Source organism: Nuphar pumila, chromosome 13 (genome assembly GCF_984573655.1).
Source record: "Nuphar pumila chromosome 13, dmNupPumi1.hap1.1, whole genome shotgun sequence".
NCBI lineage: Eukaryota > Viridiplantae > Streptophyta > Magnoliopsida > Nymphaeales > Nymphaeaceae > Nuphar > Nuphar pumila.
The window spans coordinates 54011310-54083398 of NC_143261.1; the positions used below are offsets into that span (position 1 = coordinate 54011310).

The 72089-nt window shown below is 36.4% G+C and overlaps 1 protein-coding gene across 1 annotated transcript; it reads right to left on the reverse strand.

Moving 5' to 3' along the window:
- Positions 1-24496: 24496 nt before the first annotated feature.
- On the reverse strand, positions 24497-31263 carry LOC149818427 (sugar transporter ERD6-like 4). Its single transcript, XM_089984348.1, has 19 exons — positions 31199-31263; positions 30401-30829; positions 30251-30313; positions 30078-30167; positions 29905-29964; positions 29745-29810; positions 29595-29660; positions 29432-29507; positions 29050-29114; positions 28873-28965; positions 28586-28666; positions 28405-28489; positions 27673-27719; positions 27506-27568; positions 27355-27414; positions 27173-27238; positions 27009-27068; positions 25029-25143; positions 24497-24948 (listed from the first exon to the last, which is right to left on the reverse strand). Exons 2-19 carry the CDS (start codon positions 30611-30613, stop codon positions 24836-24838), a joined length of 1482 nt encoding a protein of 493 aa, XP_089840474.1. The 5' UTR covers positions 30614-30829; positions 31199-31263; the 3' UTR covers positions 24497-24835.
- Positions 31264-72089: the final 40826 nt, after the last annotated feature.

The window sequence follows — 72089 nt, forward strand, 5'->3', positions numbered from 1 at the left end:
GCATTGGTAGTTTTTTTTGATAATTTGAATAAACTGCACCTGGCACGAAGACTTGGTTGCATTGACTCAGCCTGCTATACCTATAGTCGGTGGCACAAAACTTGGAGGCTAGGACCCTTGCTCCCAGGGACAATGATAGGTGTTGGCTTGGGGAGGGGACACCCATGAGAATGGAATCTTGACCACCTGTTGAGTGGGCAAGGCCTTCCCCCCACTGCAACAACCCCCCTTGGAGCATGAACATTGATGGTTCCGACATACAAAATGACCTCTAGTCTCCAATTTAAGGTGTGATTTCTTCTTATGATAAATCAAAGAAAAAAAAAGTGATACAGGATATAACTACCATGTTTATATATATATATATATATATATATATATATATATATATATATATATATATATATGTTGGTTCTGCCACGTTTTCTCGTTCTACCTTGATAGGCCTCTTCAAAAATTATAGTTTTGGTATTTTTTCTCAAATCTAACACCATAGATGTGATCTATAGGTTTTGTTTAGTAGGAACCAACTTTTGGATCACCAGAATCTAACATGTATGATCCAAAATCAATGGCTATGAAGGCATCAATTTTTTCTGGCACATAAAAAAATCATCAAAAAAACATGATTCATGAGTCGATTCCCACTAAATCGAGTATGTTAAACACATCTAATGGTTCAGATCTATCATAAAACACTTTCAACTATAAGGCCTAACGGGGCAAAACGAGAAAAGAGGGCCTAATATGTTCACTTCTCATATATATATAAGTAACCTGTATCTTCAAACACGTAAAGTATTTGAAGATAGTTTGGACAAAGCGTCGTAGTTGATCACACATCTTGACCACTGCTAAATTTGTTTTTTTTTAAAGACGTGTGGCGTTACACCGTGTGTTTGAACGGTTCGAAGGAAAACCCATTCAAAGATAAAGGTTATCCAATATATATCTATATATATGAGTAATGCACTCTTTAGGCTCCCTTTTCTCGTTAGGTCTTGTTTGGCCCCTTAAAAAGTCATAGTTTTAGTAATTTTTTCACATATCTAATACTATAGATGTGATCTATAGGTTTTTTTAGTGGGAACTGGATTTTGGATCGCCGAAATCTGACCTGTATACACGTTTTTTTGGTGATCCAAAAATCAACGGCTATAAAAACACCAAATTTTTTTTATCTCATAAAAGTACATTTTTTCATTGAGAAAACATGATCCAAGAGTTGATTCCTACTAAATTGAGCATTAATAACACATCTAACAGTTTAGATCTATCATAAAACACTTTAAACTATAGAGCCTAATGAGACCTAACAAAAAAAAGGGGGCCTAATATCTTCAGTTCTCTCTCTCTCTCTCTCTCTCTCTCTCTCTCTCTCTATATATATATATATATATATATATATATATATATATATATATATATATATATATATATATCATGATGATCAAATTGCATTTCTCCGAAATGTTGTCAATATCAGTATGGGCCCTGAATCGTTGGGCTGCAGATTCAACTGTATTGGTTGAATACCGATATCAGCTGAATCATTTTGTATCGGGCTAAAAATAATAATAAATTATTATGTGTCAATCATTACGCGACATGTTAAAACCATTAAAATAATTTAAAAATAATATTAAAAATATTTTTGGTATTTTTTATATTTATTAAAAATTAGCCATATTGGCCCTGCAGTGGCCTATACGCACCAATACTGATAACATTGCTCCGACCAGCATGCACACACATACACACGAAGGTTTCATTTTTTTTTTGAAAAATAAGAAAGGAGGTTTCGTTGAGATAAACATGCATTTTCTCCCAAGTGTAAATCAATGAAAGCAATATAAATATAACAACACAAATAAAAGAAACAAACAAGATTTACGTGGTTCCCTCAAACTTAGGTATGTCCACGATGATCGACAGGTCAACACCTTCCACTATCTTCAAACAGAGTTTGCAAATTGGCCAAAATGCATAAGCCTTACAAACACACAAAGGTGTAACGAAAAACAAGAGGAAAGACCTCACAGAATGTTCTAAAGAACAAACCACATGAAGCAGCCCAAAAGAAGTGAAGAAGCACTCCTTTCTAGCAGAACCACACGTACTTCTCTCCTACAGAAAAAGCACGCACACTGTTGTTGCTGCACACACTGCTCTATTGCAGAAAAAGAAAAGCACTCTGCTGATGTTGTTCACACACACACAGCTGTTACCGCACACTGTAGTTCATACCTCACACTTTCCTCTTTTCAAAAGAGATATAAGAGTAGCAATAAATGAAAGGAGGGGGGGGGGGGGGGAATGAATAGCTAGTCAAGAGTCGTACTAGGGAAAACTCACCAAATTAATGACTTTGTTATACCAATGACAATGTCATAAATTGTTAGTCACAGAATCTATATTCAGCATATGGATGGGCCCCACAAAGGAGGGAAACCCAACAATTCTCCCCCTTCCAACTTATGTGGAGGTTTCGTCCATTCCTACCAAGAGTCGACACTTCTCATGCTTGTCTTTAGGCAATGCCTTAGTCAACATATTTGAAGTATTATAATCAGTGTGAACTTTCTCAAGATATAACAGTTTATCATTCAAGACATCACAAATCCAATAGTATCTAACATTAATATGTTTCAATCTTGAATAAAATAAGGAATTCTTGCTCAAGTGGATTGCACTTTGACTATCACAATGAAGAACATACCTTTCTTGTTTTAATCCCAACTCTTGTAAGAATTTCTTTATCCATAGTAATTCCTTGCTTGCTTCTGTGATAGTGATGAACTCAGCTTCTGTGGTGGAGAGAGCTACACATTTCTGTAATCTCGATTGCCATGCAGCTGCTCCCCCTATAAAAGTAATCAAATAACCAGAAGTAGATTTCTTACTATTGACATCACTAGCCATATCAGAATCTGTGAACCCACCAAGAATAGGCTCACCTTTTTCAAAATACAAACTCATCTTTGAAGTGCTCTGAAGATACCTCAGAATTCATTTCACTGTTGTCCAAAGTTTTTTTTTTCGGATTTAACAGAAATCGACTAACAACCCCAACTGCATGAGCAATATCCGATCGAGTACAAACCATGGCATACATCAAAGAGCCAACTGCTGAAGCATAGAGAATTTTCTGCATTTCATTTTCTTTTTCATCACTTATAGGATATTGTCTTGAGCTAAGTTTGAAATGGCATGCAAGTGGACAATTAACAGGCTTTGCTTTGTCCATATTGAACCTCTCATGAACCTTTTTAACCAGATCAACCCATGTGATTTGTCATACACAATTCTCATCCCAAGAATTTGTCTTACTAGACCTAAGTCCTTCATGGCAAAGGACTTACTCAATTCTAACTTCAACTTGTTAATCTTGCTTATGTCTTGACCCACAATTAACATATCATCAACGTAAAGCAAAAAAATAGTAAAATTATCATCTGAATTTTTTTTCACAAACACACAATAATCTGTGGTGGTTCTTGAATACCCATGCTCAGTCATGAAAGAATCAAATTTTTTGTATCATTGTCTCAGTGCTTGCTTCAATCCATACAAGCTCTTCAGTTTGCAAACCAATTGATCCTTACCCTTCTCAATAAAACCCTCATATTGTTTCATATAAATTTTTTCTTCTAAGTCACCATGCAAAAATGCAGTTTTCACATCAAGCTACTCAACTTCTAAGTTCATACTTGCAGTTATTCCAAGTACAGTTCGGATGAAGGACATCTTCACAACTGGTGAGAAGATTTCATCAAAATCAATTTCCTTCTTCTGACCAAAACCTTTCACAACAAGACGTGCCTTGAATGTAGGTCGAGAGTTGTTTACATCATTCTTTTGTCTGAAGACCCATTTATTTTTTAAAATCTTCTTCCCTTTAGGTGGCTTCACCAAATCATAGGTGTGATTCTCATGCAATATTGTATTTCTTCTTTCATCGCCTTAAACCACTCGGTTTTGTTTTCATGCTCCAAAACTTCTTGATAAGTCTCTGGCTCTCCTTGATCTGTTATCATCACATACTCATATGAATAGTATTTTCTAAACGGTTGTTTCTCTTTGGTAGATCTCCTTAACGGTGACTGTAGAGGTGGCTCTTGGGGTGACTGCTCCCCCTCAATCTCTGGCTCAACATTTACTTTCTCTACATTATCATGAGATGCTTGCATCTCTTCAATGATATCCTGAACAACAGGTGAATCAAGATGATCTAAGTCAACAAGATCTTCAGTGCTAGACTCAGTTATCTCAAGCTTGTCAATGTCTTCAATAGTCTGATCTTCCAATAAAACAACATCTCAGCTTCTGACAACCTTTTTATCAATTGGATCAAACAATCTGTAGCCAAATTCTTCATGCCCATAGCCAATAAATATGCACTGCTTTGCTTTAGGATCAAGCTTGGACATCTCATCCTTTGGAATATAAACAAAAGCTCTACAGTCGAATACTCTCAAGTGATCATAGGAGACTTTCTTCCATGTCCAAACTTTCTCTAGAATATCACCATTAAATGGAATAGAAGGAGACAAATTGATAAGATCGATTGTTGTCCTCATTGCCTCACCCCAAAAGAATCTTGGCAATTTGGAATGTGACAGCAAACATTTGACTCTCTCAAGAATGATGTGATTCATTCTCTCTACAACCCCATTCTGTTGAGGTATCTTTTTTATTATCTTTTCATGCCTGATGCAATACTGATCAAATGGCCCAAACCACCATTATTTGAACGAACACATTTCAACTGTCTACCAGTTTTTCTTTCAACCATTGCTTAAAAGTGCTTAAATACATTTAGAACTTGATCTTTAATTTTCAGTGTATAAGCCCAAAATTTTCTAGAGTGATCATCAATAAAAGTAATAAAATATAGTATCCCACCAAGTGTCTTAATCTTTAAAGGACCACATACATCAGAATGTACCAAATCTAGAACATGAGATTTTCTAGATGCAATATTTCTACGAAATGATACTCTATTTTGTTTACCATGAAAGCAATGAATACATGTTTCCAAAGATGTACCTTTTATCCCCGCTAGAAGCACTTTCTTGAATAAAACTTGCAATCATTTCTCACTCATATGCCCGAGCCTTCTATGTCATAGATCAGTTGATGAGTCATTCTCCATGGTATTCACAACACCCTTGCAAATCTTTGCTTGCATAGTATAAAGAGAACAAGTTTTCTTTCATTTTGCTAATACCGGAGAACCTTTAAATTGCATCCACCTTCCATCACTGAAATTGTTGTTGTAGCCTTCATAATCCAACTTTCCAACAAAGATTAAATTTAGTCGAATATCTGGTATATGTCTCACATCTTTAAGAAACAATTTGCAGTCAATATTTGTTTCCAAGCAAATATCGCCTATACCTATAATTTTTGACACATCTTTATTTCTCATTCGAACATTCTCAAAATTGCCTTGCGAGTAAGAAGTAAAGAAATCAGTTTGCGAGGTAACATGAAATGAAGCTCCAGAATAAATTACCCAATTTGTTTCTTGTCCAATCAAATTAATGTTAGTATCATCACAGATAATCATGAGTTCACCATTTGTGACTGCAGCTGTATCATTTTGCTTTTCTTCTGAATTTTTCTCTTTGTTCTGCTCTTTGAACTTGAATTTTTTGTACTCTCATTTCATGTGCCCTTTTTGTGACAATAATAACACTCGACGTCTTTTTTTTAACTCGAGCTTGAACGACCTCTAGATTTGTCATGATTGTGTGAGCCCTACTCTTACTCCTACCTCTCCCCCAATTTTCAATCACAAGAGCCTCGGAGTGAGAAGGACATGATGATTTTCTTCTTCTCTCTTCATTTAACAAACTGCTGGTAACTTGGCTCATAGTTACCATTTCATTAAGTACGAAGTTACTAACAGTGACCACCAAGGTTTTCCAACTTTCAGGAAGTAAACTAAGAAGTAACAAAGCTTGCAACTCACCATCAAAGGTAATTTTTCATAGTGGCCAACCGATTCACAATGCTCTTAATCTCATTCAAATGTTATTCAATAGAAGTGCCCTCTTTATATTTGAGATTCATAAGCTTTTGAAATAGGAAAACTTTATTTACTATCGACTTTCTATCATAAAGACTCTTCAATTTGGTCCAAAGATCATGTGCTGAATTTTCAGTAGAAACATAATGAAAAATACTATCATCAATCTATTGTCGATTGAAACCGTCAACTTTTCGGTCTAACTTTTTTCACTCATCATCTTTCATTTCTTCTGGTTTTCCGCTATCACCCTCTATGGGTCCATCCAAATCTTTACAAACCAAAAGATCTTTTATTTTTATTTTTCAAGTCATCCAATTTGCCATTCAAACTAATCATACTCCCAACGTTGCTTTTCATATTTTTCATACATAAAATACAACGAATCGAAACTGGATTAGTCCGGCTCTGATACCAGATATTGAAATAAACAAGCGTTTTCTCCCAAGTGTAAATCAATGAAAGCAATATAAATATAACATAAATAAAAGAAACACACAAGATTTACGTGATTTTCTCAAACTGACGTACGTCCATGGCGACCAATATTCACTATCTTCAAACAAAGTTTACAAATTGGCCAAAAGGCATAAGCCTTACAAACACACAAATGTGTAACAAAAAATAAGAGGAAATACCTCACCGAATGTTCTGAAGAATAAATCATACAAAGCAGCCCAAAAGAAGTAAAGAAGCACTCCTTGCTAACCGAACCACACGTACTGCTCTTCTACAGAAAAGCATGCACACTGCTGCTGCTGCACACACTGCTCTATTGCAGAAAAAGAAAAGCACTCTACTGCTGTTACCGCACATTGCAACACTCTTTTCTCTTTTCAAAAGAGATATAAGAGTAGCAATAAATGAAAATGTGTGTGTGTGTGGGAAGTGTGTGGGAACGAATAGCCAGTCAAGAGTCGGAAAACCCTACCAAAATAATGACTTTGTTGTACCAATGACAATGACATAAATTGTCATTCACAGAAGCAATATTCAGCATACGGTTGGACGGTTGGGCCCCACAAAGGAGGGAAACCCAACAGGATTTTTTGTTATTCTAACCCATAATCACCTAAAAATGAACTTGGCAATTGGTTCGTACTTCTCTTACGGGGTATCAAATGCCACATTCTTTTGTTTCCTCTTTTATTTTTAACATTTTCTCCACCACATTTATCATCATCAACTGTTGTTTTTAAACATATTGATATGTTTCCTTACTCGCTGAAGTTCTTGCTGCAATATTGATGAATGACTAGTAAGACTATCGAGCAGCAATTATTGATTTTTCATCCTCACCATCTTGACATGCTACAGTGAACTCGAATTGCTCCACTTTTGGCATTCTTTGTCCATTTTTTTAGAATAAAATTTTTAGGAATGTGCTTAATGCCCATGAAATTCAGTATCTGTATTGCGTGAGGACATAAAATGCCACAAAATTCAAATTTCTAAAAGTGCAAGTAATTGAATTTTTGAAACAAAAAAGGTTTTCTTTTACACCTTTATAAGCAATTAAAGGTATATCTATTCCAGTGGAAATAAAATTATAATCCGTAACAACTTGGTTCATCCATATCTGAATTTGACTCCAAATTAGATTAGCCAAAATTTGATCACATCAGACTCGGCATTATCTACATTGGAACCGGATCCAACCCATTTGCATTCCAAGAGACTTATGATTTATGGAATCCCAAAAGCAACAGAGTGAGAAATGCTTCCTCTTCTTTCGTGGGTAAGAAATGCAGAAAGGTAGTAATAGCAAAAAGTGAGGAGGATAAGTAAAGAACCCATGCTTTGTTTTCTTTAGTTATCTTTGGGTGGGGGGGGGGGGGGGGGGTTGCTCACTGAAGGCTGCAAAGGGCAGAGGCTTACAATATTGGGCCTTTTTTTTTTGTTTCTTTCCCTTCTTCTTGAAACACCTAGGGGTGTCAACGGGTTTGGTTTGGTTCGGACCCAGATGAAACAAGACTTGTACCAAGTTTTCGGGTATGGTATCGGGTCCAAACTAGGTCTAATCGGGTTGTCTACTATAAGAAAAACTATACCCGGACCCGATAAAAACTACATGAACCAGACCTGATAAAATGATAGTTTTTATCATTTTCACATTGAAAATTTGTGGGTCTTAATCTGAACTCAGGTCGGGCCCAGGTCTGGTATAAAATTTCACAAACTATACCTGGGTTCATATATTAATCGGACCTTGACAAGGGATTACTTGGTAGTTGGATACAAGGGCAGAGTCAAGAATCCTAAGTAGGGTGGGCACAAATGCACATTTAAAAAAAGTAACTACTAATAAATTATACTACCAATATGTTAAAAAAAAACAGTTATTGTAAATCTTTACCTTTTAGAATTATGCATACTGATAAAATAAAATAATGTAAGCCTCGTTGATCTAGTCTAGTAGAATATTTTGATGAACAAAGTCTCAAGTATGCAATATCAATCTAATGTTTAAATTGTAAAAATATTTGAATGGTCAAATTACCGCGATAAAAGTATACATATATAAAAGATCAAAACATATCATAAAGAAAAATGCAAAAAAACCTTAAAATCACACTACAATTGAACATGGAATCATGATTATTGCTAATTGAAAAACACATGCCTAGAGCACACACACATGCATGCAAGTAGACAAGAATTTCTCAATCGAACTTAAGTACAAAATTAGCCATAGTGGCCAGTTCCATCCTGCTGGTTTCTGGCCAATCAGATGTCGAGATAGTGCCATTGAAAGGATTGGATAAGTGGGTCTAAATTGGATACAGTTATTGTCACCAAACATAGTCCCAAAACCAGTTTTCAGGATTTTCTCAAGGAAAGACGAGTCATGATAAGCGAATTTTTTTTTTTACTTTTCTTGATAAATTATTAATATATTTAAAATTTTAAAATATATAAAAATACTTATAAAAATATAAATTGTCATGTTAATAACGTGATAATATTATGATAAAAAATATTATTTACAAAATAGGCAATGCTTTAAAAATATCATTTTTTTTAGAATTATATCAGTCTTAGAAAATCTTGCAACAAAATCACAAGATTTTCAGGAAATGGTTGATATTTTGTGACTCTTACCTAGGCTTTTCATGTGAATTGGCATGCAACCTTTGGATTCGACCATACCACAGCCGGATGTTTCTAATATTGTTATGTGTGTGCATATTTCCAAAAAAATACAAAAAGATGGTAAAATTCGCTTGCACACCGTGCTGCATAGATAAATCTCTCTCTCTCTCTCTCTCTCTCTCTCTCTCTCTCTCTCTCTCTATATATATATATATATATATATATATATATATATATATATATATATATATATATATATATATATATATATATATATATATATATATATATATGGTGGTTCTGGACCATGATATCACTGAGTGGTACACAAAATTGTTTTTATGGATCTAACCATCAAATGATAGATCTAACCTTACAATTGTGTTTAGCATGGTGTATTTACTATATTAGAAGGTATTATCATGTCTAATGCATCATAAGATTCAATTTATAAGACAGTGAAAATCAATGGATCACAATTTATGAAAATAAGAATGATTTAAAAATGATATAAAGTAGTATATTTCAGTCATGTTTCAAAGGCTAGATTTTTACTTTTTACATTTGGAGCTTAGATCTTTGTAAAAGTGTGAGAAGCACACACACACACACACACACACACACACACACACATATATATATATATATATATATATATATATATATATATATATATATATATATATATATATATATATATATATATATATATATATATATATATATATATATATATATATATATATATATATATATATATATATATATAAAGGTAATCATGGAGTACCTACTCCCACCTAATAGAAGCTTTAGATTTTCAAATTTCTTAAACATTTTTTGTCGATCAGACCCTATAGATATGATCTATAAGTATTATTTAGTAGAAAACAAGTTTAGGATCTATGTGATTATAGCATACATGTATGCTTTTTAAGACCTTTAAAAATCAACGGCTTAGAACAAATCAAAATTTCATGACTTAAAAAATCTTATTTTTATGCCCAAAAAATATGATCCAAAGAATGATTCCTATAAAATAAACTATGTTGAGTACATTCACAAGGTTTAATTGAGAAGGTACAACCTACAACCATGATTTCTAGAATGTGGGAGTAAGTACTCCCGGAGCACCGTGTATATATATATATATATATATATATATATATATATATATATATATATATATATATATATATATATATATATATATATATATATATATATATATATATCACTAGAATATGAGAACTAATGTGTGAACCGCTATTTTCATGATTTTTTTTTATTCTTTTCTCTTGAATCTAAACGTACGAATGTGATCTACATGCTTGGATTTATAAGAACCCACATCCAATTTTGAGGAATAAACATGATTTTTTTAAGGTTTTTAAATCAATGGCTCATACTCTTCATAAATATTCAAGCATTCAAAAATCACATTTTTTCCTCGAAAATACATGCTCTAATGGTTGATTCCTAGCAATTTCACCATGCCAAGCACGTCCACATGGTTAAATTTGCAAAAAAAGTGTTGGAAATGCCCACATTTCTAGTTCTCATATTCTAGTTACTCGTATATATATATATATATATATATATATATATATATATATATATATATATATATATATAGTAATGTGCTGGTGCTAGCCCTTTCCTTGTTCTGCCCTGTTAGGCCCATTCAAAAATCACATTTTTTTGCATTATTTCTCACATCTAACACCATAGATGTGATCTGTAGGTTTTGTTTAGTGGGAACTGGCTTTTGGATCACCAGAATGTGACCTGTATGCAGGTTTTTTTGGTGAACCAAAATCAATGGCTATGACAACTCATAAAAATATATTTTTTCATAAAAAACACATGATTCAAGAGAATTCCCACTAAATCGAGCATGCTAAGCACATCTAATAGTTCAGATCTAGGGGTGGCAATCAGGTCGGGTTGGCGGCTCAGAATACCTCAACACGAACATGACCCGTTTATTAAACGGGTCAAACGGGTTGGCATACCCCTAACACGAACATGACCCATTTAATAAACGGGTTAGGCGGGTCAACCTGTTTACAACACGAACCCGTTTAAGCCAAACCCTAACCCGGCTAAGAAGTGGGTTGGTGGGTCGGGTCAAATTTTGCCACCCGTATTCACATCTATCATAAAACACTTCAATCTATGTGGCCTAATGGGGCAGAATGAGAAAATGGGGCCTAATATGTTTAGTTCTCATATATATATATATATATATATATATATATATATATAAGTTGATGTTCCATGAAACTTTCAAACTAATGCTCTAATTGGTAAAATCAAAAGAGAACATGCGTGATAGGACTCTCGAAGTTGCAAAGTTACAAGTAGTATAACAAGCCTCACAAAGGATCCTTACATAATCAAAATTCTATTTCCTTGTCAGAGTTTTCATCCTGTCATCCCTAAAAAGGCTATTTGAATGCACCTACTTATCAAGAAATGTAAGATTGGTTGGAATATTACATCATTGCCAGATAAGTGAGTCAATCCAATAATTTGGGTCATCTGCCCATGTGTTAAAGATGATTAATCTCACAAGGTGACTAACGGTGCCTGGTCTTGGTAGAGTTATCCCCTTTGTTTGACTTTGTAATTGTTTTCTTCCGCCAACAAGAATCATATGCCTTAGACCTAACCCAACCTAAATATACATAGCATTGACCCTGGCTTATCTAGAAAATGAGCCTAGCTTTAGTTCAAAGTCGGCCAGCCTTCTGTTCTTGTAACGCCCCAAAATTTAAAACTTGCGAACTATTCAGAAAACAGGCAAGAGACTAGAAAAATCTCTTTCCTTCAGAGTTTATTTATAAAATCAGCGGAAGACTATTCTTCCGTTAATTTAGAAGGCAAACTGACAACTTTGGGCACGTTAGCTAAAAGAACCAAAACTCACAAAATTTGAGTATCCTAAGAAAAATCCGTTACAAACCCAAAGCGTCCAGGACGTGAGCTAAGAGCAGAAAGAAGAAGTCTTGAAGTCATCTTGCAATCGCGTCATCGCCCGTAGTGTATCTAATCATCACTTGTACCCATAGAATGGGTTAGTTTCGCAAAAAACTAGTAGGTGCACAAGAGAGGCTACAGGAAACTGAATTAAGTACATTTAATTCAGTATGCTGAGCAGTTTAAAGCAGATATGCAGTTAAACAAGTAAGCAGTATAACAATGTAAGCAGTACAAATGGGTAAGTAGTGCAAACGCGTAAGTAGTGCAAGCGAGTAAGCAGTGCAAACACGTAAGTAGTGCAAACGCGTAAGTAGTGCAAAACGTAGCAAGACGATTCATTTGATCGTAAGTTATGATCTACCACACAACAAGTTTGTTCTCGTTCCTAAAACGGGGTCTCTGTATCTAATCCAGGTCATCATTTATCGCTCTCACTACTTCTAACAAATACTTTGTCTTGAACTACCTTAAACTATTCCCATCTCTCAAGGCCTTACGGGGCCAACTGTCACCGGTTATGACTCACTAAGGCGTCATACTTTCTCAGAAAAGCTCACCCTTCCGTAGAAGGTCCAAAACATGATCATGATCTAAAATCGCTAAAGATCTGATTCTCACATCAGGGATCAACATGTAATCATGCTAAAGCAGAAAGTTAAAACTATAGATTCATAAGTGGCTATCCCAAACAATCTCAGAAGATCATCACAGCTCACCATAACATTTGATGGTAAGCAAAAACACAAGATCCACATCTGATCGCTCGGTCCAAGAGATATACGACCTGACAAAGAATTTCCGCCCTAGAGGGTATACCTGGTCTTGGACCATACACTTCCTCACAGGAGTTCACCGGCTTTGCGGCTACCTGTTCGTGGACAATGTACATTCTCACAGAGAATCGTTTGGGAAGTCGGTCCCCAACAAATGTCATATCCAATGAAAATCATTGTGATACACGCATCAACATAAATGATCGCTCTTAGGCTAGATAGCCACTATCACAATCCTCAAATAGGACCTCAAAGCATGCGTAAACGACATATGAGAACACGCAGATATGGCAACCCAGTTGATTCTATAGGCGAAGAGTAACTAACTCTATCTGACAGCCAAACAAAATGACTGAATAAGACAAGCACTCATAGCAATGCTCGTAATACATACAATTATCATAATATGACTCAGTTCATCAGTAAGTAATTAAATTAATCGTAAGGCATAAACCCTTGCATCGCAAGCCATTCATAAGCTATACACGATAAGCAATCATACGGCAGCAGTTATATCACAATATGTAAGCAGCTTATAAGACAAGTGACCACATCAATCATAGTTGCAACTAATTTGTAGATTATGAGCTGTATGCAATCACATTAATTATAAGAAATACAAGCCAACAAGTGCTACATTACAACAAGCACCAAGCAGTTCGACCAAGGGGTAAAGCAAGTCGCATGCTAATATGTAGCAACTGGCATAATACTATTATTATAAGCACTTAACTAGTATGAGAAGCTAGTTATTACTCAGCAAAGAACTGTGTAAGCAGTTTAACCAAATAGAGTAATGCCTTAACAGGCATGCATAGCTCAATGAGTAGCATACTAAATTATCGAGCAAGCGAGCAATCAATCAGTGTGAACAAACTTTATGTTTCGATATTACTGGCCTGCGAGTACGAACAGGAAAAACGTAGAAACAACTGAGACTAGTTCGGGCATTTGTTATTCTATGTATTTTTAATAACCCGAATAGCTAGTTGAGTCCACTTCAAAGGGGACGGCTTTAGCCGAGAGAGGATTTCCCAAAGGCTGATAAGTAGTGCCACAGATGCATCCAACTTCTGTAGAAGTGTTGAGCTAACTATTGTAGCCCCTTTTCCCTTAACTCCAATGATTGGGGAGACCGGATCATTGCCCGTGGGGTGGTTGTTAACAACCTGTCCATTGGAGTTTTGTATCGCTCTATCCTCTCCCTTGACAGAACAACCAGAAGCGAATGGGTGGGTTAGGGGTTGCTTAACTACGACCCATCATATGTTGTGGTCTTTAAACCACTCAAGCATCTTGCCTGTGAAGGCGAATGTGAGTCCATTTATGTGATTACAGCATTATGCATTTAGCATTGTTCGAGGTCGCACAACTTTCTCATCCGATCATCGCAGTACTAGACGTGTCATGCATGACTACAAGTACTCTAGGATGAAAGGGGTATAGCTCCTCAATAGAAGCCTCAACAGAAGTGCTTCACAAAGATATAATGTTTATCAACTTTACTTTTGACATTCTTTATCTTTTGAAACAGCAGTACCTTGTGCCAACATTATGCATGTGATTTCCTAGAATCTCATCCGCTATCGGGGTATCTACATGTCTCGCATGACTCGATATCGGCCTCGATAGATGGGATACAGGTTTCTCAACAGAACCCCTGCTAAGTAGTTCGCTCGAACCCCAACTCGTCTACAGGACTGCATACTCGAAGAGTCAGGATCCTTGCAAGGTATCCCTCTCCTTAGACGAGGATGTATCACTCGCTCCTGACTGAACTCTTGTCGCAAGAGGGAGAGTGGTAGATGTCTCTTGCATCCTCCACGAGGATGCCTCAAATGCGTATACAATGAGCGAAAACATGAGCGTTATCTGCAATAGCAAGGCAGTAACAACACATATGCAAAAGCAAGAGCCTGGGCACAAAGCGCGACGGCAAAGTAAAGACTGTAAGCAGGAGTGCAATGCAGAACCTTTGCGTGATGCGCGACGGCAAAGTAAAGGACTGTAAGCAGGAGTGCAATGCAAAACCTTTGCGCGATGCACGATGGCAAAGTAAAGGACTGTAAGCAGGAGTGCAACGCAAAACCTTTACATGATGCACGACGACAAAGTAAAGGACTGTAAGTAGGAGTGCAATGCAAAACCTTTGCACGATGCACAATGGCAAAGTAAAGGACATGGATCACGAAACCACGTCCTTGAGTTAAATATGTACTCGTATAAATATATAATATATATGCATATATATTTATTTGATTGTTCTTTTTAGTTAATTAAACTTAATTTAATTGTCCAAGTCTTCTGTGCAATCTTTTCCTACCTTTAAGAGTTGCAAGCTTGTTGGGGTCTGCGAGTGTAAGCGATGGACGGCTCAGGTCGTGCAGCGCGAGCAAGATTCGTTGCATGAACTGCAAAAGTAACGATCTTAGCAAGCTAATACCAAAAATAGAAGGTCAGAGGCACTGTTGTCGTCCTGACGTAAGGGAAGCAGGGGCAGGGGCATCGTGCCCTTGCGCACCTGCTATAAGCACAAGAAGCAGGGGCAGGGGTTGTGAGCCCCTGCTATCAGTGAGAAATAGGGAGGCAAGGGGTTGCACCCCTGCCTGAAGAAGACAACAAGGGAGGCTTCGCCCTGCCTGCCAAGAGAGCAAGGAGGCGAGGCCCTTCCCTACAAGCAACTAAGGGGGAGGCAGAGGGCTTCGCCCCTGCCTGCCGAATATACAAAGAGGGCTAGGGGACTCGGTCCTCTGCCATCTCTGCAAAAGGGTAGTGGCAATGACCCTTTTCCATCCTACAAAAAGAAACAAAGACAAGGGATGAGCCCCTGTTTGTCAAGTAGAAACAGAACATAGGGAGGGTTCGGCCCTCCCTTGAACAATAGAGGGAGGAAGGGGGGTCTCGGCCCCTTCCCAGCGAAACACAGACACAGGGAGAGGGTTGACCCCTTTCCTGCGTAATAAACAAGCAGGGAGGGGCTCGACCCCTCCCCCTGTATAAAAGACAAGCAGGGAGGGGCTCGACCCCTCCCCCAACATCAAGGGACCGAGGAGGGGGCTCGACCCCTCCTCCTGGATATTACGAAAGCAGAGGGGGGTGGAACCCTCCCCTACATAGGACATAGGCAGGGAGGGATCGAACACTCCCTGCCAACCAAAACGCAGGGACTAGCCCCTGCCGACCCGTTCGAACACCGGGAGCTGGAAGGGGCTCTACCCCTGTCCACCAAACAAGAAAGAAGGGGGAGACGGCGACAGGGCTCGGCCCCTGTCGTCGTTCCAAGACTCAGGAAGGTGGCACGGGCTTGACCTCTGCCGACGACCTGCCTAAATGAGAGGCAGGCAGAGGGCCTTGCCACCCTGCCGACCAAGGCACAAGGGCCACCCAGGGGCCCTCCCCTGGGAGCCCTCTGCCAGACAGAGGAGGTGATGCAGGCGGCAGCCCTGCCACCTGCCAAAAGGGAAAAAGGGGAAAACAACCGAGGGGAGGTGCTCAACACCTCCCTCCCTAGCAGATCCAGAGCCACCACGATGGTGGCTCTAGTCCACCGATCCGAGAGCAGGAGGTTCGAGGGAGACGAAGAAGAGAGGAGACAGCGAGGGGTGCTCAGCACCACCCTTTGGGGAGACCCAACGCGAGAGGCAAGGGGGGAGTCCCCCTACCAACGAGAGGCGACGACAGGGGGCTCTGCCCTCCTGTCAGTCGACCCAAAGAGAGAAAAGCAGGGGGGAAGTCCCCCTGCCGACGTCAGGGGGCTCAGCCCCCCTATCGGCCGATCCCAAAAAGAGAAGCAGGGGGGAAGTCCTCCTGCCAACGACAGGCGACGACAGGGGGCTCAACCCTCCTGTCGGTCGATCCCTAGAAAGGCAAGGGGTAACCCTCTACCGATGAGAGGCGACGGCAGGGGGCTCTGCCCCCCCTGTCGGTCGACCCCTCATAGAGAAAAAAAAGAGGAGGCGAAAGGAAAAGAAAAGAAGAGGGGAGGTGGGTGCGTACCTGGGGGTCGCCGGAGAGGAAGGCGGTGGCGGTGGGTTGCCGGCAAGGGTTATCACTGGTGAAGGTTGTTGGCATGATCGTCAGAGCTCGGAGGCCGCCTGTCGGCTTCGATCATCAGCGTCTCCAATCGCAGGCGACAACGAGAGAGAGACGAAGTAGAGGGGAGAGAAGGGGAGAAAGTGGTGGCCGGCGACTTCCATCGTCGGCGCCCGGCCGTCATGAGACAGAGACATGAGAGGTAGATAGGAGAGAGTGTGGTGAGGTATCAGGGAGAAGGAACGAGAGAGGAAGAAGGGGGCGGGGGTTCTCTTTGAAACCCCTGCCTCGCTGTCTTCAAAAGACACGGGAGGCGGTGCCTCTATTGGGACCGGGTCAGGTCCGGGTCTGGATCTGACTTGAATCCAAGTTTACTTTTTTTTTTCGTCTGGTTATTACAGTTCTGACCTAGTTTAGCAGTGAATAAGCTCAACAGTCAAATACATATGATCATGTTTGTTGATTCATAGGAATTAATGATCATGTTTGCAGTACTATTTGCTTTATGTTTTAGTATTGATTGCATGCCCTATTGCCATCAAACCATGACCTTCATATGGCTTATACCATTTCACTATATAAGGCTTATACCATTTCACAAGAATTGGACCAACTTGCTTTTTTCTGCATAAACTCAACCATCTTGTTAATAGTTGGTGTTTCTGTGCTATTAACTGCTCTTCTCTTGGTATTTAATTTCAAGCATCTTGGTAAGTCGAAAGCCACAACTCAACATGCTAAATTTATCAAACCAGAAGAGCTCAGGATTCGCACGTCCATAGAGCAACCACACCAGCTAGAAGTTCCAACTCTGCTTGGTGGTTGTCCTAGTCTCTGTAAACTCATCATTGACACCAATATGTTTTAAAAGAACATTGGTTTCATGTACATCTGAAAGGCATGTATTTATCTAGATTATACTACACCAGAAACTAAATTACATTTCTTCTTATGCTGTCAGGTGAACAGTTTTGTTCTTTTGTCTTCGACAAAGAGAATGGCATCAATGACGTTCGGCTTCTGCACCTTGAAAGAGTTAAGATTGATCCATTTTTTTGGGCAAATTGTGAGTTGGAGCTGTTTAATTAAGTTCTATAAATTTGTCTCTTTGTCCAGTAAACAAGAAAAGTAAGAACTACATGGAGTTGCTATGTCTGCATAAAGATTACTTGGTTAGGAAGACTGATATATGAAAACACCAAGCAGAGTTGGCTGGAGATTGTGTAATCTTAATAAAGGAGATGACTGTTATTATGGGCCAATATATAGACCTTTTGATGTGTTTTTTTTATATGGTAACTCCAACAATATTACAGCAAGTTTAGTTTCTGCAACTTTTTGATGACTGAAGCACTTCTCAATATGCATATTGAATATATTTTATACATGTATTATATATATCTTATACATTATCAAGCTTTAAAAAAGTACTTAAAAACTTTTTTTTAAACAAGCCAGCTAGTGCTCGGCCCGTACAGCTCAGCTCATAATGAGCTTGGGCTTGGCTCATCTCATGAGCTGAACTCGAGCAGGGATATACCCTTAAGGAGTCGAGCCCGAACAGTCAAAGCTTGGTTTGTTTGGCTCATTTACCAGCCTACTGGTATTGGACCTTGGATGAGCCTAAGATGTGGACAGTCCGATCCAAAAGCATCTTTCATCCACTACGTGTGTCAAATTCATCCCTCATCAATTCCTCCAACTTTAAACAAACTCTAGAAAGGTAATTTAAGAAAACATCATCCAATTCACAGGCAACAAAGAAAGTAGAGTTAGTAATTCTAGTAGACCAGCTAAGTTTTCCTACCACATCCATCAAGACTTTTGCAGCTTTCATGTTTCAAATATTCATTATCCCGTAAACAATAAAAGCACACACATACGAAATGACACAGGTCTCAATGCACTCCAAAATGAACACCAAGAGCCAAAATATAATGTATTTAAATAAAAGCTCGCCATAAAAAATAAAAAAGAACACAAGTATTATGAATGAATAATTTCATTAAGGATGAAATTAAAAAATACATAAGAAAATAAAAAATACAAAATAACCTCACTACAAAACACTCACCCTCATAAGCCTAAACTATTAAAAATGTAATATCATAATGTAATATAATTCTTTATTAGTTTTTTCACTTTAGTTATGTATTCTAGTTAGAAACTAGTTTGGATAGTTCTTTTAGTTTTTATGTTTAAACCTTTTTAGACTCTTTGCTTTTTGACCAAAGTCAAAAAGCAAAGTGTAATAGAGAGTCGTTGGACTCCCAACTACTCCCTCTTTATGTCTCATTTATGTATTATAAATGTGTGGCTACTCATTCTAAAGTATGACTTTTTGTAAGGGTGTTTTACTCATTCAATAAATCCTTTTTTCTCTCTTTATTAAGTACCCCTTTTTTGGGTATTATTGTATGAACCCTTGTGGTTCTTGTGAGTGTTCGTTTTTCGGTATTTTGGTTAAAGCCATTTGAAGTTTCTTATGGTAATAATCCAAGAACTTGTCTTCTTACATGGTATCAAAGTTTGGTAATCAAGCTAAGTTTATTTTTGGTGCATCGGGAAATGTGCCACTCAAATTTTCAAAAAATTAGTGAAGTTTCTTTCAAAATCGGGATCGTGTAAAGAACTTGGAGGAGCACTTGTCCTCACTATCAGTGGTGGAGTACTTATTATCCTTTATTTTCTTTTTTTCTATCTCTAGTCTCTCTTTACTTTTTTCTTTTCTAAAAAAACTTGTAAAATAGATGACAATGATAATGTCACCATTAAACCCGTCAAGTTTAATGATTCTAACTATGTTAAATGGCCTTCAATAATGAAGCACCTCATATGGGAAAAGGGGTTATGGAGATTAGTCGATGAAACTGATTTGGAACCTAAACTAATTTTTACAAAAGTAGAAGGATAGAAAAAAATACCTCTTATGGAGGTTGAAAAAAACAAAGCCATTACCACTTACGAAAAAAAGTAGAAAGAATGGAGGATGGGACATGCAAAGATTATGTCTTGGCTCATAAGTAGTGTTGACATAAAAAAATGTTCAAGCCTTGCAAAATTTGAATAGATGCTTGGGACTACCTTAAGATAATGTATTTTCTTAAAGACATTGCACATGTATGCAACCTTCAAGACAAAGTTCGCAATATAGTTCAAGGGGACAAGAGTATTAGAGAATACTATAATAGCTTGTCTGAGTTATGGAAAGAATTGACTCTCCTTAAACCAAAGTGGCATTGTCCACAAGATATAGAACTCTGCCAAAATCAAATGAATGCGGTGCACTTCTTTCAATTTATTAATGGGTTAAGATCAGAGTTTGAATCAACCAAATTTGTTCTTCTTCATCGAGGAAAGGTTTCTTCCATAGAAGACACAATAGAAGAGTTAAGTATGAAAGAGAATAGGCTCAAGAAAAGAATCTCTATGAGTGATGATGACTCGATTATAGCCGTATCTACACCAAAAAATCATGTTTGTACATACAAACCTCCACACTATAGGAGGACAAATGATGAAAAATAAGAAAATAAATTGGAAAAAAGAAAAATCATTTGTTACTATTGCTGAGAACAGGGACATGTAAAGACTTACCATCCAAAATTGAAGAAATCCTATGAAAAGAAGGTCGCTACGGTCAAATCCCCACAAGATTCAAGTGAGTCATCTATTGGAAGCATATTTCTAGCACAATTGGTGTAGGCACTTCAACCACTTCTCAAAGGAGCATCCTCATCCAACAAAGCCGTTGTTTCTTTCATTGGAATTTCTGATCTCGGTAAATCTCTTTGGCTTCTTGACTCAGGTGCTTCTTTTCATATGACACCAAACATAAATATGTTATCCAAATGACATAACTAAGTGGGTCAAATGTTTTTACCGCGGATGGAACATCTCTTGAAATCAAAGTAATAAAAAATTTTGAAAATATTTTTCAAAACTCAAAAAGATTTTGTATTCCGTAAATTAGATATGTTCTTAAACTCAACCTAAATCTTTTATTTGTCTCTCAATTAACTAACCATGGGTATAATGTTTCTTTCTCCTCTCGTGATTGTCGAGTGCAGGATCACCAGTCAGGGAAGTTGATTGGGAAAGGCCATAGAGAAGGAGGCTTGTACTACATAAATTTTTTGAAAATACCCAAGAATACATTATGTTGTAATATTTAGAAAATAGACTTGGATCTATGGCACATGAGACTTGTCATCCTAGTATATCCAAGATTTAGTTTTTTCCAAAGATGGAAAAGTTTTATAATTTTGAAGCTTTTACATGTGAAAAATATATTCTTAAAAAAATGAAAAGACTACATTTTAAAGAAAGAACTTATGTTTCTTCTCGACCACTTGAGTTAGTACATTCGGATGTTTAGGGAAACACACCTATTGTATCAAAAAGTGGTTTTATATATTATGTAATTTTCGGAGATAACTTTACAAGACATACTTAGGTTTGTTTTCTTAAACATAAATTCAAAGTTTTCTCATATTTTCAAATATTTCACAATATAGTCAAAAATCAATTTAAGAATGATATTTCAATATTTTGCACTGATTAAGGGGAGAGTTTTTATCAAAAAAAATTAAAGATTATTTTAATCTATATGATATTATACATAAAAAAATCATGCTCTTATACTCCTCAACAAAATAGTTTAGCAGAAAGAAAACATATGCATATTATAGAAACAACAAGAACTTTACTCATTATACATCAAGTACCAAAAACCTTTTGTGCCGAAGCCACTTTAACTGCAGTTTATTTTATTAACAGGATGTCATCTTTCTCATTAAACAATATTTCTTCTGTTGAAAAACTTTTTAAGCAAATTTCATATTATTTTAGGTTGAGGGTCTTTGGGTGCAAATGTTTTGTTTTTACAGATAAAAATAATAAACTCTCTTCACGAGCTATTCATTGTGCCTTCTTAGGGTATGCGAGTCATAAAAAAGGCTATAGGTGTTTTAACCTTAAAACTAAAAAATTATATGTATCAAGAAATATGTCCTTCTTAGAAAAGAAAAGTTCTTTTGAAAGTAAGAATCCTACAAAAATAGATGACTATTCTTTCTTGTTGGACTTAGTTCCAAAAATTAATGAAGGTGACATTGATGAAAGTCAAGATGATCAAAATAATATGATAAGTACAAAATCAGTTGATGGTAATTAAGATTGCAATCAATATTCTAGGCTGGGAAACTTAGAAAAAACATGTGCTTTGAAAAAATATATTAAAGAACAAAACCAAAAATAGAAAGTCATTTAGAGTGTCAAAAGTTTCAAAAAATTTTGTGGCCTATGAGTCTTTTTCACCAAAGTATCAAGCCTACATTGCCTTAATACACTCTTACGAAAACCTTTCTAACTATGCTATAGTTAAAGAACAACCCGAATGGGTTAAAACTATGACAACATAATTAGAAGCCTTAGAAAAGGCAAATACTTGGACTATTCAAGACATTCCATAAGACAAAAAACCTATTGGCTGTCGATGGATGTACAAAGTTAAAACCAAGAATGATGGCACTCTTGAAAGATTTAAAGCCCGATTAGTTGCCAAAAGCTATTTCCAAGAATATAGAATAGACTATGAAGAAACTTTTATCCCGATCGCTAGGATGAACACAGTTTGGATCTTAATAGCTCTTACTTTTGTAAAGAAATGACATATTTATCAAATGAATATCAAAAATGTATTTCTCAATGAAAGCCTGGCTGAAGAAGTATACATGGACCCACCACTTGGTATCAAATATTCGTAAAGAAAAAACTCTTAGATGATAAGTTTAGTCAGGTTATACTTGATTTTGGTTTTCAATCTTGTCTTACTAACACAACTTTGTTTGTTAAGAAATCGGATGTAGGTATTATTATTCTTTTTTTCTATGTTGACGACATGATCATCACTGAAAGTGCTAAATAGATAGTTAGCAATATTAAAAAGTTTCTCAAAACATACTTTGAAATGAATGATTTGGGTTTTTTAAAATTCTTTCTTGGCATAGAAGTTGTGTACTCCTATAGAGGCTATTTTCTAACTCAATCTAAATTTGCTTTAGATATTGTTGCCAGGTAGGGTATCTCAGATGAAAGACACGTTGACACTCTCGAAGTTGTAAATGTCAAAATGAAGAATGATGATGGAGAACCACTTGAAAATTCAACACCTTACACACAACTTGTCGGGGCACTATCATATCTTTTCATTACAAGACCTGACATTGCGCATGTCGTTCACACAACAAGCTAATTTCAGTATGCTCCTACCACTGTCCATATGAGAGCTATTTTACAGATTATTAGATATATCAAAACTTCTATTTTTTGAATATTTTTTTTGTCTACTTCTTCTTCCTTAGATTTAACTACTTATACTGATGCAGTTTGGGGAGGTGATCCCAATTATCGACACTCAACTATGGGTTTTTATATATTTTTAGGTGAATCATTGATTTTATGGAAGTACAAGAAGCAACAAAAAGTCTCTCTCTCTTCAACAAAAGCCGAGTACAGGGCGATGACTATAACTACTATGGAAGTAGTCTGGATAAGGCACTTGCTTCATGACATGGGTGTTGAAAGTACAGGAGCATATGCTGCAACAACAAAAGTTTTATTTATATTGTCAGCAATCGGATATTCCACGAATGCACCAAGTATATTGAAATGGATTATCACTACGTGTGAGAGGAATTTCTACATGGCACCATTGATCTTCTTTATATTTTTTTCATAATATCAACTGGTAGATTTCTTTACTAAACCTCTCGCCACTCATCGATTTTACTTTCTCTTAAACAAACTTTCGGTTATTTAACTATAAGTTTGAGGGGAAGTGTTAAAAATGTAATATCATTCCTTTTTAATTTTTTTACTTAAGTTATGTATTATAGTTAGAAACTAGTTAGGATAGTTCTTTTAGTTTTTATTTTTAGACCTTTTTTAGACTCTTTGCTTTTTGACCAAAGTCAAAAAGCAAAGTGTACTAGAGAGTCATTGGACTCCCAATGACTCCCTCTTGATGTCTCCTTTATGTATTATAAATATGTGGCTACTCTCCATTGTAAATTATGACTTTTTGTAAGAGTGTTTTACCCATTCAATAAATCCTTTTTTCTCTCTTTATTGAATACCCTTTTTTGGGTATTATTGGATGCACTTTTTCAATATTTTGGTTGAAGCCATTTGAAGCCTCTTTTGGTTATAATCCAAGAACTTGTCTTCTTACATAAACTACTCATCACTCTCTCACCTTACAAAAGCACACCCGCACGTATTTATAGAGAAAAGAAGGGAGAAGAGAGAGATTAAAGGAGAGGAAATGGGAGACCACACTAACTGTTCAACTAGGTACAATGGCTAGTTTGACTAGTGGTTGGACCCAACAGCTAAATTTGGACCCAGTCCAATGGCTAGATTTGCAGTCCAACAACTGGTCCAAGTCAACCAAGGTTGACTTAGCTATATATATATATATATATATTAACAAATACGTCAATGGCAAGTAAGCGACTATTTCATAGGCAAGCATGTTGAAACTAAACTACAAATCTCATAATTAAAGCAACATACACTATTTTCCGAAAAATATGAGTCTCCTTAATTTGGAACAATGTAAAACATACAACAGACCACAAAAATCAATATAAAAAACACAAATACAGAAGTTGTGGACCCATATGCAGACGATACATGCATTTGACGGTATTATATTGTCCACAGCGAACGGATACCAAAAAGGAGAACAAAACAAGATAATGGAATAACAATAGAGAAAATGGCATAAACATAACGACTGCAAGCCGGAGACTTCAATGGTGAACATAAGCTGCTAACAGGAATTGATGCAGGCACCCCTCACAATCTGACAAGCAGGCAACCATTAGAAGAGAAAGAGGATTGTTCCATCTCAGCGTTATCTAAATGAAGACTCTATTTCTTCCAAAGATCGTCCCATGGTCTCAGGCACAAAGAATATAACGAACAGCAGAGTGAAGGCACTGATGACAGTGTAAATGGTAAAGGTCCCTGTAGTGAGCAACAACACTTCGAAATGAGAGAGAGAGAGAGAGAGAGAGAGAGAGAGAGAGAGAGAGAGAGAGAGAGACCTCCAGCGCTCCAGGTTAGAAGCAAGTCGGCAGTCATTGTAACCACCCACGCCATCAGCCAGTTGACCATCGTAGCTGTACTTCCAGCAAGACTCCTTATATTCACAGGCATTATCTGACACAATACAGGAGAAATAACATATAATGAGCTAAACAATAGCACACAAAAATTGAGAAGAAAAACATATACATATAATCATATAACTGAAATAGTAATGTCATAAAAATAACTTGGTGCTTCTTGTCTTGCTCAAAGTTCTAGAATAAATGAAGTAACGGGAGCCATGCCTAGATAGCTCCAAGATACCTTTAGACAGATGTTCATGATGCTACATGAGATTCACTTTGGACTAGAGACAAGTTTGCAGAATAGTTTAAAGCATAATGTATCTAGCTTTCGGTTCTGAGTTGTTCTCAGTCTACTTAGTTTTATTTCCAAATTAATAGCTTTCGCTCTAATTCGCCAATGGTTGTCAAGATTTAGTTATTATTTTTAGTTTCAGTTCTTGTTTAAATTTTTGAGAGGTTTTTCAAATATTAGCACTTGGTTTGTAATTAGGGGTGGCAATCGGGTCGGGTCGACGGGTTGGCGGGTCAGAATACCTCAACACGAACACGACCCGTTTATTAAACGGGTCGGATGTGGCAAACACGAACACGACCCGTTTATTAAACGGTTCGGATGTGGCAAACACGAACACGACCCATTTATTAAATGGGTAACCCGACACGACACGGTTAACCCGTTTAATAAACAGGTCGGGTCGACACGACACAGCGACCCGTTTATACCTGTTTATTAAACGGGTCAACCCGATAACATAGACACGATAACCGCACAGGCGCACACCAGGGTTGACAGGTTCATGTAAACGGGTTGACCCGCCCGCCGAACACGATTACACGACATGGCGACCCGTTTATTAAACGGGTCGACCCGATAACATAGACACAATAACCGCACAGGCGCAAACCAGGGTTGACGGGTTCGTGTAAACGGGTTGACCGGCCCGCCTAACCCATTTATTAAACGGGTTGGCATACCCCCTAACACGAACATGACCCATTTAATAAACGGGTTAGGCGGGTCGACCCGTTTACGACACGAACCCGTTTAAGCCAAACCCTAACCCGGCTAAGAAGCGGGTTGGTGGGTCGGGTCAGATTTTGCCACCCCTATTTGTAATTGAATTCAAAAATCAAACTTAGCATTTGGTTTGTAATAGGATTAAAAAAACCAAAGGTGAGAGTCATGTAACCAGCTATATAAATAGTTAAGGATGAGAATAAAATTTGATTATTGAATGAGAATTAAGTTTCATTCTCTTCCTAGTTTGAAGTTAGAAAACCATAGATGTGAAGCTAAGGAAAACAGCCCAGTGTGGTGCTACAGATTGCCCTTGCAGTGATTCAAAAGGTTGTGCTACTTGCCCTGCATAATCTCCTTAGTGGTGGACATTTTTAGCTTTCGACAGTCATAACATTGCACTGCAACTGTTGAATCAGCGGTTTCTATTGCCATGACTCTTCTTTTAACACAAATTTTTTGTATCATCTGCCTTTGATTTGCCAATGAAAATTTCCTATGACTTATTTCGATAAATCGCTTTTTGTTCTCTTCTTTTGCTTTCCAGTTCTGTGCCTTGCTCTTATATTCCTGATTTTTTCATTTCTTTCCTTTTTCTCACTGCCATTTTTCTTTTATCAAATGTAACACAAATAGGTCAAACCAATATCTGACTACATCTACATTTCCACGATACAACCTCACTGAACCTACTGATTATCTAGATATGCATTTTCTCAACTGAGAGCAAGATACTGCTTCATTTTAAATTGTGATTTGGAAGAGGAGACACATTTAAGAACCATCATGCTATCTTGAACCCTGAGCTTTTTATATCAAATAAAGATGCCAAAGAGGCTTAGCATTTAAACTATTAAAATCATTTAAAGCAAAAGATTTATCGAAAGTGGTACCTCAGACATTATCAACCATGGAATTGGTCCCATTCCAAGACAGAAGAATAAAACAAACGCCTGAAAATGAAGAAATATGCAAAATAAATGTCTAAACTCATTCAAGTGAAGAGTGAAAGAACATAAAATCACCATCTATAAAAATTTAAAACTTGAATGCATACCATAAGGCCAACCAAAGACAAAACACTCATCACATTATAATAGCGGGAATTCTCTGTCACATTATCCTGGGCTCCAAAATTAAAAAAAAAGTATAATAATTATGCTATAGATAGAAGATGAAAAGAATAAGAAGAGAAAGGAAAAGCAAATTGCATTTTGTTCATAGAAATGCATGACAGACCTTAATATAAAATGCAACTGAGACAAGGAGAAGGCTTATGGTCATTCCAATGGTAGATATCTATACGAAGAAATATACGTTAGAAACTTGTGACACAAAATTTATTGTGAGTCAGGGAAAAGTCCGAGCAAATTTTTCAATAAGTACTCACAATCAGCAGCATTCTGCGGCCTGCTTTGTCTGCTAACCATATAACAACAATCGACATAACAACCTAAAACCATATCAATCAGATTAGATAGAAATTCTTAAAGCTGTACATTTGTTCGGAGTCTCAAGTTAACTAGAGGTTATCTCCCAGTAGTATAAAAGTGCGACCTGGATAGCCCCAACCCCAAGTGTTGCAACATCACTAGATGAAACTCCTGCAAGAAATAACTAGCAGCTTAGTAGACCTATGTAATGTTAGATTTGTTGAATATTCATTGCCATGACTTACATGCGTATGGCAAGATTGGCAAAGACAGTGACACAGAAAAGAATTGATCAACTAAGGGAATGCTGAGAAGTTAATTTAACCAGAGGAAATAAAAAGTGCATATAATCCTCTTTTGCCCAAGTAAAATATGAGCAGAGAAGGTAATGTAAGGTTGTTTGAAGTCACCTAAGGATTCAATTCAATCTTTTTGATACCATATCATGTTCAAGTGAAAGCACATCTATTTAACTGATGGATATGGTATTTACAGCCTAAGAAAAGTTGTAGGATAGAAAAAGTTTTGCTCAAAATGTTGGTCATACAAAAGCCTGAATAACCCAAGATGGTAGACAATGTAGGATAAAGCATCAAATTTATACATGCCAGAGAAAACAGAACATAATCGAGATGTCATTAGAAAAAAAATGAGAACAAAACACTATCATGCACATGCATGCCATAACTCGGGCATGTGCATGCACAGAAGACAATGCACTTATAACCACTCAGCATAGATGGTAGAGAAGCCCAAGCCTCATATCTTCACAAAGGTTATCTAAAAGTTGGTTAGAGGCTTAGAGTCTAAGGCGCACATCCGTTCCAGCTAGGAAAAAAGTTCTTAGATTGCTCACCAGCAGCTTCAAACATGTCACTGGAGTAGAAAAGAATCCCATTTATTCCACTCAACTGTTGCAGGAATAGCAATCCAGTTCCAATCTGCAACATAACCACATGGGGATCATCAAGAATGCAATCATGTCATGCAGTGGAAAAAGAAAACAAAAAACCCCATGCATCAGATGTGCCAACTACCATTAAAGGCATATAGTATTTTCTCCGCTTGAGTTCAGCAAATCTAATAGTGGTTTTTCTGCTGCTTGTGGCCACAGTTCTCTGCACAAAGTGATCAACTGAGAAAATACTGGCAAGTTTGAAGAATAAAAAGAACTTGCAGCATATTAATCTTCAAACATGTACATTAAAACCAAAATCAAACACCTACAGGTATAATACAAGTTGACAAGTCGGAGACTGTTGGGCAAAACAAGGATAAGAAAAAAGAAGCAACAAAAGGTCATTGTGATAGAATATGGCAGCACCTTGATGTCATTCACTTCAAGGGAAATATCGGTCTCAAATCCACGTAGAACTTGCAATGAAACCTCAAAATCTTCTATCAATCCCATCTTTGCCTGGAAATCCACATGGGATAATGCATTAGAAAACCTCCTAAAAAGAAAGATCTTTACAATCTAGTAGTAGACAATGAAACTCACCAACCATCTAGGAGATTCAGGGATGAAGAATAAACCAGGAATTAATATCGTACAGGGTAAGATACCTGTCAATCATGTTACAAAATCAGGTTTGCTACAAGTGTTTTGAGTTACCTTAATAGAGTCATAATACGCCAGATTAGAGATGAAAATTTGTTTAAATCATATTTTCCAGTAATAATTGAGCTTGAATTTTCCAATTCCAAAAGCTTCTTTTCCTTTTGCTTGTTGCTTCTGGAGATGTGAATGGCAACCTTCTCGCAATTTTTATAGAACTACCTCCATACAAAAAATTACACAAACCAAAAATCTTCCAAAGAGACATTTCACTATTGCATGTCAAATGAAAATGATTAAATATCAAGAACTCTCACAGTCTCACCTAGCACTGCAAGTATTCTCCACTGCACAAACAATCCCAAAAAATAAGCAATCACTATGCCAGAAGTGATTGCCAACTGCCAAAAACAGTGCTAAAGAATCAATTTGTGGAATTTAAAACATCTAGGTGAATAACCTAGCGTTGTAATGGCAATCAAAACTACCTGATACACGGATCCAAGGGCTCCTCGCATATTCTGTGGAGCTATCTCTGCTATATATACAGGCACCTAGAATGCAGCATAGATATTAAACACAAGAATACAACTAATGTGATTATGCATCTCAAAAAGCAACCAAGAAGAGGTCCTCACCGTGTATGAGATGATTCCTACACCAAATCCATCTAACAACCTACCCATATACAGGAAAGATGAATCCTACATAAGATATATGAAAGAACTATCATGATTGCAGAACTCAAAGAAAAGAAGAAGAAGAAACCAGAATTGGCGAAAATAGATGAAGACTAACTTTGGCAAAGGATATGACTAGCCATCCAATTATGTTGGGAATGGAAGCGATCATGAGCGACTGTAACAAGAAAAAAAAAGCAATCATCAAAACACAAGCAATGAAACATTAATACAAACAATTAAACTTTAGATACCAATCCTAATCAGCAAAACAAAGCCAGAAATCCTTACCCCTTTACGCCCAATGTACTCTGCAATCTGACCACTTGCCATAGCCCCAACCATGGCCCCAACATTTGAAAGAGAACCAAACAAGGAGAACTACCTTCCACCATTCACGTCAGATTTCTCACTTAACATGAAAAAAAAAGGAGAAATCAAAGAATGTGGTTGCATTCTTTTACCTGTGAGGTGGTCAAGCCAAGATCTTTAATGATGGTGGATTCGGTAGGCGACGAATATCCCGACTGAAGATCACAAACATTAGAAAAGAAGACTCTTGGTAGATAGAGATAGAAACAGAGGCTAAAGGCTTTCTAATGAGCGCAACTTACAGTGAAGCCATACTGGATTGGGCCCAAGGCGACAATCAGCGTGCAAAAGATGACGGAGATGGAGCTATTCCTGATAATTGCAGAGGAATCAAGGCCTTCCATCATGATGGACTGCCTTGATCCCAATCTGTACCAGCTTCCCGTGTGGAGGAATGGCTTCCTAAGATCATTGCTACTCCCACCATTGCTATCCCCACCATCCCTGTAGCTCATGATTATGACGGTAATGACAGATACAGTTCCTAGGTGCTATTCTATTACTTTCGGACTACACCCAAGAAACAGGGATCAGCATTAAGCAAGACGGGAAACCAAAAACAATCTGCCAAGCCAAAAGCAAAAGAATAAAAGAATCCCCTGTGAATTTTATTTTTCTTTGTTGACTTTGTTTTCTCTTTCCCTCTTCTCCCTTAGAAAATGGGTAGAGTCCTGCAAATTAGACCACCGAATTATTAGGTGGTATCCATCAAATGCTTTGTTCATCAACTATTAGCTGCACTGAGGCATTCACATTTAACATACTCCTCTGCAAGCATGAAGCAAAACACAGCGATCTCTCTCTCTCTCTCTCTCTCTCTCTCTCTCTCTCTCTCTCTCTCTCTCCATATTGAATAAAGAGAAGTACTCTCTCACACCAGATTGAATAAAGAGAAGTAAAACAGAGAATGAAAATATCCGAAACAGATCAAATATAGAACAAGCAATGGTAAAACAGATTAAATACAGAAAAAACGCGGGATCAGAAAAAGCCAAACACGAAAATATAAAAGAAAAGGAACCCACTAACAACTTGCCTACCTCTCTGTATGGCAAGGATTCCTTGCAAAGAGAATTGGAAGTTCTTTGTTCAGAGAGAGAGACTTGTACACAAAACTGGAAAGTATCTTGCTTATTTGTAGTGAATTGGGTAAGGTGATTTTTCTACGGTTATCAAGAAAACATAAAAAGAGAAAGAAGGACCTATCTATACTCCATGTACACAAAACTGGACTTGTTGAAAACAAAAGACTCTAATCTAACCCCTTATTAACCTTGGTTTTACACATTCACAATCATAATTGCTCTCCTTGACTTCTGTTTTAATTAGGAACCATGAATATTTTCCTTCCCAGGTGACTCTCCTGAAATGGTCCCTGTGGCTGTAATTCCAAAGGTGTTAAACTTCTCCTCAACCACCTAATGAAGGATCTCAACAGCCGGGCGCTAGATTATCTCAGGGTCCAACACAAGAGCCTTATCAATACTGTGGGCCCCCTTTATGGAGAATGATATTTAAGTTAATTTGTTTTTCTTTCTTTCTTTTCTTCATGTTTAGGTGCGTATGGTATCACCAGAAAATTGATACGATACTGACTGAATAAGCTATTTTTTATAACATAAATTAATTTTTTAATATTATGTTAATGTTTTTAACACGAGTCACGTTCTGATGAACATAGAGGTGTTTGGTGGGGTGTGCGATGTTGTAATTTTGAACTTTCAACATCAACAAAGTGCCTCTATTAATAAAACTACTTGAAGCCATGGTTTTAAAACCCGGTGACTCATCAATCGGCTCGTCCTTCAGTGGGCTTGTCCTTCAGTGACTCGGCCGGGTCCTGTTAAGTTTATATTTTATATAAATATATATATACCATGTATATTTTATAGTATGTTATCAATATATTATATATCATATATTTTTTATAATATTTTAATATATAATATTATTAATTCACATATAACTATAGTTTTATAGATAATATACATAATATATATATATATATATATGCATGACATACAACTAGCTACGGATCAAAGGGAGGGCGAAAAGCACAGGCCACTTTCTTGCGGTGAGATATAGCATGTTTAGCGCAGACCAGATGAACCCAAAAAACCTAGTTCTATAAGAACTCCTACCAATGGTGCAAAGGACTCGCCAACAAGTTTGGATTCATTGCAACCGAAGGGACTGGATTAGCAGAGCAAGGGGGTGTAGGGAGGAAGAGGCATCAACAGAGATTTCAACTGAATTTTATGCATACTGTGAACCAAATGTTTGATAAGCTTCAGTAGGTCATGTCTATCGTTGGTTAAGGTGGGGAGCAGGAGCCTTTATCTCGCAGCTTGAATATAAAAAAAAAAAAGTGGAGCTAGAAATCCAAATATGTGTGTGAGAGTGTATATATATATATATATATATATATATATATAGAGAGAGAGAGAGAGAGAGAGAGAGAGTTGAGGGGGCACAGCATTCGGGTCAGGGTGGGCACCCTGGCCTGTATGTTGCTCCACTACTGCATCCATTGCAACTTTCTTAGGTGACTTAACAACCCTAACTTGACTGTGTGTCGATGTTGCAGGCCTTTTTCATGCCGGTGATGGGATTGTTCTCTTTGAAGCTTGCCGCATTCTCCCAACCAATGCATTCATGATCTGATTTGCAAGTTTCTGGCTTGGCTTTTCTCGTCGAACATGTTTAGGTCCTTGTTGCAGCTGCGAGCAGACTCACCTACTCCTTGATTTTTCACATAAGATTATAGAGGAAGTGCAATTGAAGATGAATCCCAATAAAAATGAGAGGCTTCATGTTCATCGTTGCCATGTTCTTCAACTACCATAGAAATGACAGTGTCCCTTGGTATTGTGTAACTCCTTAAATCTTATAGTGTAACGACTAAGGACTAAAATCAATTCTTGAGAACTCTCTTCTCTCATGTAAGTTTGGTTTGTTGGGCCACATATGATTCCAAATCAAATTTCATTTTGAGTCATGAATTAGAATCATATGAGGCTCCTTGTGATTCTGATTCTCGTTTGAATAAGAAAGCTACTCTCATTTGTAGAAGTAAATGAGAGTTCATGTCTCATCACTCATTTTCTGATGTTTGTTTAGTCCTTGCTATGAAATTCATTCTCTTAATTGCATGACAGTCCAAATCTCACAAGAGTCTGCCAGTCGGCCAAACACTAAGAGAGTGTTGTATTTTGTTGCATGATCCATACCTAGCAGGCTAGCTTATTTTAACTTTGAGAGGGCAGCATAGCATACTTATGATTTCCCGTTGTACTTCGGGTATTTTGTTTGTACTTGGGGCTGAGATTACTTGAAGGTAATTATCACTTGTATAGTGGTAGCTGAAGGGGTGTGGCCTATATAAGGTCCAGCCCAAAGCCTTTTGGCTAGTTGTCATCATTCATGCAGCTGAATTTGCTTTTAATGCAATCTTATTAGAGAAATCCACTTGGGAATTCTCTTAGAGAGTTTGCCCTGCCCCAAAAGGGTTAGGCTTGAGCAATTAGATCTAACTATTTGAGGTTCACCATATCAACCTATCCAACCCATCTCTATCCTCACTAACCATTCTTAAACCGAGCCTATCTCTTTCTCCCTCTTCCAAACTAGTTGACTCCTTCCTTTATCTCTTGTTTTCCTTCTTTCATCTTTATGCCTATCTTACATTCATTAACTACATCTTAGGTCTTCTATGGAGGGTTCATAACATTTGGTATCAAAGCAACCATGATATACATGCTGCCATTAAAGAATTTTTATAAAGAAAGCACCACGGAGATTCATTGGCTAGAGAAACTCACTCGATTGATAAAAAAAGGAGATTTATCATCAAGTTCATCAAGAACTAGTTGCAGATCTCTTTCTCCTTGAAGAACAAACTTAAAAGGAGCGGAAATATGTGAGTTTAGCATCAAACTCATCTCTGGTGATTGATTGGAGGAATTACTTGGTTATTTGGTTGAGTTTTAGTGTGCAATCTTAGACACTAATAAACTCCCAAGCTTAGATCTCTTGGACATTTTTTTTTTTGAGAATTTCTTAGAGATTAATTATCATCACATTTTGAGTCCAAGATATGTTATATGAGGATTAAAACAATGCTAGTATAGTGGGTATGTCAGATTTATGTAGAAGTTGAATGAGTTTATTGAATTCAAGCATGTTCATGCATGGTCACCTTGATGTGTGTTTCTTGAAGGATGTTTTTTCAAGAATTGCATGAGATCTTGTTTAAGTTAACATTTAGGTTTCATATATATTGAAGTGTGTTTAAAGATTGGTTGATTGGAGTTGAGTTTACAGAAAATTGAAATTCTATGTAAAATTGGGTGCTTGATTGGGTTGAATCGTGTGCATGCACTAGAGCTACATTGGAGACCCCAATATAATTGTCGATTGTTTGGGAATTATTGCAAAATAGTTTTGAGTTAGCTTTTGGGTAGAAGTTTATTGATGTAGGAATCTTGATTTTTGGGAGAGTGTATCAATTTTGGGTCAATCTTAATCAAATTCACATGGTTCTCTAAAAAATGTCTTAGAGTTCGCAAGTAATTGACTAAGATCACTTGTTCATGGTGCTGACACTGAATTTCTTATTCAAGATTATTATTTCTTTACTATTTTTTAGTGTTGCGGAGTCATGATTTGGTGTTAGTTCTTGTTTGGAGTTGGTGTGATCATCTTCATAGTATTTGAAAGAGAGCTAATTCAACTCAAGTCAGCACAGTCTAGTCCAAAAAAAAATTAAAAATATCTCACAAACCCCTTGTCGTCTAAGTGTGAAAATGTTTCTATAAATCCCTCCATGTGTCAAATTAGAGAATCTTTACTTACATGTTTTGAGATTAAAATTCTACACCAAAACTTGTTTTCCCTTGACTGTCACAAACTAGACCTAGCCAGTTTTGACCTGTCTCTATTGGTGAACCCTTTAACCTGACTAAATTCTCATCAATTAACCTAAACTTTGACTACAGACCCACAAGCTACTAAACTGGACACAACACTCCACCCAAAAACTAGACACAACACTCTACCCAAAAACTAGATTGAACCTACCTTATTGTGACCAAAATTGACCATACACCATGACTACTAGAGCTCAAAATCTAGTGGATGGGTTAAAGAATGATCATGGAGAGATACTTGAGAACTTGACTACAAGGATGTCATAAAAAATGGAAATGGATGTGCATGAAATTAAGGAAATGATACTAACCTTGATAGCATTGAACAATTGTCATGGTAAGAATGTAGACCAACCTTCACCTTCAGGGATCAAGCCAAGTCCTCTGACACCAAGACTGGGGTTTTTACACCAAAAATCCATGTATAGATCAAACACAAAAAGATGAGATTAATAAGATGATGAAATAAATACTTCAAAGTGGAGTAATTCATCCTAGTAAGAGTTCCTATTTCTTTTCCGGTATTGTTGGTGAAGAAAAAAGATGGCTTATAACAATTTTGCATTGACTACATACACTCAATGCCATCGCAATAAAAGTACCTAATTCCAGTTATTGATTAACTTCATGGAGACTTGTACTTTTCAAAATTGCACTTAAAATCAGGTCATCATCAAATTTGAATGGTTCTCAATGATGTCGGCCAGACCATCTTCCAAACACATGATGGTTTCTACAAGTTTGTAGTGATGTCATTTGAGCTCACAAGTGCACCACCAACTTTCCAAGGCATCATGAGGGACATTTTTCGGCCACACTTAAGAACATTTATTTTGGTCTTCTTTTATGACATCCTAGTGTATAGTAGCACTAATGAATGAATCTAGAGTATTTGAGTAGCACCTTACAGCTATTAGCTAAGAATCAACTCCAAGAAAAGCTTTCCAAGTATAGTTTTGGGCAAGAAAGGATTAACTACTTGAGACATGTCATCACCTCCAAAGGGGTTGAGGTGAATTCAGACAAGAATTGAAGTCATTGAGAGGGGTACTTGGTCTCAACGAGTACAATCAAAAGTTTGTGCAAGGGTATGTACACATAAGTGCCCCACTTACCAAGTTGCTTAAAAAGAATGGGTTCAATTGGAGTGAGGATACTACTAAGGCATTTGAAGCTCTTAAGCAAGTCATGACCACCACACCAGTAATGGCTTTTTTGAACTTCAATGAGACCTTTGTGTTGGACATGAATGCATTTATAATAGGCATTGGGGTTGTGTTATCGCAAAAAAACCACCCAATTGCCTATAATAGCAAGGTGATAGCTCACTGCAAGAAAGGACTCTACATCTATGAGAAGGAGTTGTTGGCCATCATTATGGCCATTGCTAAATGGAGGTTATACCTCTTGGAACGTCATTTCATCATTAGAACCACACCATATAAGCCTTCAACATATGCTCATCAAAGGATTTCCACCCAGGTGTCCAAGCTCATGGGACAAGATCTTGAGATTCAATAAAGAAAAGGTGTACAAAATGGTGGTAGATGTTTTCTCAAGAAGAGGGCAAGAAGATGGAGAATTGAGTCTCATTTCCATGGTAACTGTTTCTAATATTGAAGAGTTGAAGGACGAGTACCAACAATATGAGGAACTCAACAAACTAAGGGAGGATGTCCAAGAAAGACCCCACTAATTTTTTGGGTACACCTTGCATGGTGAGGTACTTGTATGAAAAAAAGGGATATTATTTCCCAATAGTTCTAAACTTATTCCAAAAGTATTTTATTTTCATGACCTTCCTATGGCTGGTCATAAAGGATTTATGAAGACACTAGAGTTTAAGTGGAAAGGAATAACGAAAGACATTGAAAAATATGTCAAGAAGTGTGATGCATGTCAAAGAGTTAAAAAAGAAGACATGAATCCATCCAGCCTTCTAGAACCTTTAACCATTTTGAGGCAACTTTGGAGAAAAATTACCATGGATTTCATAGACAGATTACCTAGATACAAGACAAATCAACAATCCTTGTGGTGGTGGATCAGTTGTCCAAGTATGGGCACTTTATTGTCTTAGCTCATCTGGTTAAAGAGGTAGTCAAACTATTCATGGAGCATGTCTTCAAACTCCAAGGCATGCCAAAAACTATTATGAGTGCTCAGAACTCTATCTTTGTGACTGATTTTGGGAGTTTTTTAAGCTACAAGGCACCATATTAGTTATGAGCACCACCTATCATCCTCAAACAAATGGCAAATCAAAGTACTCAATAGATGCATGGAGACACACCTTAAGACTTATATTATGGACCGACCCAAGCAGTGGGTCCATTATTTACAATGGGCCGAATGGTCCTATAATTTGGGGTACCACATCACTATCCAAATGACCCCATTTGAGCCTTTATATGAGAAGAAGCCTTCTACTATACACTCTTACTTATAAGAGAGCACACTTATCAATGCGGTAAATGTGGTCCTTCTTGCAAGGGAGCAACTTCTCAAAAAAAATTTTAAAGCACAACCCCATGGAGGCTCAAAATAGAATGAAACAAAAGTATGATCAACACCATAAGGAAAATGAATAAATTGTGGAAAATCTGGTACCCCTAAAATTTTGCCTACATAGGCAATTAACATTGACAAAGGCCAAGTGTCATAAGCTCATTCTGCAATTCTATGAGCCTTTTGAGTTTGAGGTAAGAGTTGGTAAGGTAGCCTACAAGCTTAAGCTACTGCCCGAGAAACAAGTACATATTTTTCATGTTTCACACCTTAACTCATATCATGGAGAGACCCTGCTCATGTTGCATCCCTTCCGAACCTTGAGGACTTATAACAACCAACACTGGTCCAAGTCCTTGGCATGCGAAGAAGAAGAATAAATGGACGGTTGGTGACTGAGATTCTCATCTAATGGAGTGACTTCAGACCCGAGGAAGCCACTTGGCAGCAAGAAGATAATATGAGGACCAGATTTTCATATAACTTGCCATGAGGACAAGGCAAATCTTGAATGGTGGAGGAATGCTACATGCACACACACCTAGCTGACTAGCTTATTTTGGCTTTTATATGGCGACATGGAATACTTGTAATTTTCTATTGTATTTTGGGTATTTTGTGTGTACTTGGGATTGGGATGACATGAAGGTAATTACCACTTGTATGGGGGTAGTTAGGAGTTCAGCTTAAAGCCTATTGGCTTATTATCATCATTCATGTACTTGAGTTTGCTTCTAATGCAATCATATGATAAAGATTTACTTGTGAATGCTCATGAGGAGTTTGCCCTACTCTAAAGGATTAGGCTTGAGTGTCTAGATCCTTTAACTACTCGAGATTCACCATAACTACCTATTCAACCTATCAATATCCTCACTAACCAAACCCAAACCAATGTTCTACCAAGCACATATTGTAATAACCTCAATTTTTGACAACTAATTATTTAAGTTTATTAGAAAATAACGGGTATTTTTCTAAATTTGGGCCTCGGATCCGTTATCGGATCCATAAAAGAATGCGTAAATAACCCACAATGGGGTATTAAAACTATACTTATAATATTTAAATAAATAACTAATAGTATTTAAAAATAAATAAATTTTAGTATATAGGGTCGGACCCACAGTTGGATCTACGGATCCAACTAAGGATCCGTCACTCGTAGGCAAAACCGGGTCCATTATTAAAATGGACCCAGTGTCGCGGGTCGCGGGTTTGGACCCGGACATGATTTCATTTATAAAGGGGGGGCGTAAAACAGAATCGTGCTTAGGGCACGATTCTTGTTTTCAAGAATCTGAAACAAAAGGGGGAGGGGGGGTTACGCAGGGCATAACCTACCCCTCACCTCTTGGTAGAGGAGGGGCTTGGGGCCGATAAAGGGGGAGTGGAGAGGGGGTTCTTGCCCTCTTCACTCTCTCTCTCTCTTTCCCCGTCTCTCTCTCTCTCTCTCTCTCTCTCTCTCTCTCTCTCTCTCTCTCTCTCTCTCTCTCTCTCTCAGTGTACGCACGTCGGAGGAAGATTCGGTCGTCGGCAAAGCTCTGGCCATCCACAACCAGCAAGGGGCTTTGTCTGTCACAGCCGTGAGTGGAGCTTTGGCCACCACCGAAGGCCGCGGCTAACAGCAGCTCGATACTCCCGCCATGGCAACCTCCGATCGCCGAAAAAGCTTCAAAAAGGTACGGGTCTTCTTGGAATCGAGGTGAGGGATCGAACATGGGTTTGATTCCATGCGTGGGTTTGAGGGGAGGTCCCACGAAAAATCGGTAGTTGGGGATTTTCGTGAATCCCACTTTGGAAAACCCCAAATCTTTGATTTGGGGGTTTCGGTTGGCATGAATATAGGAGTGGGAGCAGGTTATGAGGGTTAATGTAAACCCCAAATCAATAGAAATTGAGGGATTCGACTGCTTTGATCAAAATAAAATAAAAAATTTGGGGGGGGGGGGGGGGGGGTCTTTATTTGGAATGTGTTTGGTTACATAATGTGTATTACGTGCATTGTACAGTATGAACCGTTATGTAGTTTTCGGAAATACCTAGTTGGATTTGGGCTATGAACCCGACATGGCGGACCCGAGTGTGTTGTTTGCATTTTTTTTTGTAAAAATACAAATATTAGATGCTCTTAAAACAATATGGGTTACGCTCGGGTTTGCTATTAGCTGAACCATGTGCAATCAATGCCTTTGATATCAATCCAAAGTGTTGCTGTGTATATTTTTGTTAATGAACTGTAAGTCATTTTATGTATAGAATTTCTTTTACAGTGTTCATTTGACTACAGTAGTCTTGATCAATGGTTTTATACTAAGTGGCATTATTTATGTTAAATTTTGGTTTAGACATGTTGTGTGTGTTAAATCCACAGGGGCTGATTTATGTTAAATTTTGGTTTAGGCATGCTGTGTTCTATGGACATGATTGAGTTTCATCAGTCTGTGTTTTGAAAGTTTATGTTGAATTGAGTTTTGGTCTGAGAATGTGCAATTTGATGAATTGAAGTAAAACGAGTTGTTCTAAAGTAGCTCAAGCTGGTTCTTGAGTGTGGTTTAAGCTCAAAATTTTGTAAGATGCAGCGTGAAAGTATTGAACCATAACTTGAAAATTTCAGCTACGTCTAATAGTGTCCGTTATACACTGTTCAGGAAGGATGGACACATAAAAATCTGGAAGTGTTATACGTGAGGTGTCTTGCCTTGTTGTCTCTAGTTGACCATTATGTTCCTGTTTAGAATTCCATGTGTTATTTAAAGGCTTGCGTATTGGTTTGCTACGAAAGTCTATGAGTACCCTTGACTAATATGAATTAGTTTTAAATGAAAACATGTTCCAGAATTTATAAGTATTGTGTATGATTTAAATTCTGATATGCATAAAGGAAAATCTTGAAACCTACACACACCTATCCATGTGTCAAGAACAGGTTGAAATGTTATTTCTAAGAAGATTATATAACTGTTATGGTTATGATTATGGTACTCATGAGTGTGAGCATGATTCAGTTATTAGTAATTCTTCTTGAACATGTACACTTGATTAATACGTGAAATGGTGTATGTACACTCACACACTTAAAAGAAACCATGGATTGGTTAATACCCGTGTGTAATGTAGGTAACACACACATAGTGACAATGCACATGAATGAGTAATGACATGCATATGTTTGGGTTTATATTTGCACGAACATACATGCATTTGACACTTTGGTTTAGTGTATGAATAAATACTACTTGGGTTTTATTGTGTGATGCATCGATGGCCTAAATGGACCATCATCGGCCTGGAGAGCCGTGGGTTTGGTTTGCTTTCACATATGTTTTAACTGCATCACTTGAGTCACACAAGATGGTTTGGCACATTACTACACTGTTCTAGTTGCTTATGCGGGCTGGAGTTCCGTAAGGGTTCTCGCAAAGGAGGATGCGGACTTTTCACTTTACTTTTGCATATGGTGTCGCAAACTTAAAGAATAAACTTTAATAAAATATAATGAATAAGAACAGTTGTAAACACCCCAAATTTTTACCCTCATCTAGTGTTTACATTTTATATATCATCGCAATATCATTTCATCCATTTGACATGTCATTTCACTGCATTGCATGGCATTGCATGTCATTACATCTCATTTTCGAGATCCAGCACTCCTGTTTCAAAACATTCAATCCAGATTTGAATTTTAAAGCTTTATTTCCAAAAATCAATTTCAAAACCTGGGTTTTTATTCAATACTCTGTCATTTTCCAACCCCAGGACTTTATATCTCAAAATATTTTCTCAGAAAACAATCTGGATTCATTTTGAATTCAAATTTCAATCGATTTTAATTCACAGATGAGACCCATTGAGGTGGTGTCGCTTCTGGATTCTCTTATTCCTCAAATTTCTCAAATTTTTGAAAGTTTCAGTCAGATCAGGACTCTGTCCCAGAGTCCTAATCCAGTCAGGAGTCTGTTCGAGGGTCTGTTTTGCTCCCATTGTCAGTCTTTTTCCAAAATTTAGGTCATTTTACAGAGTCTAGTTAATTCAGGACTCTATTTCAGAGTTCTGATTGAGTTAGGAGTCTAACCCTGACTGTATTTTCTGACTTATTTCACCATTTTCGATGAAATCTATTCAAAACTTCCTTTATTTGGCTTTTAAAACCCAAAATCTCAGAGTACTAAGAGTTTAGGACTCTAACCCGGAGTTCCAGTTCGATTAGAACTCTATTTTCAAAAATCTTGAATTTCAACTATTGATTTTAACCTCTTTTCGAAGTTATTTTCAGTGTTTATTTCAAAGTTTTCAAAACCTGATGTGGGCCCACCTAGTTGGCACCATATCCAGAGGTGTTCTGACCCAGTTGGAACCCTATACCATTTCAAAACTTTTAAATTTTAAGTTTTGCTTTTGAAAGTCTTTTGAAAATTCTCCCAATTTCAAGCTTTAAAATCGCTTTTTGAAAAACTCAAGTAGGGCCCACTCGGGGTGGCGCCATATTCGAGTAAGTCAGGGCTAGACTAGGGTTAGTCGGTGTCTTGGTTAGTGTTAGGGGTCTAGAAGAGTTAAAATTTATTTTGAAAACTCATTTTGAAAGTTAGTTTTAAAAACTAGTGTTTTTAAAGGATTTTAAAGGTGTTTTAAAAACCCAAATGTGAAGAATGCCACTTGGCAACACATTTGGGGATTTTCTACGATAGACTAGGGGTTAATTAGGCATTAGTGTAGATAATTTAGGCTAGGGGTAGGATGGTAACTACACCCTAAAATCGCCCCCTCCTTAGAGAGTCTAATTTTTTTAGAAAACTTGATTTTTTTAAACCTAGAAATTCTTTATAAAAAGGACACATAGGGGGACGATTTTTCAAGGCTTCTTTTTGGCAATTTCTTGGAGCTTCTCTCTCCTCTCCAGCCCTTCCTCCATTGCTGCAACACCAAGGTAAGAAATTTTATTAATTTCTTAGTTTTATTTAATAGTTTTCATTGTTTTAATATTAATTTAGCCATTGATATCATCTATTGCATGGATTAAACCATGGATTCAACATCAAGAACTCCAAGAATGATCCAAGAAGATGATCTAACTCTGTTTTTTTGTGTTTTACAGGGATTCTAATCCATTAGAATCGATTTTAGCATTAGTTTCCACATTATTAACCAATAAAACATGTGATTTACCCTTTTAATGGGTTAAATCCATGCTTTTAAAGGTAAAATCAAATTTCAGTCATTGATTCCCTAATTTTTATTTATTTCTCTGTTTATTCATGCTTAGTATACATTTTACACCATAGAAATAATTTTTATTTACTGTTTTATGGTTTATTTTATTGTTTTTCATTAGTTAATGCATGTTTTCTTAAGTTTCTTAGATTTCTGTGTGTTTTTAGTTTAGAACAGAAAAGAGCATGCTGTTTCGGATTGAAATATTCACTGTAAATTTCTGATTTTTTTATATGTGATACACGGATGTGTGATTGAACTTATGTAAAAAAATCAGAGATTTTGGATTTCGGGAACCCTGTCAGAAAAATCAGACATCAAATCGGGTTTTTAAAGCTTTAAAATCGTTGTTAAAATCAAGAAGGTAACTTGATGTGATGATATTTTTCTCATCCGATATCCGATTTAAGATATGTAAAGTTCCATGGATTCATATTGATTATATCTATCTACTGTAAAATTTTGGAAATTTTTTACCACTGTTTAGTATTTTTCCTCTATCAGAGACTCTGATTTTCAATTTAAAACTTGTTAGGGTTTACCAAAACCCTAATCAGACTTGTGTTGTTTATAAATCCAAAACCACAGATCTGATTCATGATCTGTAAAAAGTGAGTATTGTTATTTTTCTGTCAACTATTCACTGTTAAAATTTCAGATATTTTCAATGAGTACTTATATTTATTCCTGAATTTTCAATTAAAAGTATCAGTTAGGACCAAGATTAAAATCAATATATTCAAGTCCGGATTGTCGAATGGGGATCTCCCTGGTCCTAAGTGATTTTTCAGATCTGTAAAAAGGAAAAGTTCTTTTTTTCTGTCTATTTGGTCTCTGTAAAATTTCATAAATTTTCATGGAGGTTTGTCCCCTGGTTTGGGTCTTGGACTGAGACTGGTTGGTGAACTAGGTCAAAAATAGCATATTTTTAGGGTTTGATTCTATTTTTGGATTAATTTAATGCCAAAAAAATATTTTTATAATTCTAATTTGATATTAGGGTTATAACAAGTGCAGGTACCAATTTTGAGGATTTTTAGAATCCGTTTGATGCTTGAATGGCTTGAATTGCAAAACAGGGCACCCGAAGAATTCCAAAACACTGCAAAAATCACAAAATTTGTGATATTCTTGGATTTTCGTGCATAAGCATATATTTTTAGGGTTTAATCATGTTCATAATCATATTAAGATGCTTTAGGTTTAATTTGATTCTTATTTGATTTCATTTAGGGCATAAAACCTAAGTTTTACCAAAATATCTTTCTAAAAAAACCCTGATTTCAAGGCCATAGTCTTGCTATCAGGGGTAATTTGGCCATTTGACCTCAATTTCGAAATTCTAAACCCTAATTTTTATATTTTTAATCATGTCATATCATATTTAGTTTGATTTATCTTCATTTGAATTTCAAAACTTGCATTTTATAAAACATCTTTCTGAAAACCCTAATTTCAAGGCCATAGTCTTGTTATTAGGGGTATTTTGGTCATTTTGACCCCAATTTCGAAATTTCATATCTTATATTCATGTTTATTCAAGTTTAATTCATATTTCTATAATTTTGATTTAGGGAAATCAAGGAAAAGGCTTATATCTAGCAAAATCCAGTAATTTCCAGATATTGCTGGATAAATCTAGAAAAGCCAACATATATTCACTAACCTAACTTTCTAGTTTTGCAGGTACATTGAAGATTTTAATTTCATGTATTTAAATTTCAATAGTGATGTAAATTGTAATTAAACTTTGGAATAAGAATTTAAATTCCTGCATAGAATAGGATGCATTGCATATAGTTTTAAGCTTTGATATATAACTGTTGTGTATGCCAATTCATGCATATTTTTACCAATTCACTATGGTCTACACGAATGGCACATGCACTAGCTCTTATGAAGTTGACAAACTTAGTGGAATTTGTATTTATGGCCATAGTCAGAATACAAATGATACCTAGATTTGTAATCTTCGTATTAGTCACATTCAGCCTACACTCTTAGGCTAACTTCAAAAATGCACTGTATTTCTCAAAAATACAAAAAGATTTCCTCAATTCCTCAAAATCAAGTATTTCAAATCCATATTCATTCATTTCATTCAATTTGCAAGTTCAAATTCCAAATCAGAAAATCAATTTTCTCAAAATTTTTCTAAGTCTTATTCTAAAATCGATTTTCTCAAAACTCTAAGTTTTCAAAGGATATTTCAAGTATTTCCCATGTTCCAAATTCGATTTTCTAAGTTATATTTTCAATTTCAAAGTTTGAATTCAAAGAAATCAAGTTTTCCAAAATTATTTCACATTTCTCAAAATTGATTTTCACAAAAACCTCTAGATTCTTCAGAAATCGATTTTCACTTTCTCAAATACAGTATTCCAATCCTGATTCACGATTTTCCATGTGATATCTTTTCCAAATATTTTTCAATATTCAAATCAAACATCATGTTTTCAAATATGCATTTTCAGAAATTCATAGCACATGCCTGATTCTTTGTGCATTTAGGAAATAGAATATGATTTAGACAAGTTGAGCAAAGTTAAGCATACAATTGATCCTTGGTTCAATTATCCCTAGTAAAGGCGCCAGGAACGGTTGAACCTCGTACCGACAGGCGAGTCCCATTCTTCGGAATTTTTTCGCATTTTAAAACGGAGGCGAGTTATTTTCAAAATCTTTTTCAAAGGTCAGTTTGACTTGCAAAAGTAAAAATTTTGTGATGACAACAACAGTGTAATATACATTCTGGGATATCTTATCTGGAGTATGAGAATCTTAGATATCCAGTCTTGGGGAGACTGTGAGGATACAAAAACTCTGTGTGCTGTAATTTGGTCCCCTGAACCCGATATTGAGGTTCTTTCTTCTGGTCACGGTTTTAGGGAGAGTTTGTCATTTTACCCGGGAGTAGTGTGTTTGACACAGTTGTTGTTATGGTACCAAGGAAGTGGCACTTGTGGGTGTGGGGTGTCCCTTGTATCCCCGACATTAGATGTGGAGGTCTAATGTTCCGAAGGTGATTTGGTCGAGGGCTAAATTGGAACCCAGTAATAAAATACAAATTGTGTGTTAAGCTACCCTGGGAACCTACTTGACCTCGGGGATTGTACATGTTTGGTGTATCCGCGGGCAACGATAAATAAAAAGAGGAACTTAAAGTTGTGTGCATTTAATAGGGCATGCATATGGAAAGATGAAACTTAAATGAAAGATAACAGAAGAAATCATGCATTGTACATAGTCATGCATTTTCCTGTTATGCATTAGATCATGCATGTTTGAATCATTCTCTATATCATAACATGATTTGGTGGTAGCATATGATTTACTTCTTGAAATTCATGTTGCAAGGTTTGGTTATTTAGTTCTTGATATATGGTACTGCTTTACTGTTCTTGATTGGTGAGCATATGTAATTTTTGGTTGGTATGGATATTTGAATGCTGCAAATTTTATATCTGCACTCACTGAAATCATTACATGAAATTTTATCCATGTTTTTTATCTCACCTGGTTTCTTTGGAAATTGTTGTGCTCAGAATTTCGGTTCTGACACCCTACTTTGTTGGTTTTTCACAGGACATGGTGAACAGTGAGGCTGGACTGACTACTGGGGATGGATGAGAGTCATACTTGTGCTTGTCAGTTTCAGCAGGAGACAGAGTGACTCTATTTTTGCTTCTTTTAGTTCTTTTTACTTTCTGCAGTTGATTACTTCACTTTTGAGTTGTGTATGAGACTCTTATTGGTTGATTAATAAAAGAGTTTTAATTGGTCCTTATGGATGATGATTACAACTTCGCTTGCGGTGGTTGGGCTATCCAATGGAAATTGAAACTGTGAGGACCCCGGATCTCTGGGAAGGTTTCCGCATTGAAAAAAAATATATATTCTGCATTTTAAAAGGGTATGGATTGGGGTCGTTACAGGTTTAGTATCAGAGCCCACCACAAAGACTTGCAATGTTATCATCTTTTGAGTATTAAATTTTTATTTTTGGTATATGAGCCCTGTCCTGAAGCGTGGACAAGTGTGACTCGTCCTCCAGAGCAGTCTTCTTCACTGGTATGGCGATTTAATACTTTTACTTAAAGTATGTGAATTCTGTGTGATTGATTGCAATTATAATTTAATATTCTTTGGTGTGATTACATGAACGATTATTGTTTGTGATCAACCCTAAGGGGGTAGGATCAGTAAGAGTCTAATTTGTAGAAAGGATGTGCGTTGTAGATGTCACATTATACCCGTAGAGGTGCTTCGTCCTCTACTGCTGCTCCCGCAAACTGGCAGGAGCAAAGGGATTTTATGATGGAAGTCATTCATACCCTGACCGAGACCATGATGGCTCAGGCGGCATAAACAGCACAGGTGGTGCAAGCAGCTCAGGCTATACAGGCGGCACAGGCTGTGCAAGCGGCACTGGCTACGCAAGCGGCACAGGCTGCGCAGGCAGCCGCACAAGCAGCAACTCGTGATCCTCCTGTCGATATTGTTCCAAACGCGGGTGGCGTTTCCTTCAAAAGTTTTCTGAAGTTGGATCCGTCAACTTTTTCAGGGAAAGCAGATCCAGAGGCAGCGGAGAGCTGGGTCGAAGAAATGGAGCGAGCGTTCGACGTCCTATCTGTCCCTGAAGACAGAAAGACACCTTTTGGCATATATCGTCTAAAGGGCGATGCCAAGAAGTGGTGGGACACCCTGCGAAGGGTGAAGTTCGCCGATTGGGACGAGATCCCCTGGGAGACGTTTAGGGAAGAGTTTCTGGACACATACTTTCCCGCGTACACCAAGGAACAGATGCAACGAGAGTTCCTTGATTTGACTCAGGGAACCATGAGTTTGGTAGATTACACTACCAAGTTTCGGAACCTTGAGAGGTACTGCCCGAACCTCTTCAAGAATGAGAAAGCGAGGGCGGCGAAGTTTGTGCACGGACTAAAGGATGGGTTGCGAACTCGTGTCCTGACGAGTCGGCCTACCACTTTGGTCGATGCGATTGAGTCAGCTACTGTTCTAACCAAGGACTGGGAGAGGTCTAGGAATGTATCGCAAAAGGGAGGCATCAATGGAGGGGATGCTTCAGGCGGAAAGAGGAAGGACCCACCTGCAGGCATAAAGACTTAGGGTGGCAAGAAGCAGCGGACCTATAATGGGCAATAACAAGGAAAGGCCCCACCAACATGTCGCAAGTGCGGCAAGAACCATCCATTAGGTTTTTGCCCGCTGTTTAAGGGAATTTTCTATCAGTGCCGACAGCCAAAGCACATTGCTTTTTTTTGTCCGAACAAGCCAGCGGCTCAGGAAGGACAACAACCACTGCAGCAGCCACAACCGATACCTCAGCCGTAACAAGGTCAGCGGAGGACTAACGGGAGGGTTTATGTCGTTACGACAACCACACAGGACGATCAGACTAATCTGGTTTAAGGTATCTCTTAGTTGTCAATCATTAGGCTTGAGTGATATTTTGATACTACTCACATTTAGTACGTTTTAATTTTGCAGACGAAATTCTTTTAAGGGGGTAGGGATGTAATAACCTTAATTTTTGACAACTAATTATTTAAGTTTATTAGAAAATAATGGGTATTTTTCTAAATTTAGGCCTCAGATCTGTTACCGGATCCATAAAAGGATGCGTAAATAACCCACAATGGGGTATTAAAACTATACTTATAATATTTAAATAAATAATTAATAGTATTTATAAAAATAAATAAATAAACTTTAGTATATAGGGTCGGACCCACAGTTGGATCCATGAATTCAACTGAGGATCCGTCACTCGTAGGCGAAACTGGGTCCATTATTAAAATGGACCCAGTGTCGCGGGTCGCGGGTTTGGACCCAGACCCGATTTCATTTATAAAGGGGGGCCGTAAAACAGAATCGTGCTTAGGGCACGATTCTTGTTTTCAAGAATCTGAAACAGAAGGGGGAGGGGGGGTTACGCAGGGCGTAACCGACCCCGCACCTCTCGGTAGAGGAGGGGCTTGGGGCCGATAAAGGGGGAGTGGAGAGGGGGTTCTTGCCCTCTTTACTCGAACTCTCTCTTCCCCCGTCTCTCGCTCTCTCTCTGTCAGTGTACGCACATCGAAGGAAGATCTGGTCGCCGGCAAGGCTCCGGCCATCCACAACCAGCAAGGGGCTTCATCTGTCACAGCCGTGAGTGGAGCTTTGGCCACCAGCCACCACCGAAGGCCGTGGCTAATAGCAGCTCGATACTCCCACAACGACAACCTCCGATCGCCAGAAAGATCGCCGAAAAAGCTTCAAAAAGGTACGGGTCTTCTTGGAATCGAGGTGAGGGATCGAACATGGGTTCGATTCCATGCGTGGGTTTGAGGGGAAGTCCCACGAAAAATCGGTAGCTGAGGATTTTCGTGAATCCCACTTTGGAAAACCCCAAATCTTTAATTTGGGGGTTTCGATTGGCATGAATATAGGAGTGAGAGCAGGTTATGAGGGTTAATGTAAACCCCAAATCAATAGAAATTGAGGGATTCGACTGCTTTGATCAAAATAAAATAAAATTTTTTTTTTTTTGGGGGGGGGGGGGGGTTCTTTATTTGGAAGGTGTTTGGTTACATAATGAGTATTACGTGCATTGTACAGTATAAACCGTTATGTAGTTTTCGGACATACCTAGTTGGATTTGGGCTATGAACCCGACATGGCTGACCCGAGTGTGTTGTTTGCATTTTTTTTGTAAAAATACAAATATTAGATGCTCTTAAAACAATATGGGTTACGCTCGGGTTTGCTATTAGCTGAACCATGTGCAATCAATGCCTTTGATATCAATCCAAAGTGTTGCTGTGTATATTTTTGTTAATGAACTGTAAGTCATATTATGTATAGAATTTCTTTTACAATGTTCATTTGACTACAGTAGTCTTGATCAATGGTTTTATACTAAGTGGCATTATTTATGTTAAATTTTGGTTTAGACATGCTGTGTGTGTTAAATCCACAGGGGCTGATTTATGTTTAATTTTGGTTTAGGCATGCTGTGTTCTATGGACATGATTGAGTTTCATCAGTCTGTGTTCTGAAAGTTTATGTTGAATTGAGTTTTGGTCTGAGAATGTGCAATTTGATGAATTGAAGTAAAATGAGTTGTTCTAAAGTAGCTCAAGCTGGTTCTTGAGTGTGGTTTAAGCTCAAAATTTTGTAAGATGCAGCGTGGAAGTATTGAACCATAACTTGAAAATTTCAGCTATGTCTAATAGTGTCCGTTATACACTATTCAGGAAGGATGGACACATAAAAATCTGGAAGTGTTATACATGAGGTGTCTTGCCTTGTTGTCTCTAGTTGACCATTATGTTCCTGTTTAGAATTCCATGTGTTATTTAAAGGCTTGCGTATTGGTTTACTACGAAAGTCTATGAGTACCCTTGACTAATATGAATTAGTTTTAAATGGAAACATGTTCCAGAATTTATAAGTATTGTGTATGATTTAAATTCTGATATGCATAAAGGAAAATCTTGAAACCTACACACACCTATCCATGTGTCAAGAACAGGTTGAAATGTTATTTCTAAGAAGATTATATAACTGTTATGGTTATGATTATGGTACTCATGAGTGTGAGCATGATTCAGTTATTAGTAATTCTTCTTGAACATGTACACTTGATTAATACGTGAAATGGTGTATGTACACTCACACACTTAAAAGAAACCATGGATTGGTTAATACCCGTATGTGATGTAGGTAACATACACATAGTGACAATGCATATGAATGAGTAATGACATGCATATGTTTGGGGTTATATTTGCACGAACATACATGCATTTGACACTTTGGTTTAGTGTATGAATAAATACTACTTGGGTTTTATTGTGTGATGCATCGATGGCCTAAATGGACCATCATCGACCTGGAGAGCCGTGGGTTTGGTTTGCTTTCACGTATATTTTAACTGCATCACTTGAATCATACAAGATGGTTTGGCACATTACTACACTGTTCTAGTTGCTTATGCGGGCTGGAGTTCCGTAAGGGTTCCCGCAAGGGAGGATGTGGACTTTTCACTTTACTTTTGCATATGGTGTCGCAAACTTAAAGAATAAACTTTAATAAAATATAATGAATAAGAACAGTGTAATATACATTCTGGGATATCTCATCTGGAGTATGAAAATCTTAGATATCCGGTTTTGGGGAGACTGTGAGGATACAAAAACTTCGTGTGCTGTAATTTGGTCCCCTGAACCCGATATTGAGGTTCTTTCTCCTGGCCACGGTTTTAGGGAGAGTCCGTCACTTTACCAGGGAGTGGTGTGTTTGACACAGGTATTGTTATGGTACCAAGGAAGTGGCACTTGTGGGCGTAGGGTGTCCCTTGTGTCCCCGACATTAGATGTGGAGGTCTAATGTTTCGAAGATGATTCGGCCGAGGGCTAAGTTGAAACCCAGTAATAAAATACAAATTGTGTGTTAAGCTACCCTGGGAACCTACTTAACCTTGGGGATTGTACTCGTTTGGTGTATCCGCGGGCAACGGTAATTAAAAAGAGGAACTTAAAGTTGTGTGCATTTAATAGGGCATGCATATGGAAAGATGAAACTTAAATGAAAGATAACAGAAGAAATCATGCATTGTACATAGTCATGCATTTTCCTGTTATGCATTAGATCATGCATGTTTGAATCATTCTCTATATCATAACATGATTTGGTGGTAGCATATGATTTACTTCTTGAAATTCATGTTGCAAGGTTTGGTTATTTAGTTCTTGATATATGGTACTGCTTTACTGTTCTTGATTGGTGAGCATATGTAATTTTTGGTTGGTATGGATATTTGAATGCTGCAAATTTTATATCTGCACTCACTGAAATCATTACATGAAATTTTATCCATGTTTTTTATCTCACCTGGTTTCTTTGGAAATTGTTGTGCTCAGAATTTCGGTTCTGACACCCTACTTTGTTGGTTTTTCACAGGACATGGTGAACAGTGAGGCTGGACTGACTACTGGGGATGGATGAGAGTCATACTTGTGCTTGTCAGTTTCAGCAGGAGACAGAGTGACTCTATTTTTGCTTCTTTTAGTTCTTTTTACTTTCTGCAGTTGATTACTTCACTTTTGAGTTGTGTATGAGACTCTTATTGGTTGATTAATAAAAGAGTTTTAATTGGTCCTTATGGATGATGATTACAACTTCGCTTGCGGTGGTTGGGCTATCCAATGGAAATTGAAACTGTGAGGACCCCGGATCTCTGGGAAGGTTTCCGCATTGAAAAAAAATATATATTCTGCATTTTAAAAGGGTATGGATTGGGGTCGTTACACACACACACACACACACACAGACACACACACACACATATATATATATATATATATATATATATATATATATATATATATATATATATATATATATCACTTTCTCTCTTTCAAGCAGTCGACCCCCTCTTCCTTTGTTGTTTTTCTTTCGTCTGCCATCTTCCTACCCATCTTCATTTGCTTCATCTTGGGCCTTTTAAAGAGGGTTCATAACATTGCATTCCTTTATGTGAGTGCATCACATTTGGATTATATTTTTTTATATATGACTTTTCCCATCTTGAGAATATTACATCCAACTCTCACACTTGATATACATCATTTTACATGTTCTAAAAAGATCCATTGATCAGTTGGATAACTGGGATCTGTTCAGTTGGATAACTAAAAATTGATTTTAAATCCATTATTCCATTATCAGTAGCAAGACCAGGTCTCAAATGTTAAAATATTGTTAGGTCTTACCATAGCCTAGTATATCTACTTACCATTTACTTGAGGTAAATATTTGGTACAAATAAAGGTGTATAACTATTGAGCCAGAAATTTTACATGCATGCTATATGCTTGCATCAACTCAATCTGACCGCATACATATGTTCAACATAGTTTTTTTTTATAATTAAGGATTAAATTTTGGATGGTGTATTTTTTAATGTAAGGATACATTTTTTTGAGTCGGGAAGCTTTAGTACGTTGTATGCCATTAATCTTTAAAGCCTTTGAAAAACTTACTTATGGGCCATAATTACGTTATTTAAAACTGAATTTGTATTAAATAAACTTTGGAGTCACATCTATGTATAGTTATAGAAAGTACCTCCCTAAGGGGTGAAGCACGCTTCCGAAGCGGGAAACACCAAGCTTCTCCCAAATGGAGGAAGCAATGTTGAAACTTACTTCCTCTTTGCTTCTCAAATCAATTCTCTTTAGCATCTTTTTTGTTTCCCACTGGTTTTTGCTTTCTACATGCTTTTTTTTAGTTTCCCCCTTGCTTTCCCCCTTTTTTGTGTTTTTCATGTTATTATTTATTTTTTGCTTATTCCTCACTTCTCACTCATTTTTCCATGACCATGTTTCATTTTTTGCTTATCAAATACTTCTACAATTGCTTCTAAAATGAATCCAACTGCATGCTTCATACTACTTGCACTCATTTTTCCACTTTCGGTACACACATCACATCCTATACCTAGTTTGCTTCCTGGTAACTATGCTTATGTAAGGTCAGATTTATAAAAATATTTAAAATATATAGAAAAATACAATTTCTACTCAATAATTTTATACCTTCATAAGTAGAAAATAATTACCCATTGTTAACAAAAAATTTGCAACAAAAGAAATAGGACTTACTTTATTCGCAAAACACAAGCATCAGTCATCCTCCACAAGAAGGTAAAGCACAAGCAGGTTTTGATCTTCTAAGCATGAAGCTCACTGCTGAGATAGTTCAAGGTAAGCAATAAAATCAAATATGTATGAGTATCTATGCACGAAATAATAATAGAAAAGAACGGAAACTAGGATGAAAGCACAAAAACATCAAAGAGATCTTGAAAAATAACCTTCTTCGAACTTTGGAGTCTGTTTAATTCTTTTAGGCTCCCCTTTGGTCCAACATTACCTTTACATAGGCATGATGATCGTTGCAATAACTTTGGCAACACCTCTGCGTAAGTATGACATTTTAGGGATCGAGCTGAGGGACGGTCAGAATGAAGGTAGGACTAGCATAGGCATTCTTTCTAGGGTCAACACTCAAACAAGGTATTTATTGATCCTCCAAACTCTAGAGGTCAACTCCTATTTATAGGAATCTAAGATGAGATATGTAAGGGTTTTTTTTAATTAAGATGGAATCAATTAAATTAATTATCTAATTACACACACAATTATAATGTTTTAAAGATTAAAGTGCAATATATGTACATGATAATTTAATCATTGATTAAATATAAAATTGTCAATGATTGCAAACATCTTACAAACATGTATATACAAAATAACAAATGAAAAAAGTACCTGTCCATGAGTATCGAAAGTTGTTCCTCACTGTGACCCCCTCGTTAAAGCACCAAACCTTATTTCTCACTATATCTCATCCTATGCACTCTCTATCCTCCCCTTATTGAGGTATTGTTTCCATCTCACCACTGTCATTACCGGTGACTGCGCCTCCAACTTCCTCTATCTAGAGATTGAGGTTAGCAACAATATTAGAGTCAGCCAATTGATTTTTTACCACTGAGTCCTCCTCCCCCACCTTAGATGTTTCTGGGATAGGAGACATCAATGTAGTGACATATTCATTAACATTTTTTTTTACATTCACCCTTAGATTTGGGTCATGCTTGAAATGTTTGTTGTTGTTTGACATGTATTAAAGGTGTTAGTTGTTGCGGGTTTGAAAAGAGAAGTTTGGATCTCAATTTATCGATGCTACATTTTTTATAAAAAATGCCTAAAACCCAAACTTTTGGTGGATCATGCTCCCTATTTACCCGTGTGTCAAGGCTGCTTCGTACTTCATAATATGAACTATAACCAAGTATGTATTTTTTCTTCTTTTGCCTTTTCTGTTGTGTTCCAACAATATTGAATGGTGTGGGTGTGGCCCTCTTTGAGTCAGTATTCTTAGTCACCATATTAAACAAATTCATAATCTTTTACAATAACAACACGAAGAATATAAATAAACAGGCGGGCAACAGAGATAGAGCATAGGCTATTGAAAAAAATATTATAAAAAATAAAAAAAATAGCATGTAATCACATGGACATTCATATGCAAATTATTTAATCAAAGAAAAAAATGGAATAGGCTAGATAACTAAAAAATTATGTAATTCCTTCACAACATAACAAACTCATGCCAAGGTTTTTAAAAAATAACTTATTCAAACTGCTATTTCAAAACAATAACAGGCCTAACCGTTAAGGTTGTGCTTACTGAAAAAATGCCATGTTTTTTTTCGCCAATGATTCGTACAAAATAGTCACCAGAAATTGTTCTCAAGGTAAGCACATTGGGGACCACCGGTTGGAGGCCACAAAAAACTTTAGTTTATGCAAAAATGGCCATGTAGTGTGACAATAAGTTTTTATATAAATAAAAAAAATTACATTTAATGCACATACAAAAATCCTCAAATGAGCATATTCGCAATGACATGATTTGTGAAGTTAGTACCTAATTTGCGAACTTCTTGATAATCATAGAAAGTTTGCACTATGTCTTGTGAATTTAGTATAGTATTTGCAAAGTTCTGATATATTAACATGAGGTTCACACTATACCTCACAAATTTCATGTTATATATGTGAATTTAGTGTGATATTTGTGATGTTTTGAGGTTTCAGTTTAACATAAGGTTCACAAATTTGGTTATGCAAACTTTGTGAGGTCCGCAAAAAAAATCAGGTGAATCTAACTTTAAGTGAGATGGTGTGATACCATAGGAGCGAATCGACATATCGCACGAACTGCAAGAGGTTTGTTATGTAAAGGTTAAAATAGCCATTTTAATAATCTAATCCATAAAAACATGCAGCACTCGTCAGAACCCAAAGATGCAAACTTCCCTACATCCTCTCATTTTTTTAGTTGTGTTCAACTGAACATATGATACAATCTCATCTTATATAATACCATAGTAAGGATATTCTCTTCATAATTTAGGGACTGAGTTCATACGCAAAAGAATATTCAGGGTTATTTGCTTTATCTTATATAGATAAAAATCTTTTTTTTCAAGGTCTCTCTCTCTCTCTCTCAAAGACTTAGCGAACCTAGCCTGGCTTCGACCCCATCATAAACTGACTTGGACCAACTCATGCAACTCTGTAAGGCTAATCAGGTCAGCCCAGCAATGACCCATCATTAGTTGTACTAGGGTTTGGTTTGTTGTTTTTGACCCTTACATAAAGACCATATAAGAAGCATACTTATTTTACCCAAAACCCGGTTTGGTTCACATCCAACCGGTTTCAGATGTTGAAGTTGCTGGTGGACTTGATACAAAATCTAGGGGGATTATAGTTAATTAATTTTACATCTGACGGGTTGCTCGAGTGGCAGCATGCATGGGGAGAAGGTGCTGACCCCTTTGTTCTAGGTACGACTCCCATTGGATGTGTGGGTGCTTTTAACTGGTGGGCTTTGTAAGTGCTTGGGTGTCGATGACCTCACCCCGGAGATTACCTACTTGGGCGGGGAACTTCGTCGTAATAAAAAAAGTTGTTTAATTTTGGCAAAACTGCTAAATTTTAGAAAAATATAAGATTATATTTGTATATGATCCTATGCGAGGATACCGAGGATTTTAGGGATATACCAACCCATTGTACATGTCCCACCTCGTCGGACTATGGATCAGATCCATACCACTAAGAGTTATAACCACAATCACAAGTTTTTCATTTTGTTTTCCTTTTTTTTTGTGATTTTCCATGTAAGAAAACCTTATGATATTTTCTAAATAATTCTTTTCAGGAAAATATCAAGAAGGATTTGGTGAATTAGAAATTTAACAGAAAGAAAGAGAAACTAAGAAAACTAAGAAGTTTGTGTCAAAATCTTGATATAATGTAGAACAAGATAAATTGGATTGACCACAATTAATGTATTGTGAAATTCAACATAATCACAATAAATTCAAATAGTAGATGTTTAAGACTATGATTAGAACATTATCAATTTAATAAATAAAAGAGTGGCAATGGTTTTTATAATACAACTGGCCTTGATTTTGAAGAGTATAAACCATCACAATTAAAGAAGCATTTATGAAAAGGATCATGTGTGTTCTGATTGATTTTCACATTAACAAATTTAAGCATTTTATTTTATCTTTCTCATTACAGTCCCCTCGCAATAGTGCATCAATGTTGGTGGTTTACCTGTTAATTTAAAAAGTATAAATGATCATTAGATACTAGTATTTATTTGCTCATAAACTTGTTTAGGTGGGAACATCTATTTTGAGAGAGAGAGAGAGAGTAACTAGGGCTGATAAAGAGCAGAACAAGCAGAACTTAAAGTCTTCAAGCTTGACTCATTCTTGCGGTGAGCCACCATCCTGGGGTCGGCCGCATGGCTAGTAAGGTGGTTGTGAAGGTGTTAAGATGAAAATACTGAATCAATTCCTGTTGGTGCACAGGTGTTTCCGTAATTTTCAAAGGTAGGTCCCACGATGGCCATGAGGCCCCGCCTGGGGCTTTCCTTGCTTCGGCGAGGGTTCCTTGTCATAAAAAAAGACTCATTCTTGTGGTGAGCCAAGCTGAACTGAGGTTAGGCTTAATTATAATGAGTCCAAAATAAATGAGCCGAGCTCAAGCTGGTTTGTTTACAAAATAATATATTATTTAAGAATTGGAAGTAACATGAGTAAAAAAAATTCACTATAAGGATGAGGGTTAATAGTGGCGCGATAACAAAAGTCACCGCTATTGATCAAGCAATAACGACATTTTTTTTGTTCTCGCTACTTGGTATATACTAGTGGCAACATAAATGGTGTCATTATTACTCTACTACAACCATGAATCTCACAGTTATTGCTTTATCAATAACGGCGAGATGGATAGCGTCGTGAATGCTTTATCCCTGCACACATGTTGACGTTAAAGACATATCTATAATGACAACTTTGTGTCTCAATGTTAAAGATCAATAAGGACAATATATAAATACCGTTATAGGATTTTACTCAGTAATGACGACTTTGTATATCACCATTAATGATATACCTGTTATAAAATAATAACGGTGACATTCCGGTGGCGTTGTTATAGGGTTTACTCTATAATAACAACATTCTCATGTCGTTGTTATATGGTTTACTTATAGACTTTATAACAGTGACATTTATGTCGCTATTATAAAATCTATAATTAGGCGCTACTAGCCCTTTTTAAATCTCTCTCTCTCTCTCTCTCTCTCTCTCTCTCTCTCTCTCTCTCTCTCTCTCTCTCTCTCTCTCTCTTTATAGATCTACAGAACTGCCTCCCTCCTCTCTCGAAGCTTCCTCCCTGGTTGAGCCTAAGTTATGCCACTGGCTCCCTGACCTCCCTCCTCCCTGCTCGGGTGACGCCATTGGGCTCTCCTCTCTCCTCTCTCTCTACAATATATGTCGAACCACTGGCCTCCCTCCTTGCTCGAGTGATGCCGTTTGACCCTTGTCTCTCCTCTCTCTGTGATATATGCCAAACTACTAACCACTCTCCTCCCTGCTCGGGTGACGCCATTTGACCACCGGCCTCATCCTTCCTACTCTCTCTTTGCGATCTCTGCTAGACTGCAGGAGGCTTCCTCCTGCTCGAGTGACATTGTCGAACCACCATCCTCCTTTCTTCAGTGCTTACATGTATGCATTCTGTTTTATTTTGTAGAGATTTGAATGCAGCATTTCTCTCTCTATATATAACGCTATTTGTATGAAGCAACTTACTTGATTATCATCTTTCATTATAAGCAAATCATGTAATATTGAATCTACAGAACTCATTTGGGAACCATATATCTGACTTGGGGACTGTGCGAGTGGTTCCCAAGTATATCTCCATGTAGGTTGGTTTCACTCATCCCCTATGTCATCCCTATTGTCATACCCAATCTTGAGATGATTCCATTGATGCAAGTTGTTCAGATCAAATCTGACACATTAGATGTAATCTACATGGTCCATTTAGTGAATATATCAATATTTTAATAGTCAAAATCCTACCTATGTGTAGGCTTTTTTATTAATTAAAAAAAATCACAGTTACTAACATGTCAAATTTTGTTGATTTAAAAAAAATATATTTTTTCTCAAAAAATGTAATCCAGTGGTTGATTCCTATGAAATTGATCATGTTGAATCCATATGTTAGATCAGGGTTTGATCAAAGTAACTTTCGTTAATGAGATCCCAATGGGGTATGATAATGGAGGATGGCATAGAAGATTGAGTACTAAATTGCATCTCCCTTAAATGAGATATGCCCTAAGGATATTTAATATGACTTAATCTACATTATCTTTCTTTCATGTATGCATTTGATCTTTGCAGAGCTTTGAGGAAACATATCTGACCTATACCAAATTAACAATTATTTGTGCTACTAACAAATCACTCATTACAGTGATCAATAGCAACCGCCATGGCTACCATTACAAATAATTAGTGTTGGTAAACGAGTATGAAGTTTTCAAGCTTATCTTTTTCTTATGGCAAGTGAAGCTGAGTGGTTTTCTCTGAAGTCTCTTTCTCTGTGATCTCTCTACTCGGGTGACTTTTTATCTTTTGTTTCTTGAATTATGGTTAATTGTCATTTTCTTGTTGTGAATGAACTCTTCAAAATATGGTTTTTGAAATTCTCATAACAAAATTTTTAACTTGATAAAAATAATTTATTTGAGTCGTATTTGTGTTGAAAACTATATATATTGTGAGCAAATTGCTTATATCTAAATTGATCGATTTGATAATAGTCACATACGTAAGGATGAATACTAATCAGATGATGATTGATAAATATTCTGATGTGTTGAACATCACTTGTTGCAAATGATTATTGGTAAGATTCATCACTTTATTTATGTTATGATAAAGTTTTATTTAAATGTGATTCTTGTAAATATGTTATAATATTGTAAGGCAATTTTGTTATTGCAGCATGTCTTCATCACAAGCGGAGAAGGAAGACCATGTGTTGCTAGAGAGTCCTAATTGGTTGATAGACTCATGGCTAAACCCAGAATTTGATATAAATGCAATTTAACATCTACCTATTGAAGTAATGACAAAGCATCTAGGGTCACAAAGGAAGTGTATTGTAAGTGCATCTGTTATTGTTGTCTTCTACCTTTGTATTCTTTTTCTCTATTGAAAATGAGTTAAAAAATATATGGCTCATAAAATATATTTTATAATTTATGAATTGGATATTCATAATATATATTAAATTTATTGTTCTTGTATGATAGTAAATATTCTTGCATGATTCAATTATGTACAGTGTAGTCTGATCTAATATTGTTTGCATGAAATTAACAGATGTCGACATATAGTCGTTCACGATGAGTACATGCACATTCTTCCTTTTTGTAGATCGGTTTACTACCCGCCAACTAAGGTGAACACCTAGACCAGATCCACTTCATATCACATGTGGGTGATACTTTAAGGGAGGAAGACATGCCTCTCTAAACACCACAGGCCACTGCAGCTCCTGAGTCATTCATGGCGGCTTCAAGTAAATATTAATTCAGTATTTTTTATTACAATTAAGAATTTATTATCGTCATTCTTATTAATAATTGTTTTTTACTATAAATTTTAGCAACTGCAAAACCTTTCCAATTCAAACGTGAAAAAAACAAATATGCATCCCACTAAAAGCAAATCAAGCAACGAAAGGCTTCAATAACTATCAAACTTGTGATCTAAGGAGTCGTGGCTTGTGCATCGTCAGGGAGTGGGGCAACATTACTCACAAGTTATGGATAAAAGTCTTAGAGGATGAGAACATGATGTTTCATGAGACAATTTATTTAAGTATATTATCTAACTACATTTTAATATACAGATTAATCCATAAAAAAAGTGTTACTAACTATATTTTGATAATTTGGTACACGATGGGTTTGATTTAAACAAGAATATAACCAAACATCATGCTACCATATATAAACAACTTCAGCTATTATACTTAAGAGAGCAAGAAGGTTTTTACAAGCATTACTAGGGGTTTGAACATTATGACAAAGTAGCAAAACATCTTCTTAAGGGAGTCAATTTTGAAGTGTGGAAACAGATTTTCAACATTTTCACTAGAGACTATTGGATGATAAATATTATATATATATATAAGTAAATAAATGTTTAATTTTTTAGTTTTTTGTGAACTAATTGATCTTTCTTTGGTTAACAACAGACGTTCAAGAAAAATTCCTTGAATAAAGCAAAACAAACGGTCCAACATACCAATGGATCATCTTCATACATCTTGAGATTTCATATGAGGGTAAGTTTCTTATTCTCTAAGTTCATTTTTTTCATATACTAGTATAGTGCTAAATATGTTTGATTTAGTATATTTCAAATTTTTTATTTGTAGACTGAAATGGAAAGGCATGAACCAACAAGGGGTGCATTCTACAAAGATATGCACACTCATTCAGATCACACGATATTCATCGACAGTGAAGCAGCAGACACCTTTGTAAGTAACTCACACTTTGTAGAAGTGAAGCAAAAGTCATATTCATTTATTATATTTTATACATTATTATTAGTTACAGATAACCAAATATTCATGTCATGAAGAACAAACTGCATTATGTGGAGATTGAAAATAATGAAGCATATTCTTTATAAAAAGGCTCATCGATATCGCAATGAGACATCTTTGTCAAGGTCCTCAGAAAGCAATCTGAACATATGAGAAGAATGGGTGCATTTTCTATTTCATCCAAAGACAAAGCATGTGTTTTACAGTTATCTTTTCAGTTGGAGGTGATGCAGTTAGAGCTCCAACAATTAAAAGAAGAACAAATGATGATATCATTGTAAAACTAGTAGGGGTCTGCCTAATCCCAGCTTGCCTTTAAAAAAATAATATATGTACTTAAATATATTTAAAATATATTTATTATCACTAAATTAGTTTAACTGAGCTAATTAGACGTGAACACTTATTCATCGTATTTAACTTGCCAAACATATTTTACGACAAGTATTTTATGAGCCAAATATGAGCTAATTCCATGAGTAGCTTGGCTTATTTTTCAGCCCTTGTAAGTTGTGAGTTTGTAACTACATTAATAATCTTTAGTTACCAAATTCTAGGCTGTAGGTTTAACCTCCAAGCCTACCTACCGTTCAAGCTTAAGGCCCATTTGTTTCATGGGAAAATGACCTCATCTTTGCATTAAAACGGGTCATTTTCACGTGGTGGGTGAAGCAAATGTCGACATCTCTAGGAAAATTAAAGGTGTGCACCACATGGCCCCACGTGCATTTTTTTCTCAGACTTGCAACGTTTTTGTATGAAAACCCTTTCACAGGGCCCTCCATGGGAAAGTGATTTTCTGCGGGAAAACATAAGGCCTGGTCGTTTCTTTCACTCGAAAGGCACTTCCCTCCCTGCACCGTGAAACAAAATAGGCCTTATATAATCTGAGGAAAGAGTTTAAGAACACAAAAATTTACCTTTAACGTCGTTGGCTTTCGTTCAAATTGATAATCAGCAAACTATGTCACAAGGACACACGCTATTTTGACCCATGTTCTTGGTGAGACGATCTGACACGGCCAAACATGCATTCATACACTTGTGTACCAATATTATTTTATTATTGAAACGTTTCTAATAAATTCTTAATAAAAATATATTTTTAAATATTAAAAGAACAAAAGCTGTTTGTTATTAATTAAAAATTAAAAATTAAAAATCTCTTTCAAACTTGGTAATTTGAAGTACTCTCCTTCTCATGGCTTGGTTAGTAGGAATTGGGGTTTGGATTGTCTCGTTGCCATATTTTCTCAACTCATAAACTCATTTTTTTTTCATCTAAAAGGCACAACCCAAAAGTTGGTTTCTAGTAGGGATGGCAATGGACCGGGCAGGGGTGGGGGACAAGTGTTACGACAATGAAGCCATACATGATACTTCAAGTACAAGGTTTTGATGATGAGCAAGTGGAATCAACTGCATTTCAGCTAAGGCTATGAAGAAATTGAAGAATTCGATGAAGAATCTTTGAAGACTAGTGTGCAAATGTTTAATTCATTAAAAGTCCTAGATTCTTGTAAGAGCCTTACTTAGAGTGCATATTTAGGTTGCATTTAACCTTAAAAGTCATTAGGAAAACATTTCTAAAAGAAACACTCTTGAAAATCTTTTTAGAAAACTATTTTCTTAAATTTTCATGTTTATTAGTCGGCCAATAGACTTACCAGTCGACTAATCCTTTCGCGCCATATTTTCTAAAATGTCATTTTTGTCAAATTAGTCGACCGAAGGTTTTATCAGTCGACTGGACAAAATGTCTGTTTTCTGGAAAATTAGCAGCAGTCGACTAATGGTTTTATCAGTCGACTGAACAGAACATGTGTTTTCTGAAAATTTAGCAGCAGTCGACTAATGCTTTTATCAGTCGACCGAACAGAATGTTTGTTTTTCAAAAGTTTTTAGCAGCAGTCGACTGAAAGGTTTTTCAGTCTACTGATGATATTATCAGTCGACTAATTTTTCTCTAGTCGACTAAGTTTCAAAAGTTCAGATTTTCAAACGGCTCAATTAACAGATCAGTCGACCGACGATAACTGTCAGTCTACTAATAACTAACTATTAGTCGACTAACAGATGTTTCAGTCGACTAATTTTGCCGTTTTCCTAAAACTTCTAAAAGGCGTGTCTTTTCATTTTCAAACATTTTGATCGTTCAAATGGACAGTTTTGACACCCTTTCATACTCTCAACGTATGGAAAACTAACTATAAATATGAGTGCATTTTATACTCAAAGAACAAGAATTCAATCGATTTGAATCATTTACTTATTGTTTTTCACTCCTATTCATTCAAGTATTTATTTTTTCACTCACGTGATATTTTTCACTTCAGTTTTTCACTCAAATCACTTTGAGAGATAGTGAATTCGTGAGTAGAGTATTTCAACAACCTCAAAAGTCAATTGCATCTCATTTGCATTCAAAAGAAAGGCTCATAGGTTGTATTGTAAGTTGTTATTTCTTTTCTGTAAAAAGAAGGACTCCTTAGTGTAAAGGAGTTGTTTGCTTTCAGTAGGGTTGTTACTGAAAGTGGGGCCAGTTGTGGTCTGTGTGATCTTGTAGTTTACAAGGTTGATAGTGGAAATCTCAAGCGGGTTTTGCTTGGGGACTGGATGTAGGTTGGGATAGACCGAACCAGGATAAAATCTTGTGTTCTTTGTGTGTTTGCTTTTCGATTTGCAAAATCATTCAATATTCCGCAGATAATTTATTAAAGCACTATTCACCCCCCCTCTAGTGCTCGTTGTCTCGATCCTAGTGCACTTTCATTTGGTATCAGAGCAGGTTTTTGCTATCACTTTGATTTGATCATCATCTGGCATGGCAACTACAACATCTCAGCACAAAGAAGGATGCTCCGCTGTTCGTCCTCCTCTCTTCGACGGAACAAACTATGGATACTGGAAAGTAAGAATGACAATATTCTTGCAATCCATGGATCTCGATATCTGGAAAGTTGTTTCAGAAAAGTATCAAACTCCATCAACTGATTTCAGTCGATGGACCAATGATGAAAAGAAGACTGCTTCACTGAATGCCAAAGCCATGAATGCATTATATTGTGGCATTGACAAGGTAGAATTCAATCGCATCTCTCAATGCTCTACAGCAAATGAAATTTGGCATACTCTTCTAGTAACTCACGAAGGTATGTCAAAGGTAAAGGAATCTAAAATTGCTTCTTTAGTTCATAAATTTGAATTGTTCAAAATGAAGCAAAAAGAATCTATATCGGACATGGTAACTAGAATGACCGATATAACTAACACTTTGAAATCCGTTGGAAAAGAATATTCACAAGTGGATTTAGTCAGAAAGATTCTAAGATGTTTAACTTCTGAATGGGAGAGAAAAACCACTGCTATTGAAGAAGCAAATGATCTCAATACTCTCACTCTTGAAGACTTAGTTGGTAACCTAATGGCATATGAGGTCCAACTTCAAGACAGACAAGAAGAAGAGCCTAAGAAGAAATCTCTTGCTTTTAAGGCTACTTCTGACTCAGAAAATTCAGAAGAAGATGAAGATGAAGATATTGCCCTCATCACAAGGCAATTCAAAAGATTCATCAAAAAGGGAAGATTTCAAAGAAAAGTAAAGAAAGCAGATTCTTCCATTCCCAATGAAGTCAAGTGCTTTAACTGCAAAAAGGCAGGACATATCAAGAAAGATTGTCCTCTTCTCAAATTCAAGCCCAAGGACCAATTCAAGAAGAAAAAGGCTTTTCAAGCATGTTGGGATGATAGTGACTCCTCTTCCGATGAAGAATCAAATGAAGAAGTCGCCAACATGTGTTTTGTAGCACGAGAAGATTCGGTAAGTCAATTTGACTATGATGAATTATTTGAAGCATTTAATGATTTGTATGCTAAATTCAAGAGTCTAAGTTCTAAAAATAAAGAGTTAAAAACTAAAAATTTAACTCTTGACTCTCAAAATAAAGTGTTACTTCAAGAGATAGAAGATCTCAAGAAGAAAAATTCTTGCCAAGCATTTGAATTAAAAGAAATTGGAGTTAGAACCAATCTATTACAAAAAGAAATATCAAGTCTTAAAGAAAAGTCAAATGATCTTCTTTCTATAGTGACCAAATTCACAAATGGTCAAGAGAATCTAGAAAAACTTCTTGGTTCTCAAAGATGCTCGGTTAATAAAACCAGATTGGGATATAGCTTCTTTGATACTCAAAATAGACCAAATTATGTGGTGAAAAATCAAAGACATTATTCCCAACCATTTGTTCATAGAACTAAACTTTCTAGTTCTAATAGAAATGCATCTAGATATGATTATTCTAGACATGTTTATTGTAAATCCTTTTATAGAAAGAATATTTATTATCAAAGGAAACCAAAATCCAAATGGATATGGGTTCCTAAGACTAACTCTCATGGACCCAAAAATAGAAAGGGGTCAAATGCTCTGTTTTCTGATTTTGTTGTAGGTACACAACATAAGGAGCAAATGGATATTGGACAGCGGCTGTTCCAAACATATGACTGGAAGGCCGGAGTTATTTTCCACCCTCCAAAATAAGGATGGAGGAACCGTCACCTTTGGTGACAATAACAAGGGAAAAGTGATAGGTATTGGTAATATTGGTAATCCAAAATTTCCCTTGATAGAAAATGTTCTTTTAGTAGATGGTTTAATGCATAATTTAATATCTATCAGTCAATTATGTGATAAAGGTTTTCATGTTTCTTTTGAAAATGATTTATGCTTAATTTCTTATTTTCAATCTAAAAAGATCATTTTTAAAGGTAAAAGAAGAAACAATGTGTATGAACTATATCTAGATGAATTACCCTCTTTTAATGAAAAATGTCTTATTGTTTCAAATGAAATTCAATGGTTATGGCACAAGAGACTTGGACATGTTAACTTTAAAATTATTTCAAAATTATCCAAGAATGATCTTGTAAGAGGCCTACCTAGAATACCATATAAGAAAGATCACTTATGTGATGCTTGCCAAAGGGGTAAACAAATCAAGAGTTCTTTTAAAGCTAAAGATATAGTTTCAACAAAACGTCCTCTTGAACTTTTACATTTAGATCTATTTGGACCATCTAGAATTCAAAGTTTGAATGGTAGCAAGTATGCTTTTGTTATAGTAGATGATTATTCTCGGTTTACATGGGTAATTTTTCTAAAAAGCAAAAATGATGCTTTTTCAGAATTTTCTAAACTTTGTAGAAGAATTACAAATGAAAAATCTACATCTATTATTAAAATTCGTAGTGATCATGGTGGTGAATTTGAAAATGAATCTTTTCTAAAGTTTTGTGATTTACATGGTATATCTCACAACTTTGCTTTTCCTAGAACGACTCCACAAAATGGAGTTGTTGAAAGAAAGAATAGAACTTTGCAAGAATGTGCTAGAACCATGCTTCAAGATAAAAATTTACCAAAATACTTTTGGGCTGAAGCAATTAATACAGCATGTTATGTCTTAAATTGTGTTCTTATTCGACCAATTTTACATAAAACATGTTTTGAATTGTATTATGATCGTATACCAAAGATCTCATATTTCAAAATTTTTGGTAGTAAATGTTTTTTGTTAAATACCAAAGATAATCTTGATAAGTTTGATTCAAAATCAGATGAATCAATATTTCTTGGATATTCTTCTAGAAGTAAAGCATATCGTATTTTCAATAAAAGAACATCTTATATTGAAGAATCTTTACATGTTGCATTTGATGAGAATTGTGAGCAGGTTATACCTCTAAGCGAAGGAGAAGAAGTAATACTTCAAGAAGAACCCTTGATAAAAAGTACTTCTCAAGAAACTATTCCTCTTCAACCGGTTTGGAAAGAAGTTCCTAATCATCCACATGAACAAGTTATTGGTGAAATAAAGAGTGGTGTCCAAACTAGAAGGCAATTAGAAAAATATATTGCAAATGTTGCTTTTATATCTAAATTAGAACCAAAGAATATCAATGAGGCTTGTGACGATGAATTTTGGCTTTTGGCCATGTCTGAAGAACTTAACCAATTTACTAGGAATGATGTTTGGGATCTAGTTGATAGACCAAAGGATCATCCAGTAATTAGAACAAGATGGGTCTTCCGAAATAAGCTAGACGAAAATGGTGAAGTCATTCGTAACAAAGCAAGGCTAGTAACACAAGGCTATAATCAAGAAGAAGGCATAGATTTTGATGAAACTTATGCACCAGTGGCTCGATTAGAGTCAATTCGAATGATGCTTGCTTTTGCTAGTTACATGAACTTCAAGTTATATCAAATTGATGTTAAGAGTGCATTCTTAAACGGACACATCAATGAAGAAGTTTATGTAGAGCAACCTCCAAGCTTTGAAAATGAGAAATATCCAGAAAAAGTCTACAAATTGAAAAGAGCTTTGTACGGACTCAAACAAGCACCAAGAGCGTGGTATGAAAGACTACGAAATTTTCTAGAACAATCTGGTTTTTTCATTGGTCGAGTAGACTCCACTTTATTTATTAAAAATCTTAATTCAGATATTCTTATTGTACAAATTTATGTTGATGACATAATATTTGGTTCTACTAATGATTCTCTTTGTAAAGAATTTGCTAAAGCTATGCAGGAAGAGTTTGAAATGAGCTTGATGGGTGAATTAAACTACTTCCTTGGACTTCAAATAAAGCAAACTGAAGAAGGAATCTTCATCAATCAGGCTAAGTATACAAAAGAGCTTCTTAAGAGATTTGGGATGGACTCATCGAAATCAAGAAGGAATCCTATGAGTACAACTACTTCTCTTGATAAAGATGAAAATGGTAAAAATGTAGATACTAAGATCTACAGAGGTATGATCGGATCTCTATTATACTTAACTGCTAGTCGACCTGATATTATGTTTAGTGTTTGTATGTGTGCAAGATTTTAAGCTAATCCAAAGGAATCTCATTTAACTACAGTAAAACAAATTCTTCGTTATTTGAAAGATACTTCAGATTTCGATTTGTTTTACCCAAAATCATCTTCCTTTGATTTAGTTTCATATAGTGATGCAGATTTTGCAGGAAGTAAATCTGATCGCAAGAGTACTAGTAGAACTTGTCATTTCTTAGGAAATTCCTTAGTCTCTTGGTTCAGTAAAAAGCAAAATTCAGTGTCACTCTCAACAACTGAAGCAGAATATATAGCGGCTAGTTTAGCATGTTCACAAGTACTATGGATAAAACAAACCTTAAAAGACTTTGGTTTGAATTACTCCACAACAACCATTTATTGTGATAACACTAGTGCTATAAATCTTTCGAAAAATCCTATTCAGCACTCAAGAACTAAGCATATTGAAGTTAGACATCATTTTTTAAGAGATCATGTGTTAAAAGGAGATATTTCGTTAAATTTTATTTCCACTAAAGAACAACATGCCGATATCTTCACTAAACCTCTTAAAAATGAAGATTTTATGAGAATTAGGAGAGAACTAGGTATTTGCTTGTTTTTGGATTTGTAAAAATGCTGATTTTTGAAAAAAATCTCAAAATCGCACTATATTAGTCGACCGATAAAATTCTAGTCGACTGATGCTTTAAAATTTTAATCTTGTATCGCTATTTTGTTTATACTATTTCTGCCCTTACTCTTTTTTATTCTGACAAAGGGGGAGAAAAAGAAAAATATTGCATTAAATTGAATTTGCAGGAGATCTTGCAAGAGAAAAATCTCATATATCACATATTGATTGGTTTGGAAAAAGATAAAATGCATGAAGTAATGATATATGTGCTTTAAATGTGTTAACTTTTAATGTTTTGCAGCATATTGATAGGGGGAGTAAAATCTCCATCTATGCATCTAAATGCTTTATCTTTGATTAAGTTAGTCATCATCAAAAAGGGGGAGATTATTATGACAATGAAGCCATACATGATACTTCAAGTACAAGGTTTTGATGATGAGCAAGTGGAATCAACTGCATTTCAGCTAAGGCTATGAAGAAATTGAAGAATTCGATGAAGAATCTTTGAAGACTAGTGTGCAAATGTTTAATTCATTAAAAGTCCTAGATTCTTGTAAGAGCCTTACTTAGAGTGCATATTTAGGTTGCATTTCACCTTAAAAGTCATTAGGAAAACTTTTCTAAAAGAAACACTCTTGAAAATCTTTTTAGAAAACTATTTTCTTAAATTTTCATGTTTATTAGTCGACCAATAGACTTACCAGTCGACTAATCCTTTCGCGCCATATTTTCTAAAAAGTCATTTTTGTCAAATTAGTCGACCGAAGGTTTTATCAGTCGACTGGACAGAATGTCTGTTTTCTGGATAATTAGCAGCAGTCGACTAATGGTTTTATCAGTCAACTGAACAGAACATGTGTTTTCTGAAAATTTAGCAGCAGTCGACTAATGCTTTTATCAGTCGACCGAACAGAATGTTTGTTTTTCAAAAGTTTTTAGCAGCAGTCGACTGAAAGGTTTTTCAGTCTACTGATGATATTATCAGTCGACTAATTTTTCTCTAGTCGACTAAGTTTCAAAAGTTCAGATTTTCAAACGGCTCGATTAACAGATCAGTCGACCGACGATAACTGTCAGTCTACTAATAACTAACTATTAGTCGACTAACAGATGTTTCAGTCGACTAATTTTGTCGTTTTCCTGAAACTTCTAAAAGGCGTGTCTTTTCATTTTTCAAACGTTTTGATCGTTCAAAATGGACAGTTTTGACACCCTTTCATACTCTCGACGTATGAAAAACTTTAACTATAAATATGAGTGCATTTTATACTCAAAGAACAAGAATTCAATCGATTTGAATCATTTACTTATTGCTTTTCACTCCTATTCATTCAAGTATTTATTTTCTCACTCACGTGATATTTTTCACTTCAGTTTTTCACTCAAATCACTTTGAGAGATAGTGAATTCGTGAGTAGAGTATTTCAACAACCTCAAAAGCCAATTGCATCTCATTTGCATTCAAAAAAAAGACTCATAGGTTGTATTGTAAGTTGTTATTTCTTTTCTGTAAAAAGAAAGACTCCTTGGTGTAAAGGAGTTGTTTGCTTTCAGTAGGGTTGTTACTGAAAGTGGGACCAGTTGTGGTCTGTGTGATCTTATAGTTTACAATGTTGATAGTGGAAATCTCAAGCGGGTTTTGCTTGGGGACTGGATGTAGGTCGGGATAGACCGAACCGGGATAAAATCTTGTGTTATTTGTGTGTTTGCTTTTCGATTTGCAAAATCCTTCAATATTCCACAGACAATTTATTAAAGCACTATTCACCCCCCCCCCCTCTAGTGCTCGTTGCCTCGATCCTAGTGCACTTTCAACAAGGTCACCACCCCCGCCCCATCTCAAAATCTGAACCTCCATCCTTGGCACGGGTTTGAATTTTAACCTCTACCCCTGCCTCCTTCCCTGTTTCATGTCCTCCATCCCCGGTCCAAACGGGGGTGAGGCGGGGTGGGAGAAAGAGTAAGTCGATCCCCACCTCCATTCGGCACGGGTTTTAATTTTAACCTTCATCCCTCCTTCCATCCCCGTTTCATGTCCTTAATCCCCAATCCAAACAGGGCGAGACTGGGCCGGGCCCGTTCCCACACACACACACAATCATAAGTCTTTTCCAAAGACATGGGGTTGCCAACACCTTGACAACTAATGCCCATCATTAATAACTTATCTTTATGAAACGGTTATCCACTATAGCAGTGTAAATTATTCATCAAAGGGCTAAAAAAGATTCCCAAATTATTTGAAAATGACAGTTGCGTTCAACTGTTGGCAAAACTCTGCCTTGGGTAAGACAATGGCAGGCTCGCGTTTGACCAGTGACCTCTATTCTTATTTGTTTTCACTCATTGAAAAGTGTACAAACGAGATTTAAGCAATCCCTACGTGTACATTATTGATTATCAGGTTTACTCGTATACGGTGATAAATAAGAAGACTGTATTAAGATCAGGGTTCACATGAATCTGGGTATAGTTTGTGAAATTTTATACCAGACTCTGGCCCGACCCGAGTTTCGATTAAGACCAGAAAATTTTAACCTAAAAATAATAAAAATTATTATTTTATCAGGTATGGTTCTAAGTCTGGTTCATGTAGTTCTTATTGGGTTTGGGTATGGTTTCTCTTATATTGGACTCTATTAGACTCGTGTTCAGACATAATATCATACCCAAAAATTGAGTCTAAGTCTGGTTCTACTCGGGTACAAAAAATTTTAAGTTTTTTTAGATAGAAACTTATTTTGAATCATGACAAGTAATTAGGTTTTTAAAATGTTATAACTCAACAGATCACATTTTTATATCAAAAAAGCATCATCCAAGGATTAATCCTTAGAAAACAAACCATGCTAAACACACTATTTTGAGTAGATACAACTTGCACATATGATTTTTATCTCATTAATTCCTTACCTTCATTAGTAGCAAATATGTTTCCTATATATATCACTAGAATATGAGAACTATTGTGTGAACTATGGTTTTCATGAATTATTTGTTCTTTTCTCTTAAATCTAATTGCACAAATGTGATCTACATGCTTGGTTTTATAAGAACCAACTCTTGAATAATCCGATTATGATGCATAAACAAGATTTTTTAAGAATTTAAAATCAATGACTCATAATTATCATAAATATTCAATCATCCAAAAAAAGTTTATTGAAAATACACGATCCTGCAGTTGATTCCCACCAAATTCACCAT

Bases quoted from the DNA above. Each gene is read 5' to 3' on its own strand.
- LOC149818427 (XM_089984348.1), bottom strand. From the start codon at position 30,613: ATGAGCTACAGGGATGGTGGGGATAGCAATGGTGGGAGTAGCAATGAT. The intron at 29,115-29,431 runs GTGAGACTGTGA...CATGATTGACAG, and splicing joins GAGAATACTTGCAGTGCTAG to GTATCTTACCCTGTACGATA. The intron at 28,667-28,872 runs GTGCTGCCATAT...CACTTTGTGCAG, and splicing joins TTGAAGTGAATGACATCAAG to AGAACTGTGGCCACAAGCAG.